Source organism: Pleurodeles waltl, chromosome 5 (genome assembly GCF_031143425.1).
Source record: "Pleurodeles waltl isolate 20211129_DDA chromosome 5, aPleWal1.hap1.20221129, whole genome shotgun sequence".
In the NCBI taxonomy this organism is placed as follows: Eukaryota; Metazoa; Chordata; class Amphibia; order Caudata; family Salamandridae; genus Pleurodeles; species Pleurodeles waltl.
Genome location: NC_090444.1, coordinates 1,263,706,908 through 1,263,778,996, shown reverse-complemented (window position 1 = coordinate 1,263,778,996; position 72,089 = coordinate 1,263,706,908). Strand labels below are relative to the sequence as shown.

General features: G+C 46.6%; 1 long non-coding RNA gene across 1 annotated transcript; it reads left to right on the top strand.

Annotated features, from left to right (window-relative positions):
- The first annotated feature begins 20,441 nt into the window (after window positions 1-20,441).
- On the top strand, window positions 20,442-59,296 carry LOC138297377 (uncharacterized). Its single transcript, XR_011204065.1, has 3 exons — window positions 20,442-20,529; window positions 46,731-46,802; window positions 58,267-59,296. It is a non-coding gene; the product is annotated as an uncharacterized lncRNA (long non-coding RNA).
- Window positions 59,297-72,089: the final 12,793 nt, after the last annotated feature.

Here is a 72,089-nt window from a genome sequence, read left to right as displayed (position 1 = left end):
GAGGCCTGCCTTTTGCAGGGCCTCCAAAACTTTCCATAGGTGGACCAGGTGATCATCCCAGCTGGAGCTAAAGACAGCTATATCGTCCAAATATGCTGCACTGAAAGCTTCCAGGACTGTGTTCACCAACCTTTGAAAAGTGGCAGGTGCATTTTTCAAACCAAAAGGCATTACAGTGAACTGGTAATGTCCTCCAATGGTTGAAAATGCAGTTTTAGGTTTTGCATCTTCTGACAATTTGATCTGCCAATACCCTGCAGTCAAGTCAAAAGTGCTTAGATACTTGGCAGATGCCAGTGTATCTATGAGCTCATCTGCCCTGGGTATAGGGTGAGCATCAGTTTTGGTTACCAAGTTGAGACCTCTGTAGTCTACACAAAACCGCATTTCCTTCTTTCCATCTTTGGAATGGGGTTTTGGTACAAGTACCACAGGAGAAGCCCATGGAATTTCAGAGTGCTCAACCACTCCTAGTTCTAACATTTTCTGCACCTCTTGCTTTATGCAGTCCCTGACATGGTCAGGCTGCCTATAGATCTTACTTTTGACAGGCAAGCTGTCTCCAGTATCTATAGTGTGCTCACACCAAGAAGTGGTACCTGGCACAGTAGAGAAGAGTTCAGAGAATTGATCTAGGAGATTTATGCAATGGTCTTTCTGCTCAGCAGTAAGACAATCAGCCAAAACTACACCTTCCACAAGAGCATCTTGTTCTGTGGAAGAGAAGAGATCAGGTAGAGGATCACTGTCCTCTTCCTGTCCCTCATCAGTTGCCATGAGCAGGGTGAGATCAGCCCTGTCATAATAGGGTTTCAGGCAGTTGACATGGAGCACCCTAAGGGGACTCCTGGCAGTGCCTAAGTCGACTAAATAGGTGACTTCTCCCTTCTTTTCAACAATTGTGTGGGGTCCACTCCATTTATCTTGGAGTGCTCTTGGGGCCACAGGCTCCAAGACCCACACTTTCTGCCCTGGTTGGTACTGAACCAAAACAGCCTTCTGATCATGCCATTGCTTCTGGAGCTCTTGGCTGGCCTGAAGGTTTTTGCTGGCCTTTTTCATGCACTCAGCCATCCTTGATCTGAGGCCAAGTACATAATCCACAATATCCTGCTTAGGAGCTTTTAAAGGTTGTTCCCAACCCTCCTTTACAAGTGTGAGTGGACCCCTAACAGGGTGTCCAAAAAGAAGTTCAAAGGGGCTGAAGCCCACTCCTTTCTGGGGTACCTCCCTGTAGGCAAAAAGGAGGCATGGTAGAAGGATATCCCATCTCCTGCGGAGTTTTTCAGGGAGACCCATAATCATGCCTTTGAGAGTTTTATTAAATCTCTCCACCAGTCCATTTGTTTGTGGATGATAGGGTGTTGTGAACTTGTAAGTTACACCACACTCCTTCCACATGGCCTTTAAGTATGCAGACATGAAATTGCTTCCCCTGTCTGATACTACTTCCTTTGGGAAGCCCACCCTAGAAAATATTCCCAGGAGGGCCTTTGCCACTGCAGGTGCTGTAGTGGTCCTTAAAGGAATTGCTTCAGGGTATCTTGTGGCATGGTCCACTACCACCAAGATAAACCTATTGCCTGAAGCAGTAGGAGGGTCAAGGGGGCCAAGTATGTCAACCCCTACTCTTTCAAAGGGTACCCCAACCACAGGCAGTGGAATAAGGGGCGCCTTTGGAGTGCCACCTGTCTTGCCACTGGCTTGACAGGTTTCACAGGACTTACAAAAATCTTTTGTGTCCTCAGACATCCTAGGCCAATGAAACAAGGGAACCAGTCTGTCCCAAGTTTTCATTTGTCCCAGGTGCCCAGCTAGGGGAATGTCGTGGGCAAGAGTTAGGAGGAACTTTCTGTACTCCTGAGGAATCACTAATCTCCTGGCAGCTCCAGGTTTAGGATCCCTATTCTCAGTGTACAAGAGGTTGTCCTCCCAGTAAACTCTGTGAGAGTCACTGACATCCCCATTAGCCTGTTTGACAGCTTGCTGTCTTAGACCCTCTAATGTGGGACAGGTTTGCTGTGCCACACTCAGCTCCTCCCTGGCAGGCCCCCCTTCACCCAAAAGCTCAGCAGTGTCTGCTTCCAGCTCCTCTGGTGTAGGTTCTGCACAGGGAGGGAATTCTTCTTCCTCAGAAGTTGAATCCACTGTAGAGGGAGGGATAGTAGGAAGTGGTTTGCTTCTACTAGCCCTAGCTTTAGGGAGCACTTGGTTCATTGTTCCAGGATTCAAGCTTCCCTGTCCTTTTTGCTTTTTGGCCTGAGCCCTTGTCAAAGCAAAAATATGCCCTGGGATGCCCAGCATTGCTGCATGGGCCTCCAACTCCACATCTGACCAAGCTGATGTCTCCAAATCATTTCCTAGTAGACAGTCTACAGGTAAATCTGTGGCTACCACAACTTTCTTTGGACCAGTAACCCCCCCCAGTTGAGATTAACAACAGCCATGGGGTGGCTAAGTGTGTTGTTGTGAGCATCGGTTACTTGTTACTGGTGACCAAGGAGGTGTTGTTCAGGGTGGACCAGTTTCTCTATGACCATAGTCACACTGGCTCCAGTGTCCCTGTAGGCCTGAACCTCAACACAATTTATTAGGGGTAGCTGCTTGTACTTATCCATATTAAGGGGACAAGCAACTAAGGTGGCTAAATCAATAGCCCCCTCAGAGACTAACACAGCCTCTGTGGCCTCCCTAACAAGGCCAACCCCAACTAAGTTACCAATAGTGAGCCCAGCTACTCCCTTGGATTGGCTATTAGTAGGTTTGCTCCCACCACCACTGCTATTAGTAGGGACACTAGGGGTAGCAGTAGGGGTTGTAGTGGTAGGAGGCTTGGTGCTTTTCTTTGGACAACTGGGATCTGTTGTCCAATGGCCTTTTACTTTACATAAATAGCACCATGGTTTCTTTTCTTTGTTTTCATTAAAGGAGGATTTGGACCCACCACCCCCACCAGAGTGTTTTTGTGGGCCTGATGAAGACTCATTTTTAGATTTGTCCCCACCCTTGTCAGAAGACTTACCATCCTTCATTTTGTTGCCATCTTTGTCACCCCCTGTATGAACTTTTCTGTTCACCCTTGTTCTGACCCATTTGTCTGCCTTCTTTCCCAATTCTTGGGGAGAGGTCAGATCAGAGTCCACCAAGTACTGGTGCAAAAATCAGACACACAATTATTAAGAATATGCTCTCTGAGGATCAAGTTATACAGGCTGTCATAATCAGTAACTTTACTGTCATGTAACCACCCCTCCAAGGCCTTCACTGAATGGTCAATGAAATCAACCCAGTCTTGTGAAGACTCCTTTTTGGTCTCTCTGAACTTTATCCTGTACTGTTCAGTGGTTAAGCCATAACCATCCAGGAGTGCATTCTTAAGTACTGTAAAATTATTTGCATCACTTTCTTTCACAGTAAGGAGCCTATCCCTACCTTTTCCACTAAATGATAGCCATAGGATAGCAGCCCACTGCCTTTGAGGGACATCCTGTACAACACAGGCCCTCTCAAGTGCAGCAAACCACTTGTTAATGTCATCCCCCTCCTTATAAGGGGGAACTATCTTGTGCAGATTCCTGGAATCATGCTCTTTTGCAGGATGACTATGGGGAATACTGCTGCTGCCACCATGGGTTTCTAAACCCAACTTCTGTATTTCCTTCTCTAATTCTAAAGACTGTCTATCCAAATCCAGCTGTTGCTTTTTAAGCTTCAGTCTGGTTTGTTCCACCCTCAACTTATTGAGTTCCCTTTCTAACAATCTGTCATCTGGGTTGGTGGGAGGGACATTTCTAGATACAGAGGTATGATGGGAATGAACAGAAGGAGACCTGTCCCTTACAGAGGGCACCCTAACAGCTTGGCTAACAGAAACATCAGTACCACTGTGGTGTGAATAAATGCTTTTGCTATGATATGAGACAACACTATTTGTATGGTGTGGCTCTTCATCATTACCAACTATGCTAGACTGTCTTGTAATGGGAAGGCTAAGAAGTTTCTTTCCTGAACCTTTACCTGGGGGAGTCCCTGGATCAGATTGAGAACCATTAGCTACTTTTTCAACAGATGGGGCACTTTTAGCCTTATCTTGTTCTCTAAGCATGTTAAGTAACAGTTCCAAGGAAGGATTCTTCCCTACACTCAAACCTCTCTCTATGCAGAGACTCCTTGCTCCTTTCCAGCTAAGGTGATCATATGCAAGTTTGGACAGATCAACATTTTGGCCTGTGCCAGACATTTTTAGAGAGAGTTAAAGTGATAGAAAAAGAGAAAAAAGTTTGTCAGAGCTTTTAGAAAGACAGAGAAAAAAACTTTTTCAACTTTTTAGAACTTTTTAGAAAGTTTAGAAGTACTTTTCAGCACTTAGAAAAGAGTGAAAGAGAAAATGCAAAACTTTTTGGCAATGTGTATATACACTGAACTTGTTTTGTATATTTTTCTCTTATGAAAAGTACAATGACAAGAGTGGTAAGTAGTCTCAAAGCACTTATCCCACCACTGCACAACCAATGTAGGAGGCTGGACTGGCTTGTAGTGAGTACCAAGGGGTACTTGCACCTTGCACCAGGCCCAGTTATCCCTTATTAGTGTATAGGGTGTCTAGCAGCTTAGGCTGATAGATAATGGTAGCTTAGCAGAGCAGCTTAGGCTGAACTAGGAGACGGGTGAAGCTACTACAGTACCACTTAGTGTCATATGCACAATATCATAAGAAAACACAATACACAGTTATACTAAAAATAAAGGTACTTTATTTTTATGACAATATGCCAAAGTATCTTAGAGTGTACCCTCAGTGAGAGGATAGGAAATATACACAAGATATATATACACAATAGCAAAAATATGCAGTATAGTCTTAGAAAACAGTGCAAACAATGTATAGTTACAATAGGATGCAATGGGGACACATAGGGATAGGGGCAACACAAACCATTTACTCCAAAAGTGGAATGCGAACCACGAATCGACCCCAAACCTATGTGACCTTGTAGAGGGTCGCTGGGACTATTAGAAAATAGTGAGAGTTAGAAAAATAACCCTCCCCAAGACCCTGAAAAGTGAGTGCACAGTGCACTAAAGTTCCCCTAAGGATAAAGAAGTTGTGTTAGAGGAATAATGCAGGAAAGACACAAACCAACAATGCAACAACGCTGGATTTCCAATATGGGGTACCTGTGGAACAAGGGGACCAAGTCCAAAAGTCACAAGCAAGTCGGAGATGGGCAGATGCCCAGGAAATGCCAGCTGCGGGTGCAAAGAAGCTTCTACTGGACAGAAGAAGCTGTGGTTTCTGCAGGAACGCAAAGGGCTAGAGACTTCCCCTTTAGAGGACGGATCTTTCTTGCCTTGTAGAGTCGTGCAGAAGTGTTTTCTCGCCAAAAGAATGCCAACAAGCCTTGCTAGCTGCAAATCATGCGGTTAGCGTTTTTGGATGCTGCTGTGGCCCAGGAGGGACCAGGAGGTCGCAAATTGGACCAGGAAGGTAGAAGGGACGTCGAGCAAGACAAGGAGCCCTCTTAGCAGCAGGTAGCACCCAGAGAAGTGCCAGAAACAGGCACTACAAGGATGCGTGAAACAGTGCTCACTCGAAGTCGCACAAAGAAGTCCCACGTCGCCGGAAACCAACTTAGAAAGTCGTGCAATGCAGGTTAGAGTGCCGTGGACCCAGGCTTGGCTGTGCACAAAGGATTTCCACCGGAAGTGCACAGGGGCCGGAGTAGCTGCAAAAGTCGCGGTTCCCAGCAATGCAGTCTAGCGAGGTGAGGCAAGGACTTACCTCCACCAAACTTGGACTGAAGAGTCAGTGGACTATGGGAGTCACTTGGACAGAGTTGCTGGATTCGAGGGACCTCGCTCGTCGTCCTGAGAGGAGACCCAAGGGACTGGTAATGCAGTTTTTTGGTGCCTGCGGTTGCAGGGGGAAGATTCCGTCGACCCACGGGAGATTTCTTCGGAGCTTCTAGTGCAGAGAGGAGGCAGACTACCCCCACAGCATGCACCACCAGGAAAACAGTCGAGAAGGCGGCAGGATCAGCGTTACAGAGTTGCAGTAGTCGTCTTTGCTACTTTGTTGCAGTGTTGCAGGCTTCCAGCGCGGTCAGCAGTCGATTCCTTGGCAGAAGGTGAAGAGAGAGATGCAGAGGAACTCGGATGAGCTCTTGCATTCGTTATCTAAAGTTTCCCCAGAGACAGAGACCCTAAATAGCCAGAAAAGAAGGTTTGGCTACTTAGGAGAGAGGATAGGCTACTAACACCTGAAGGAGCCTATCAGAAGGAGTCTCTGACGTCACCTGGTGGCACTGGCCACTCAGAGCAGTCCAGTGTGCCAGCAGCACCTCTGTTTCCAAGATGGCAGAGGTCTGGAGCACACTGGAGGAGCTCTGGACACCTCCCAGGGGAGGTGCAGGTCAGGGGAGTGGTCACTCCCCTTTCCTTTGTCCAGTTTCACGCCAGAGCAGGGCTAAGGGGTCCCCTGAACCGGTGTAGACTGGCTTATGCAGAATTGGGCACATCTGTGCCCAAGAAAGCATTTCCAGAGGCTGGGGGAGGCTACTCCTCCCCTGCCTTCACACCATTTTCCAAAGGGAGAGGGTGTCACACCCTCTCTCAGAAAGTTCTTTGTTCTGCCATCCTGGGCCAGGCCTGGCTGGACCCCAGGAGGGCAGATGCCTGTCTGAGGGGTTGGCAGCAGCAGCAGCTGCAGTGAAACCCCAGGAAGGGCAGTTTGGCAGTACCAGGGTCTGTGCTACAGACCACTGGGATCATGGGATTGAGCCAACTATGCCAGGATGGCATAGAGGGGGCAATTCCATGATCATAGACATGTTACATGGCCATATTCGGAGTTACCATTGTGAAGCTACATATAGGTGGTGACCTATATGTAGTGCACGCGTGTAATGGTGTCCCCGCACTCACAAAGTCAGGGAAATTGGCCCTGAACAATGTGGGGGCACCTTGGCTAGTGCCAGGGTGCCCTCACACTAAGTAACTTTGCACCTAACCTTTACCAGGTAAAGGTTAGACATATAGGTGACTTATAAGTTACTTAAGTGCAGTGTAAAATGGCTGTGAAATAACGTGGACGTTATTTCACTCAGGCTGCAGTGGCAGGCCTGTGTAAGAATTGTCAGAGCTCCCTATGGGTGGCAAAAGAAATGCTGCAGCCCATAGGGATCTCCTGGAACCCCAATACCCTGGGTACCTCAGTACCATATACTAGGGAATTATAAGGGTGTTCCAGTAAGCCAATGTAAATTGGTAAAATTGGTCACTAGCCTGTTAGTGACAATTTGGAAAGAAATGAGAGAGCATAACCACTGAGGTTCTGATTAGCAGAGCCTCAGTGAGACAGTTAGTCACTACACAGGTAACACATTCAGGCACACTTATGAGCACTGGGGCCCTGGGTTACCAGGGTCCCAGTGACACATACAACTAAAACAACATATATACAGTGTAAAATGGGGGTAACATGCCAGGCAAGATGGTACTTTCCTACACATCCAAGAGGATGGTGGCCTGTCTGTGATTGGACAGTTGCCACCCCGCTTTCTACCCCAGGAGCAAGGATAAATATGTCAGAGCTGCCCCCACACTTCAGAGCTCTACCGGGAACAAAGACAAGAAGAAAGAGGACTGCCCTGCTGGACCCCTGACCTGCACCTGGACACTGTACTCTTAAGCACTGCACCAACTGCACACTTGGGCTTCACCACAAAAAGGACTTTGCCTACCTTCAACTGGTTTAAGAAGGGACCCTGTGTTTGCTATAGGTAGAACATAGCTAAGCAGAATCTCCTTCATAAAATCTTGAAGAAACTGACCAGTTGACCACTGTCTAGCAGTCATTTTTTAAGTTTGAGCCAGGTACATTCTGGGAGTTGGAGTCCTACCCTTCAAGGAGTAACTCAGAGCTTCTGGACCCTCGGGGTGAGCTATGGACTCCTGAAGGACCTTCAAAGACCTTCAGCAAGAAGATCCAGAAGTTTGGAGAAGTTTTGGTAAAAACCTTCATAAAAGGATTGACCCTGCGTCATGAGTCAAGCCAGCTTATGTCGACTGCAACCCAACCTGACTTGCAGCTTCGTCCTGCTGAAAAGTGTCAAAGCCCCAGATTTCCAGGAATTCAGTGGAGGGCTACTGGAAAGGCAATTTGACAACATTGACTTGAAATCGAATTGCTGTGAACAGTTGTTCGACCTCAGAGAGAAAAGGCTAAAAAAGGTTGCAAAGTCTGAACATAAAAGGTTGACCGAGGCTTCCCTCTCAGGGTATCCGAGGAGGGCTCCAGGGACGTTGGATCCAATTTTAAGTTCAGCCAATAAGAAGATTTCCATCCTGAAAAATTGACTAAGTCCGAAGGAAGAATTCTTCACCAAGGTCTCCAGCGATGCGTGTCCGAAGATTCAATCTGCAACTTCGTACCATGAAGAAAATCTTCAAGAAAATGACTAATTCTGAAGGTAAATGTTTGACTGGGGCCTCCTGCTTGCTGTAGCTGAGCAGGGCTCCATCACGATTGGCCTCAAATTTTGACTTTGCCCAGTAAAGTGCGACCAGATACAAATATTTACTATTTTTATAAATTGGTTTTGAATTTTTAAACTTTTTCCTGTGTTTAGTTTCATGACTGTTTTGTGATATTCGAATGCTTAACAGACTTAGATCCTGATAACGACCTTGGCGGACGGGATTGCTGTGTCCCAAATGTGACAGATATTACGTCTGCCTTTTTGCAAGTTCCATAGGATATAACGGAACTTGTAATATGGCAGGGGGGATATCCGCCACTTTTGGGATGGAGTAATCCCCTCCACTAAACTTGTAATGAGGCCCTTTGACTCTTACGTTAAGCCTTGTTGCTCGTTGTAAAGCTACCAAGGGTTGGGCTGGGGTTAATTTATTGAGACCTAACTGGACCTAAGGGGGGGTTAGGTACCTTCCAACTGTAGGTAATTACCTGCACTTAACAATAATCCACTTTTCAACATCATGACACACTTATTTTTTACTTCAAATTGCAAGCCATCACAAAATGGTTCTCTTTACCACAGCCTTTGCATATCTGTCAATGGTGGGACATTTACCTTTGCATGGAAATGATAATAGACATCTGAGATACAACTTCTTTTTCCCTGGAGATATCACCCTGTGTCCTTTAGTTTTGTGTTTTGGCTCGCTTTTCATGTTCATGAATGACTTACTTTGGTTACCACCGGCCTCCAAGTCAGCTGCTTGTCGATCAGCATGCCTTCAGCTCTGGGGGCAATGAAAACTCACTCCATACTAAGAGTTTCTCTCAGCATTCACCGTCTAAATGAATCTGACAGGCATCCATCATTAACTTCGAGAAGTATTGCTTATATGTCATTAAATTAATTCAATCTGCAGTATTTGAAGAGCATATGCAGTCTCTTACCAAATTCGTCTATGGGTTCATCAACTCTTTGTTGCCCTTGAATGAAAATGTACCTTTTGTAATCTACATTTGGCATTGGATTGAACTTGACATTCAAGACTTTTTGATTTGACAGAATCCTACTTCATCAACTCCTGGCATTTGCTTTATGACTTCTTTTACACCATCACCAGCAAGATTCTTCAGGTACTTGATAATATTTGTGTTCCCTATTTTTTTTGTGCATATCAATGAACAAATGCCTCTATCCAAGCAGTCCATCTATAGCCAATATTTTGCCCATTGGCAGTAGCAAATTGTGTTTGTGGTTTTAGGGAGGTGGCAACATTATAACTGTTCATGAGAGCAGCTGACACTGGTACAAGAGCTCTCTCTGACTCCATCTGCAATTTTTCAGAATCTGTTCCATTCATACCATGAGGCTAGCCTTTTGACGTGATAGCCTCCTGGTCATCTTTTATACTTACAGGAAATGTGCCTTTTTTCTTGGTCTCCATTGGAAAAAGAGCCTTCTACTGGGCCTCTTGCTGTCTTATGCATGGACTGGCCGTAAACACAACCCCAGGCACTACGCTTGGGCCACCTGCAGCAGCAGTATAGTGACTCTCTTTAACTGGTTGGGAAGCAGATGACCTTTCCTTGTATCTGAATTGCTGCATTTTCAGGCATTCCTTGCACTTTTGATACCTGGTTGACCATTGTCAGCGCTTCTGATTTCAGAATTATCATGTAAATTGCTGTTGATATTTGCTGTACCTTCAAAACCTGGTTGCATCTTCCTTCAGCAGTAGCACTACTTATAATGTATAGCTTTATGTTACGCAGTAACGCTGTACCTTTCACTTGCCTTGTTGTAGTAGTTTCTTGGCTAATGATGTGTAGACTTCTCAGTGAAGCTTTCTATATCTTCAAATCCATTACACCGGCTGGAGTAGCGCTTTGGCTCCACAAACGCCAATTCTGCACTTCAGCAAAGACACATGTGGCACACATGAGCAGTTTGCCTGGACCATGGTGAACTCACTGGGAGAGTACTGCTAAACTTCAGGATATTTATGCTCTATCTTGTAGCCAGTTGTAACGTCTTCCACAGCCTGGTTACCCACCAATGAATATGCCACACACGCAGCTATGTATTACACATATTTATTCATCTGTGAGTAACCACAAGCTCAACATTCTAAACCTGCATTAACTTCACCATATTGTAATACTCAGGTCATCACTCTACAGAGTCTTTTAGGAGCCAAAAGGGTTCTGTCATTCACACTCACACAACACTACTTATGTTCTTCCAAATTAAAAAGGTTCTAACAAGGATTGCAGTTTTTTATCGTATGTGGTGGTTACAATTGGGCACTCTTGTCAAGGAATAGTGGTGCTAGGTTATTTTCCTCTTCCTATTACTTGTATCCTAAGAATATGACACTAAGAAATGCAATTTGAGTTTTGTTGAAGTTGACTTGTAGCAGTATTCAGCAAATCCCAAAACAATGCAATCCACTGTGGCTAAATGAGTGGTTAGGACATTATCCATTATTTATATTTCATCAACATAGGACAATGCTTCTGGATCAATATCTTTGCAATATTGATGTTACAAGGAAAGCAAACATTCCAGGACAGTTTGCATACCCCTGAGGGAGCCAAAAAATGGTGCTGAAAGCCAAGCGAAAAAGTGTCAAAATTCCTGCTTTCATGTGCTATATTTTGGAAGAAAAACACGCTGGAAATGTCCTACGTCATTTTGTATTTTTTACAGACAATATTGTTAGTTACTGCTGTAGTCTGTGAATTTTTGCAAATGTGCATGTACGGCTGTTTAAAGGTCCATAATCTAAGATTATTATATTTGAATAGTCCTCCTTAGCTACTGGATACAAAGGGTTATTCATGGGAGATACACAGGGTTTAGTTTCTCCCTGGTACGCATGCTGTGAGAGAATTTCGTTCACAGGAAATTCTGCTTCATGTTTAATTGGCTATTGAGGTTCCTCTTGCGGGCTAGACCTTATGGGTATTTTATGATAAGATGAGTCTTTATCCCAGCCCACATGTTTGCGGTATAGTGCAGGGGCTTATGCAAGAGCCCATTCTGCAGCATAAGCTCATTTTACTTCTTCAGGAACCAGGACCAAGAAATATGATAATATTACATCTTCTCTTTGATTTCTAAAAAGACTGTGAAAGCCAATCCTTTTCAGCCAAGAAAATGTTATAACTAAGTGTTAGAGTTTCCCAGAAAATTACTTACTTTTGCATTTTATGAACCCCCTCTATTTGTATATTCAATGTATACAATCTATCTAGAGCGACGACACACTGATTTGGGGTTTCAACATCTATACAGTCATTAGTTTCTTTCACATAAAGAAACTCTTGAAGACTCTGGTGAACTACTGTGACCTCTCCCATAGATTCACTGCCCATGGCCTGTTCTGCAGTAATATGTTCAGTATGCACAGCATATTTAGCCGTAATTCCTGCAACCTTAATCTTTTTTAATTTAGGTTTTTGTTGTGGATCTTTCACTTCCTTTTTTATGATGATGTCAGATGAATGTTGTGAGTCCTTTTTTCGGTTTCACATACTTTTCTTGTCTGCGTTCTGACTGTCCCTCTCTTTTAGTCCGTTTGTTGGATGAGTCCTGAAAAGAATGAGAAGGACTTTTATCAGTACACTGACACCTGTCAGGTTATTTAAAGTATCATGGTTACATAAATTATAACGTTTTTCAGAGCCCTCCGGCTATGTAGATTCTCTCAGTGATTTAGTTTTTTCTTTAATATTTCATTTTTTATCCCAGCGTTTCTTAAAAGACTCTGGTGCTTGCTTGGTATTATCATTTTCAGGATTACCGTTAAGCTGTGGCTTTTTTGGTCTGGTCCCTAGATTATCACTGCCTATAGATGTAAAGGTTTCAGCAATAATTTTTGGTAACTAGCACTCCTGGTCTATTACCAAAACCTGCACAAGGCCTACCACTCCTACTACATCTCCTTCAATATTCCCTAAAATAATTGAGGTGACTGTGGCAAAGTTGCCAGTTAGTTTCATTCCCAAATCCAGGGAAGCCCGATATTCATTTTGTGTCTGTTATAGCACATATGGTAAAACAGCAAGAGCTGGTGTACCATGAGTTACGGTGTAGATTGCAGCAAAGACTGTACCCCATGTGGCACAGTCGTCAATTGAGGGTACCATTCTAAGTGCCAAGTACACTTTGAGAATTCTGTGTTTATCTTGGGGGTCCCATGTAGGGAAATCTTTTTTTAACCTGTTTTTTGTTTTTAGAAAACCAGGTCAAAATGTCCTCACATCTGGTAGGTACATTACCCATAATAATTGTATTTGTTACATGGTATTCCCAGGCATAGCCAATTGTGAATGGATTGCTATAGCAGTCATCGATGGGTCAGCTGTTAAGGTGTGCATAACAAACTGTGTTAAACAGTTGTATAATCTAACTAAGGGCCAGATGAATCAAGGTTTTTTGCATTCGCAAACGGTGTGAATGCCCGTTTGAGAATGCAAAAAGCCATTTCAGAATGTATGAAAGACAGTCTGAACGCAATTTTAAGGAATCGCTAAAATAGTGATTCCTTAAAATTGCGACCCTGTTTAGAGAGTCCCTAAATAAGAAATTGCAAATAAGGATTCCTTATTTGCGATTCCTTAGCACATGTATGAAGCAATTCCCTTGGGCATTTAGGAATCGCTATTTACCACCAAGTTGAACTTGGTGGTAACTATGTGAAAATTTTAGAAATTCATTTAAAATGCATTATTAAAACTTACATGTAAAGCACACATGCCCTTTTGGCATGTGTGCATCTTACGTGGTGAAAAAATAATTTTGGGGTGCAGCAGAGGGGGCCTTAGGCCCCCAGCACCCTGGGGTTTTGCATTTCCAAAATTCTAGTTAAGAAATCGCCATTTTGGAAATGCAAAAAATTCACAGATATGGGCCAACAGGCCCATAGGTGCGAATGGGGCTGGCATCGCAATTTGCGATTTGGTAATAGCATTTGCGATTTTTAAGAAATCAATATTACCGATTCGCAAATGTGATACATGGCATTTTGCGAGTCGGAAATAGCAATTTCTTAAAAATCGCAAATTCAGAATTGTAAAAGGCCTTCATGATACATCTGGCCCCATATTATATAAAAGGGCTGGGATCACCCACTGCTAAATGTTGTATGTTGGGATATGGCCAGCAAGAACTGGCCACATGACCCTGTCATTGTTGAGGGGATCCAATCTAATATTGCCTACAATGTGTAGTAGGGTGACTTGGAACCCATTTTGGTGACCCTGAAATACTGAGGGCATTTCTAAATGTCGATGTGGTCTGTAGTAGCATGGTACATGGACCACTGTGTATATATGAAATGTACTTGTATCTGCATTGATTGCAGGAAACGTGGCCCATGATTTAAAAACTTCAGTTTTGTAGTCTTGTGTGCCTCAACCAGAAGGGTAACATCTCCACCCTCCCTAGCTAGCCTATATTGGATTTAATAGTGTGTAACAGCATGTCTGCATTTGGCAAGAATACTAATTGGATTTGCCATTTTAATGTATGGAATTCAGAGAGGAAAGTACAAAAGTAGGGTATTCTTTTAAAAGTTCAAGCTTAAACAACCTACCGACAAATACAAGAGCTTCCTGTACAGCTGAGAGGGATTTCATCCCTAACACAAAGGACCGTTCTGTGTTAAGGTGAATAGTGAACCTTCAGCACACAGGAGAAAACTACTCAGGAGACCTGTTGAATAAGTACTTTACCTATGTACGTTGGTGGCACCTTGTTATATGGTTCCTACTAAGATAATATGACTGTGTATTGGGACGGCAGAACTTCAGAATGTGGGGACTGACTCCTTCCACACCATCAAAAACTGTGAGCCCAATTCAGCTCACAATGCCTCACCTCTACCCATCACCTGATCGGGGTGGATCAATCAATCAATTAGTCAGTTTAAGTGCTGCTCATCACCCTTGGTGGTATCTAGGTGCTGAGGTATTGCTAGTCTCGGTCGAAGAGCCAGGTCTTGAGTTCTCTTCTGAATTCCGTCAGGGAGGGTGATGTTCGTAGGTGGAGTGCCAGGTCGTGCCAGGCATTTGTGGTGTGGTAGTAGAAGGCACGACCTCTGCTGTGGCTGTAGTAGATGTGGGGGGTGCAAGTGAAAGCCAGAGAGATGGAGCGCAGATGTCTGGTGGGTTGGTGGAAGTAAACGCAATGGTTGATGTATGCATGTAGGGCTCAGTAGACGTGTGTCAGAATCCTGAACTGGCATCTCTTCTTGCCAGGGAGTCAGTGGAGGTTCCTAAGGTGAGGGGTGGTGTGGGTGTGTTTGGGGAGGCTAAAGATTAGTCTGGCTGTTGTGTTCTGTATGGTCCAGAGCCTCTTGAGGAGTCGGATGGTGATGCTGGAGTAGAGTGCATTCCCGTAGTCGAGATGGCTGGGCAATGGTATTCCTGGTTTTGACGGGGATCAATTTGAAGACTTCTCATAGCATGAGGAGGGTGTGGAAGCAGGAGGAGGTGACTTCATAGATTTGTGCTTCATGTTGAGTTTGTTGAGGCCGTGGTCTATGGGTGTGGGGGTAGGTCCAAGGTCAGAGGGATGCCAGCTGATGTCCCTCAGGGAGTTGTTCTTCCTGAAGATCAGCACTTCCGTCTTGACTGTGTTGAGCTTCAGACAGTTGGTACTCATCCTGTCTGCAATGCTGGTCATGGCATTGTGGAAGTTTGTTCTGGAGGTGGAAAGGTCTTCAGTGAGCAAGAAGATGAGATGTATGTCATTTGAGTAGGATATGTTGTTGAGTCTGTAGGTTCTGATGATGTTTGTGAAGGGTGGTTTGTAAGTGTTGAACAAGATGGGGCTGAAGGACGATCCTTGGGGGATGCTGCAGATGCTGGTCTTGGAATTTAAGGTGATGAGTGTCAGGCAGATTCTCTGAGTTCACCCATGAGAAAGGATGCGCTCTATTTAAGGACTTTCCTCTGAATGCCGATGTGGTTGAGTCTGTTGATGAGGGTGTGATGGGTTATAGTGTCAATTGCTGCTGAGATGTCAAGGAGGATCAGGGATGCTGTTTTACCGTGGTCTACGAGGGATCTGATGTCATCGGTGGTGGCAATTAGGGCTTTCTTGGTGCTGTGATTTGCACAGAAGCTCAATTGTGAGGTGTCAAGCAGGTTGTTTTATACTAGGTGTTTAGTGAGCAACACTTTGGCAGGATACAGAAGTAGCGAGATGGGGCAGTAATTCTAGAGTTCACTTGGGTTTGTCGAGGGTTTCTTCAGGAGTGGTCTGACCTCCGTGTGTTTCCATCTGTTGGAGAAGGTTGCTGTAGTGATGGAGGCATTGAGGATGTTGGTAGGTACAGTGCTGATCTAGTGGGTTCTGAGGTTGAAGAAATATTGAGGGCAGCAGTCTGTGGGGGCTCCAGAGTGGATGGAGGACATTAGGACTGTAGTGGTCTGTTTGTTGATCGGATTCCATGAGGTGACAGAGTGGGTGGTTTCCATGGGTGGACTGAGATTGTTGAAGTCAACGCTGGTAGATTGGGGGTCGAGCTTGTTGTAGATGGTGGTTATCTTGCTGTGGAAGAATTCAGATAGGGTGTAGCAGAGTTCTTGGGAAGGGCTGACTGTGTTCTTGGTGGCTTACGGGCAGAACTCCCTAACTATAAAGAGGAGTTCCTTCATGCTGATGGCACTTGTTTTGATGCAGTCTGTGAAGATGTTTCTTTCGGTATCCTTGATGCATTGTTGTTAATTGTTGAGGGCTGATTTGAAGGTGGTTCTGTCAGCCAGGTCTTTGGTAAAGCACCATTGTTTCTCTAGTTGCTTGCAGTTGACCTTGATAGTTGTGAGTTAAGGTGTATTCCAGCTTGCTCTTCTTGAGGCTCTCCAAGTCTTGGTTGGTTTTATGGGGGTGACTCTGTCAGCACATTTGTTAATCCAGCTAAAGAAGTTCTGGACGGCCTGCTCTAGGTCTGACACGGCATCAGGCTGGGTGGTGTTGAGGGCCTGCATCCATTGGGTCTCATTTGAGTTGTTCCAGCTGCAGTGAGAGGGTCTGTGTCTTTGTGGTATTACCCTGGAGCCTGTGATGGTGAATTGGATGATGGCATGGTCGGTCCACGTGAATTTGGTAATGTGGCTGTACTTGATTCTGTCACTGCATGTGATGATTGGGACCAGCGTGTGTCCTGTGCTGTGTGTGTGTGGTCTGTGCCCAAGTGGGTGAAGTCGATATTGCTCATATTCTCCAGAAGATTGGTGGACATGGTGTTGTTGAGGTCATCATGGTGGAAGTTAAGGACGTCGAGTAGTATAGTGACAATAAATTTTGAAACAGCACTGCAGAATGCAGGCTGCATTTCTGGGGTCTGCAGATGAGGGTGCCTTTAATTGTCATCCTGGTATTGGTTTGCTTTTGGAGGTTCAGGTGTTCCATTATTGGTGTGGTGTTCTCTTCAGTGTTGTGCATCAGATAGTTTCCTTGTGGATTATGATGATGCTGCCCCGTTTTTGTTGATGCAGTCATGATGGATCATCTTGTGGCTGTCTGGAGGGAAGAGGAGGGATTGAGCCAGAACCCCATGATGAAGATCATATCTGGGAGTGTGGTGATGGTGTCCCAGAGCTTTGTGGTGTGTTTGGGGAGGGACGGGATGTTTAGCAAGATGCACTGGGGCAGTTCCAGGATGTTCGTGGTCTTCTGTGTAGGTGTGGCGAGGGTTTCTGTGTGATTTGGTGGTCATCTACTGCATGTGAAGCAACAGCAGCGGCAGGTGAACGGTCCTTCCATAGAGAGGGGAGAGGTGATGTGGCACATGTTGTGGCATCTGGGTTTGAAGTCCTGGAGCTTGGTGGTGGAGTATCAGTGGGCAATCGGACAGCCAGGGTTCCTGGTGCAGTGCATGATCTAGGCGAGGAAGGGCACAGACAGCCGTGCCGTTGGTGTGCTGGCGGCATGCTCGCTGCACACCACTGCTGTGCAGCTGCCAGCTCTTCTGCTGTCCTGAAGGCTCTATTATATAGGTCTGAGGCATGCTTCCAGGGCTAGCTACTCGTGTGGGTGGCACAACCAGTGCTGCAGGCCCACTAGTGGCATTTGATTTTACAGGCCCTGTGCACCTCTAGTGCACCTCACTAGTAAATCAAATATGCCAATCATGGAAGAGCCAATTACTCATATAATTTACACAGGGAGCACTTGCACTTTAGCATTAGTCAGCAGTGGTAAAGTGCCCGGAGCAAAAACACACAGTCAAAACATGGGAGGCAGAGGCAAAAAAAAGACAGGGGAGACCATGCCAAGGATGCCAGGTCAAGCAACTGTGAAACCTTAAGGGTTTAAATCCAACTCTCTCTTAGGATTTGATAAGGTCACGTTTAAATAACTGTGGATTTTAACTTAGGAAGAGTTTGCCTAGGTATAATTTAGACGCTGACATTCAACCAGTAGAAACACAGTATTTCTTTATGTTCTGCTTTACTGAATGAAGCCCACTGATGTTGTCTCAGAACTGGATTGTTGAAACTTTCCTGATTCTTGAAGAAAGAGGAGAAGACATTGGCCCAGATTTATACTTTTTGACGCAAACCAGCGCCAGAGCTGGTTTGCGTCACAAAGGTTACCGCCGGCTAATGCCATTCCTACGTGCCTTGCGGGCCCCTTATTTAAGGAATGACGTGAGCCGGTGCTGCAGACTGGTCTGAGTAAAAAAACATGACTCAAACCAAGCAGCGCCAGCATGGCGGAAAATGGGGGTTGTGCGTCAAAAAATGGTGCAAGTCAGGTTTGATGCAAAAACCATGCCTCAAACCGGACTTGCACCATTTTTTGGCGCACAAACCCCATTGAAATGACTCAAATCTTAGCAAAGACAGGAGTCATGCCGCCTTGCCCAATGGCCATGCCCAGGGGACTTCTGTCCCCTGGGCATGGTCACTGGGCACAGTAGCATGTAGGGGGGCCCACATTAGGCCCCCCTATACCACTTAAAAAAAAAGAAATACTTGCCTCAACTTACCTGTACTTACCTGGGATGGGTACCCCATCCATGGATGTACCCCAGGGGTGGGCGAGGGTGGCAGGGGATGTCCCTGGGGGCAGGGAAGGGCACCTCTGGACTCCTTCCATGATCAGAGACCATGGAAGTGAGCCCACAGGTCCCTTAATATCTACCCTGATCCAGGTGTTTAAAAACGGCGCACATCAAGCTGTGCGAAGTTTTTTAAGGCCCGCCCTCTCCTGTGTGTCAAAATGACGCAGGAGTATAAATGAGGGGCGCACAGGCCTTAAAGTCATTTTTTGGGTGGGAACGCCTACCTTGCATGTGATTAACGCAAGGCAGTTTCCTGCATCCAAAAAATTACTCACACAGAGGAATTTTGACGTCCGCGGGCTCGGGCGTCAAAGTTTAAATATGGTTCATGGTTTGCCCTGAATGTGCATAAAACATTTTGACGCACAATCGGCGCAAACAGAGTATAAATATGCCCCATTGTGTGCATGTGAGAGTGGTGTTTTGGGACTGAATGTCCCTTAAATTGGAGATTACTAAATTCTCATATTTGTGGTAAACAATGCAGTCTCCGGACCTCATTACAGGTGTCCATAAAGGGTAATTATGCGTGGAAACTCAGTGTTCATGCTTGTAACCACTGTGCTAATTGTAAGTGCATTAACAAATTACGCTGTGTTGGTTGAACTTACCACAACCATGATGAGGAAAAACTGTTTCAACTGCCAAAATGTTGGGGTTAAATGAGCTTGACCAAGTGGTCGGTAACTCTATTTTTGCTCATCATGCCTTGTTATTCACATCAAATCCGCAAAACCCTGATTATGATCTTTTGCAGGCAAATATGGTGGGAAAGGATAAGAGGGTCATGCCCAGTTAGATGAGTATTGCACTTCACACCAATGCCTCTGTGATCAAAAGTAGAAGTAGATTCGGAGGTAAAGTCGAGCACATTACTTATTTCCCTCTGGATTTTGACTCGTGAGTAAGTGTTCTGCGGTAAATCATCCCCTGTATCTTCCAGTGTTATATAGTGTGGTATCAAATTACTACTAACCAACTTTGAAAACCCATGACTCCAGACGTGGCTTGTATACATTAGTAGACTTCAATTGTAATTGTATGATATTTTTAGCATTTGAGCAGCACATTCTGTTTCGAGTTTAACAGCATATCATTATTTGAGGCAACGTGTGGTTCACTAACACTGTGTGCCAGTTGTTATTTTAAATATTTCTCATCATAAATCAGGCTGGGAAGGAAAATCTGAAACCTGAACTTCGATAGTTCTTTTTTCTTTTGGAAATGTCAAGAAATATACAGCCAAAGAAATAAGCTAATGCTTGTTTAAAGTGGTGGGCATTATACAAATCTCTCTCTGTGATTAGGTAAATTATTTTTTCAAATTAAATGTCTCTGGGTCAAAACAGAGAGCTCGTAAAGAGAGTAATTGGATATGTTCAGCTTCCCAATTCAAAGCACATGCGTGCCGGCAGCAGTTAGATCCGAAACGAATCTCTGCTGAGGTGGCGTCAGTCCTTCAGCAAGCATGCTATTTATGCTATCTAAATCAGATGATGAGTTTTTATACAGACTGGCGAGGTGCAAAAATAAAAATTTATGGACAAGGGTATAAAGGTCAGGCAACAGCTATTCTCGCAAACATCCTCACTTTGCAAAAATAGAAAAGTAATGCCTTTTTTATCTGTCACATAGTACACGAAAGTTGTGTTTCATTATAATTCTTTTTTCCCCCTTTTATTACATTAATTTAAGCCTAGGTGTCAAATTCATCGCTGCCACTTTTTTTTGCCCTATTTATGAAACGCAGCAGGTTTAACTGCAGCTCATCCATATTCATGCCCTTTCATCTTGAAAATCTAATTCCGTTTTCAATGTTATGCGTGCTTAATGAGAATTAATTAAAACCGGACCGCGGAATGACCCGGAACCTTTCGCTTCCTTACGACTGTCGTTTTGACTTAGTGTCGCGCAGTGATGAACAACAGAGCGAGTGGAAGCTGACACTGGCTCAACTTTCCCCGGCGCCAGGTAAAATGGGATGTGAACAGCCTGAAACTCGCTGCTGATATAACCTTGTTCCACGTCATTACACACAATCTGTGTCCTGAGCTGCTTGTAACTCCAGTTCAGTTCTGTAATAATACAAACTTTGACTGTAATCTCCTTTCTTCCCCTCGCGGCGTGATTTCTAACTGGCTGCACAATGCAACTTCATTTCAGGAAGGCGCACATTTCACAGGTCTTTAATGGGGTGTAAAATCTAACATTCTCCATAGTTACTTTGTAGCCTGTACTCTCAGTGCCCGTTCTCTAAAGTATTCACATTAAATCTTCTTTCAAAACAAAGTTATTTTTGGAGAAATTATGTTCCCAAGATCCCCAGCCTTTTTGATGTTTTGTTCGTAGATTTTCCGCAGTTCTGCAAGCAATCATTCCTTAGTTTAAGCAAATGCTCATTTATAGAGCTGAGCAATTGAAATATTTCTTGCTCCACAGTATGATTACTGCTCCTCCCCTCTCCATCTACTTTTAAATAATTAGGGACATATTTACGAATGGTTCAAGCAAAACAGCGCAATAAGGCAAGTTGCTGCGTTGCATAGAAAGGCGAGAACTGCACCATATTTCCCAAAATGTGCCACGGTTCATCTCCTCCTATGCGCTAGTGCACTTGTGGTGGCCTAGCGCTAACGCAGGCACCTTTACGTCATGGTGCAGAATGCAGCACACATGGAAAAAGGAAGAAACAAGGAGAAATTAAGAAAATTCTCATTGATACACCTCTCGCAGTAGGCCCAACATTTTGGCGCAAAAATGTCCCAGGTTTAAAAATCTTTGTAAATCTGGGTTTGAGTCAAAATATATGGGTAGATTGATAGGAGCACCCATGCTCCACCCATGTAGCGTCTACCGAAGCAAAGGGAAGCAAACAACACTATGTAGTGCTTTGAATTACTTTGTATTTACTAAGCCAGGCAAAGCTACAGAAAACAGTTCCCTGGCTTAGTAAAAGCCAATGTGGATTTTACGTCAGGGCAGTGACACAAAAGTGAACCATGGCACTATGGTATCATTATGGTTTATGGGGAATTCTGACTTGAAGGCATTCAGTCATAATTCCATATAGGTAGCGTAGCCCTATCGGCTCCTCAGTCATGTACATACGCCAAATGTCTGAACAATGGTCTAAACCCAGCTGATGTTCCCTTTTAGTGGGAGAGCAGTCCAACACTTGGTGAATTATGCTTCACAATGATAGGAGGAGCAGAAATGGAAGGATCAAAAAGCAACATCGCTATCAACACTTGGCAGCCACAAGCCATTTGTCCCTGTGGTAACTTTTTTGATACCTCAAACTAAAATCTCAAAAAGTCAAAAGGATTGTGAGGCCCTGCTTTCACGGTCTGTGTTTATACTGAAAATCAAGCAAGCTTTTGCTCTTCTGTTCCACAGGAGGCTTCGGTTCTCCCTTAGCCTGCCTTAGGACACTTGCATTATTGATTGACAGGTATACCACCCAAGTCAAACTCCCCACATGCCACTTTCCCGTTAGCAGGTTGCACTCAGCAGACCCCATACACTTAGAGCCGGAAGCAAGAGCACCACATCTTCAAACCTCTGACTTTCACTTATTATTGATGAAAATATTCTTAGTGAATGCTTTTGCTTGCACTGGTCTAAGAATTTCACCTCCAGTGGCACAATAGAAAATGCCCCCAGCTGTCCCTCTTAAACATGGCTCCAGTTCTGAAAATCCACAAAAATAAACTAGAGATCTATTCCATTATTCTTAGCTGAAGTATCTAGGTGACCTGCCTGCTTTGAACACTCTAGTTATTTTAAATTAAATGTTTTGGACCCCCAGGACATAGAATCGAGAGCATCAAGGGGGCACCAAGAGGCAAGGGCTAGGACAGGCAGTAGCATGCCTTGCTTTTGACCATCAGCTCAATCCCGTAATCCAACTATGGGCATTTTAACTGCAGCAACTTTATTGTACGCTATGGAGCTGGAATTACCACAACTGCTGACACCAGACTTGCCCTCTAATGGATCCATGTTAAAATGTATAAAGTGTACTCATTGGAGTTATAGGGCTTTGAAAGATGAATTTATTGTTAATTTTTTGTCCCTACCTCTCCAAGTTGGGAGTGGTCAATTTGCATGTCTGCTGGCTCCCTTGGATATTATATCTGTTTCTCAGGCTTTCTCTCTGGAATCTAACCCTAACTTCACATTACCTGTGGTCACCATTGTAGGCACAGATAGTATAAATAAAAGTTGATAGTGCAGACATCCACATGTATCGTCATAATCACAGGGATGTGTGATCAGCCCGAGGCTGTTTAGAGTCACAGAAGTGCCCAGGCGAGCCCAGGTTGGAACTGGTCTGATAAATGCATGCTTCCTGGGAGGTCAGTGCTCATCAGTATGCATAAGAGCGATAGTATTACCACAGTTAATCAAGTAACAGCTGGAGTGATCAAAGGAACTATAACTCATTTAATGAGCCATTTGCAGTTTCACCATATTAGCCATGGCTTAATTTTTGACACAAGAATACGCTACTAGTAGAATAAACCAGATAGCTGCACCTGCTGGATGGAAGGAGTAGCTGCGTGCCGTTCCTGGACCAACCTTCGCACCGCTCTGGAGCCTGCTTTGGGAGCCCTTGCGTGCCTGTTGGGGGTTGTGGGGACAGGGCAGTCACACGGGCATTGGTGGGCCCAGCCTTCTCTGCAACAACAGAAGGGAAAGGTGGATGAAGGCACAGCCTGAGCAGACCCTGGGATGGTCTGTCCCAGCCTGGTCAGCCAGAGCTACCCATAGGATCAGTCATCCTGAACTGCTGCGGAAATGTGCATGGAAGGAAAAAGCAATATACTGGCATGCAGTGCCTGGATCACCAGGTGGCATTCATAACTAGCACCACATGACTCCCCTCTACTCTTAGTGGGCACCCCAGTAAGGGGAGGCTCTCAGCCAAAATAACGTGATAGCGACTGATATGTTCAACTATCTAATCGTAATTCTCAAAGTCACTGTCAAAAAAATGATAAAAAAATTTAAATTGGTTATTCATCCACTAAACACCATCATTTAATCAGTCTGAAATAACAAGGATGAAGACCAAGATTAAAAATGGAGAATCTTGAAAGAAAAAATGAGGATTATGCTCAAAATCTTTCTAAAGTGAAAAATCTAATCAAGGGTCCTCAACATTAAAAGGACCTCTATTTCACTGGTCGACATGTTTCGCGTCTGTTGGTCCAGCCGGATCCATTGACGCTTCTTCAGGACCTATATAATTCAATAGTGAGAGTAAATATCACAGACAAGGATACATGAATATCCGTCAACTTACATTAAAGTTAACTGGTTAACACAGGTAACCTGGAAAACAAAAGAACATAGAACAAATGTCGAAATTTCAAATGTGTTAAATAGAAAAACGAAGCATTGGACACCACACGTCAAAACATGCTTACCGATCCCTAGTCGAGATCAGGTTCCAGTGGGTGGTGCGTTTCAGAGACTCAAGGTGACGCTAAATGTGGTTAATGACAACGAAATACTAGATTAATATAGTGAACCAAACGAGAAAGGTGACCTCTTGTTTTGTCAAAGTTGACAATTAAATAATAAGTGATCGCTTTGAGGACATGAAATGACCAAAAAAGGGATAAAAGAGGTTAATGCTACATGTTACCTTAATTACTGATAACGTGACTAGTTAAATAAATGGGCTGGGTTGAAAAGTATCAAGGGTTAATCCATATTACATGATCATGAGTACTGCTCTAAAAATGTCATATATTCTCAAAAATAGCGAGCATCCCAAAATGAATATTAGGGAGAGTAATCACTCTGAGGCATTTGATTATTAAACCCCAAAATGGCGAAATCAGAGAGTAATCGGGTTGAGCCAAAGAAATATACAGGGAAATGGTAATAAAAGTCAAGTGACTGGTCCCATTCCACACCAAGCAAAGTTTATCGTTATGTCTATAGCAAGATGGATACTCACAAGATCATCCCTGGTCCAGTGTATTGGACCTAACTTCAGAAACGTGCGACCCGGAAAACAACCGGATCGGACGTTATCCGAGCTTCAAATAGGTACCGCGGGGCCGCTCCAGAGCGCATCTTTTCGTAAAGATAAACGAAGGACTAACGGGAGTTTCGACCGTGCTGAAAAAAGACGACGGACTCTTGTTGTTGGAACACACTAGTAGTTCCCCTCGTCTTGAGACGGATGATTCGAGCTGCACATCCCTATTTGATAGTGCCCCGTCTTGGAGGGCAACCAGATAAAACTGTGGATAATACCTTCCATTAAAATGTAATTTGTGGAGCAGAATGACGGTTAACTGTCTCAAAGGTGTGTCGTATTAAGAGATGTTAGTACATACAATGGAAGTAGTGCATATATATGATGATAATGCTTCTACGTCATATTAGACAAAATATCTTACTGGCCTAAGACTCATAGGATGATGACTGGAAAGAAAAAACGCTACAATCTCATCAGAATAATGAAAAGGATAGGTAAATGGGCGAGATTGTTCATGGATAATGAATAACCTAGAAGTCATATATTCAGGGTGATAAGGAGGTCCAGGGATATCGTCATTAAGACCCCGTAGATGCGTCCCTAATTTGAAAACCCATTTTTGTTCAATCTTAAATAATGCCCTCGAGTCATCGGGGCGAATTGTGGGTGCCTCAATGACAACCCACCACAGGTCATCGGGGGAGTGTTGGATCTCCCAAAAATGAGCACTAAGGCCCTCATTCTGACCTTGGCGGGCGGCGGAGGCCGCCCGCCAAAGTCCCGCCGTCAGGTTACCGTTCCGAGGTCGAAAGACCGCGGCGGTAATTCTGACATTCCCGCTGGGCTGGCGGGCGGCCGCCTTCAGGCCGCCCGCCAGCCCAGCGGGAAAGAGGCTTCCACGATGAAGCCGGCTCGGAATCGAGCCGGCGGAGTGGAAGCTGTGCGACGGGTGCAGTTGCACCCGTCGCGTATTTCACTGTCTGCGCAGCAGACAGTGAAATACATTTAGGGGCCCTCTTACGGGGGCCCCTGCAGTGCCCATGCCAGTGGCATGGGCACTGCAGGGGCCCCCAGGGGCCCCGCGACCCCCCCTACCGCCATCCGGTTCCCGGCGGGCGGACCGCCGGGAACTGGATGGCGGTAGGGGGGGTCGGAATCCCCTCGGCGGCGCAGCTAGCTGCGCCGCCTTGGAGGATTCCAATGGGCGGCGGTACACTGGCGGGAGACCGCCAGTGTTGCCGGTCCGACCGCGGCTTTACCGCCGCGGTCGGAATGCCCATTGGAGCACCGCCGGCCTGTCGGCGGTGCTCCCGCGGTCCTCCAACCCGGCGGTCATGGACCGCCAGGGTTGGAATGACCACCTAAGTTTGGTAGTGATCTTTTTACATCTAATATTGCTCCTGTGCTCATTGATACGTATTTTAACCGATCTGGTCGTCATCCCGATATAACGTAGATCACAAGGGCACTATATCATGTAAATACAGTTCTTGGTATTACAGTTGGTATGTTTTTTGAGATACCAAGGACCAATGGAGTCAAAATCCAACTTTGTCAGGTGTCTGGTCAGACAACATACGTTACGTACTTACTGGGGTGCCCACTAGGCATTGCAGCGCCAGCCTGGTGAGGAGCAATTCCCAATGATGATGCTAGCCATCCAATGTGATGCTTGAGGGTTCTAGCTCCTGAGATCACAGGTCTCCTGGTGTTATTGCTTTGCTTGGAACAGTGTACTTATATTTTATTACTACTGTTGGGAGATTGTACACTGGACCAGAACACTCCCGGTCCCCCCCTCTCTTTGTTTTGTCCCCTCTACTCTTGTCAGACCACTTCATGAGCTGTCAGGCTCCTTGGCCTTTGCTCCGCATGAATGACAGATGCTCAAGTGGGACAGTACGGGGGCGTGGAAGCTCCTTGCTTGAAATAACAGCTAAGACGGGCCAAGCAGTCCATCCCTAAGCGACCAATTGTGCCTAAATGATCAGTGTACCATCCTTTTTAAACCACTCTCATGTAAGCCACCCAGCATGGGGATGTGGGCTTCAAATCTCTGCCTGCTCTCTGGGAAGCAAGGCTCAGACGAAAGGCCCATCAGAGAGGGCTGAAAGGAAGCCACACTCAGGCCCCTGGAGCCCCATGGTGGGCCTGCCCTGGTCCTCACAATACTCACACAAAATTAGCAGGAAAGGGACAAATTCAATAATTATTGCACAGAACCAATAGTGACTCTTGGTTCATAAGGGTAAAGCTATTTCCCTTATTTATTTCATTTAATAATACGCAACAGCATCAGAGTCAGAGGAAAAATGCTTATCTATGCACTAGGGTGAACCTATATACACTTATATATACACATTTACATGAATACCAGGCTTATGAAACAGACAATACATACAATGTCTAAAACCATGTGCCCTACTCCAACATATTATGGGATAGTCACAAAAAAACAGTAAACGTAGTGATCAACAATCACATGGTGGCCAAGGGTCTTGCACCCAGCTGTATGCTACCTACATTTTTTTTTAGAAAGGTCGTAAGTAGTGCTATACAAATTTTTGGGAATCAATTAATTTTTTGCGCAGACTCCTTGGACCCATTAGAAATATGTCGATGTGTTTCGGCCTAACAACTCAAGGCCTCATCAGGACTGTCGGAGAACGCTGGCACCACTCATCTGTGAAGCAAATATCCAAACTAGGTTACTCAGTTCCCGAGTGCTATTTGCTTGCGGCACTCGTTTAAAAAACCAGCAACTGTATATTATTTACGAAATGTTTTCCTGTATTATGCCGGTCCGCACAAGTGAGCGATCTCTGTGTCATCGGACGATGCTGTAACACTGCTCAAACTCTATCGTGAGTCGCGGGCTCACAGCACCGGAGGAGAAAGACCGGAGGACAAGGGTGTCCCTCATAACTTATCCCTAACAACCTCAAGGTAGCCTAACCATTGTTCTTGTAACCTGTGCACACTAAATGAAAGGAGACCATTGGGGAAAACAACATCCAACCTCCTGAAGCCCTGGTTGGGCTTGGAGAGTCAAATGATCCTTCATTGAGACATACAGGTCAGGCCAGCTATTGAGATCAGGATATAATGCTGGCTAAAAAGTATTCCACTCACTCTTGGAAGGTAGAGGGACTCTGAGGCCCAGGTTCTCAGAGCCGTTGCTAAGTATCAGGTAAAGGCTTTTGGCAGGTCTCACAGAGCTCTGACTGAGGGGCGGTCGGAGGTTCTGCATCCTAACAAGTAGTGGAGACCTGCCAAGGCCTATAGGATCCCATCCAGGTGCTTTGTGACATGGTGGGTCAGAGAAGGGACCCCAGGGCCAGGGGCTTCCACCCAGCGCCAGTCAGACTTTGACCCGAGGCCTGGACAGAGCTTTTGAACCCAGACAAGCATGGGAGGTCTCCTATGCCTGCAGGGCCCCATCCTGGGCACTTTTGTGACAAATGGGTCAGTGAAGAGAGCCCAAGGCCAGAAGCTTCCACCCTAGGTGCCAGTTGGACTCTGACCCAAGGCCCAAGCAGAGATTTTGAACCCAAACAAGCAGGGCAGATCTCCTGTGCCTACAGGGCCCCATTATGGGCACTTTGTGACCAGTGGGTTGGAGAAGGAAGCCCAAAGCTGGGGACCTCTACCCCTGGGCCAGCCCTAGATCTGATCAATGGCTTGGTCAGAGCTTCTGCACCAGTCAAGTAGGGGAGACCTCCCTGTGCCCATGAGACCCCATCTTGGGCATTTTGTCACACTCTGGGCTGTAGAAGGGAACTGAGGGCTTCCACCCCCAAGCCAGCTGGTGTTCTGACATAAGGCCCGGTCAGTGCTCCTTATTCTGTGGAAATAGTGGTTGCCTCTAGAGGCCTGCTGGTCCTCGTCCTGGACTCCATGTGACATAGAATGCCAGAAGAGAGTCCAGGGATAAGAGTTTCCACTCCTGGGCTCACCGGTGCTCTGTCCCAGGGACTGGTCTGAGTGTTGTATCCTGGGCACATTCACATTCAAGGTAAACCCTTATTGCACATCTACTACAAAGACATTATCAACAACAAATGCCCAATTCATAGTACAGATAGGTAATGAAAAAGTCCCTGTACGTAAGAGAGAGACAACTCGGCATATCAGGAAAGTACTATGCCAACATCATCACTCAAGCTGCCAATAAAAGCAAAAACACTCTTCAAAACAATTGAGCATTTGATCAATCTACTACCTGGCCATCTTATCACACTACAAACAATTGTATTGCCTTCCACCACTTCTCAATGAAAAAATAATAAAGGAGCTCCAACAATGCTTAGACACTACCAAACATACTTTTCTTTTGACACCGTCCCTGCTGCATCCCACAATGGTTATCATTCAAACCTCTCTCATAGACCGTGCTGACGTTCTCAGTTCCCTCCCTGTAACCATCTATGAAGATGATTTCTTACCTTCATCAAAATCCTTTCTGTTGAAGCACGTACATCCTTACTTATTATCATGAATGCCTCCTTCAAAAAAGGCATCTTTCTTGAAGCTTTTAAGCTAACCCAGATCCTCGAACTCCTAAAGAAGTCCACACGAGACCCAGCTGACTTCATCTACTATTAACTGATCACTCATCAACCCTTCATTGCTAAGATAATTGAAAACAGTCTATGCACAACTTCAAAGTCATATAATTTCCAACCACCTACTTTATAACTGTTAATCCATTTCAGATCATGCTGCAACAAGGAAACAATTTCTATACCAGTTACGTAGACAATGCCTCTCTAGCCACAATTAACAATGAGCTCTGCCCTACCTCTCAGCAGCCTTTGACACCTTTGAACACCCAACCCTCAGCTATACTCTTGCAGTGTTAAATGGGATCACAGGAAATGTCCTTCATTGGTTCTTCATCATACCTATCCAACTGACACCAGTTCATTTATATGGATCCCTCCAGATTCCAGAAGAACCAAAGAAAGTTCCTGAAGAACTTGATCACCTGCAGTGATACCCAGTATGCCACCTTCTATTCTGTAATCTTCACAATCCACAAGGATGTCTTTGGCGCTCTATTCACAGATAAGAACATCAACATTCACCAATATTCATACAACACTCAACTGTAGTTGAAAGTGTTCTCTGCTGCAGACATCCAACACCTTAAACGCAGCTTGCACCTTCCCAAGACCTGGATTTTAAGCATTTACTTGAAGCTTAACCCCACCAAAACACATTTCATTTTATTCATCAATAACAACTAGTACAAACCTCACACACTGACATGAACTTGCAAAGACTCAAACTCCAAACACCAAAGTGGCCTGATAGAACTGTTGTTAAAGCCCTCATACTCTTGCATCTCATTGGTGGCACAGGGCCTTCCACACTTCATACAGGCCCTCTTTTAAAGGCTTCCTACACGCTGCACCATGTCTCGTTGAGGGTCTGAAAAAATATGACCATATCTCCCCCTTCTTAATAGAACTCCACTGGCTCCATTTGCTGAACAGCACCATGTTTAAAGTCAGGTGCATTATGTACAAAGCCATCATGACTGACTTCTCTGCCTACCTGACTGGAAAGCTCACTCTCTCTGATGACTCTCAGCACAACCACATTTAGGACATGTACCGGCTAGTATCAAAAAGTGCAAAAGAGGAAAAAGGGAAAGGACTGCTACATCTCTGCACCTAGTATCTGAAATGTATCCCAATCTCTATTAAGACTACCTTACCAAGATATAGTTTATCAAACATCTGACTTCTCTTCTCTTTCATAACGCTGCATCATTATGTTGTACCAGTCAATAAACGTGCTACTCCTCCTACCTCACGTTCACTAAGTCTCTGCCTTTGACACTTTTCAGTTCTTTGGTGCTTTTCAGCTGGATTCACATTATAGAAATACCAGGACATATATACACAGTCTTTGGCCACAACGTTTAATTGGGGTTATGAACACAAAGGCGCCAGCAAAGGCTGAGTGGCACACAACTGTAACCCGGATGGAAGCATCCTGCCTCCTAGGCTAACTCATCACCAGCACACTAACACCATATAGCACCAATGGGCCAATGGATGTAGTAGAGTTGTGCTGAACAAAATTCTTAACATTACTTACTAATACAAGATGCAAAAAACATTATGTGTAAGCTGTGTAACTCTTCGCCAATATTAATTGAATACCAACAGGTATGATAAACTGCACCTCATAAATACTCAAATAAATTAAAGTTAATGTAAGCTGTATCGATTACTCATGTGATCTTAATAAGACTATTCAAGAAAAACCAAAATACTTTCCATGGGGATGTTGAATATACTGATTAGAAAGCATAACTCATGTACTGCCAAAGTGGAATTTTTTGTGATGTTCCATGCTCTTTGTCGTGCTGTATTATTGCAGTAACCCAAACTAGAGTTTAGCTCCAGGCTGAAGATAAAGAGAACCGGTGATTTAATTAACCGTATGCCAGTTATTTAAACGTTTCACTTTAAAGAAATTAAAAAAACTCAGGAAGTACTATTTATATGTAAGCAATGAATATACCTAATGGGCTTTTAAATGGTATTTAAATGATTTCGAAGAAGTTCTCGAAAGTCATTTGGCGAACAAATGACTACAGATGTGTACTTTGAAAGGCTGTGGCGGAAGGTAATGATCTTTGAAGTTAACATATTAGAGGTCAATGAAAAGTTCTCTATGAAATCATATCTTTCAAAACTTTGGCAGACTGCTCTACTGTTTATTTTCTCACTAATCTGTTACCTGAAAACAATTCTATAGCCCATTATTTTGGGGAAATTAATTCTGGGAACTGCATCATTTGTTCAAATGTCCCAAGACGGTTGTATTGTACAACAGAAATTCCTCAATTTGTTTTTAGAAAAGCAATCTTTTCTACATACCTCCTCAATATTTTTGCAATTAGTGTTGAGTATTATTTTACAAAGCATAGTTTAACTTTTAGACTTCAGTGGAGGCTGCCAAATAATACTTTAAAGATATTTCACTGCATAGGATGATTGCAACGTGACGTTTTTTCCGCAGTTACTATTTTCAAGTTACATATGTTTTTCATAAGAGCTCGAAATTGAGAAGCCTTTTCATTTTGGCAAAGCCTGTGCTGGGCCATCATGCGAAATCTGCAATGACCGTTTTTTGACAGCAAGGCTGGCGCTATCTTTGACCTGCTTGTTATTGTCACTGAATAAGGTCAGTGACATACAGAGAAGTGTTGACACGAGAAATGGTATTATAAAGCTTATATTGGCTCAAAATTGAATGATTAGGCACAATTAACAAGTGATTAATGATGGGCCGTTCCATATCGATGTCAACTATCTATTTTTAATCGCAGGACATAGGTGTCAGGGAACTGAATACGAATTAGTCAGCTGACATAAATATTGTTTCCTAAATATTCCTTACAAAAAAACCGTTGGGTGTAGATTTTTGTTTAACACCAATTGAGTCATTATTTTAAAGCATATTCTGACAACCAGGTTGTGGTCAAATACAATATTGCGCTCCTTCTTCCATCACAAACAGCAGTTGTATAAACATCACTGCATTATAAATCTGACTAAATATGTAAACCATACTAAAAAGCCATATCTTTCAACATCATGCCCATGGACGTGGCATCCATTTGTAAACATCCTGGAAGCAATTAGTGAGTTATGTGATCTAGCCCTTATCTGGGACAGGAGACTAGATTTTTGGGAAGATGTCTATTAGATCTTGCATCTTATACAGAATCTTTTCACAGAAGACTTTAAAAAAATCTGAGACATCCATTTATTTTTTGATGATATGTTGGCGATCTCCAATGCCTGAGTATACAGAGTTTGGAGAACATGGTCACTGCAACTGAGAGCCGTCTCGTCATGCACTATAGCAAGCATGAAAACCTACTCAGGTTGTGTTGTACTATGTTCATAAACACTCATGAAAAGAAATGGCAGTAACTATAAATGCTTTCAGAAATGTATTCATTGTTAATAACTGCGAATGTTGTTCTAATTCTTGTTTGAAGCTTCCCATGGCATTCTATTCCCTGTAAGCATTTCAGAGCCTTAGATGTCACATGAGTCACAACAATTCTCCGTGGTTTACCTTGCACATTTTCTAGTAAGCATAACCTAGCTTTTAAACCTGGGAAGAGAAGCAGGATTGAGGGAGAAGAATTGGGTTAGTATTGTGGATATGAATAGATAAAGATAAGGAGTCACCTGTTTAAGATCTGCAGGATTCCATTACCAACTTTGAGAGAAATTTAAAGTATCTGATCTTCAGAATAGCTCCCCCTAAGATGAGAGTTCTGTAGTTCTACTAGTGTAGACTAATCTTCCATCATAAATGTGTGATTTAATGTATTGTGCCATGTCTGGCCACGAGACACTTTTAGTGTCTTTGAAGACCTATATGGAATATGGGTCTTGTAAAAACCAGAGAGTATTCTTCTGAAAGGTCCTAATTGCTGCAGGTAAATTGGATTTATGGAGATCAGCAGTTCTAATGGGCGCTTCCTTAAACAGCACGTTATGCAGTGGCCCACTGAATATACTTCCATAGTTGGTCATTGTTGGACTTTTTTGCTTATGCAGGGTCATCCTCAATCTTTTTGTCTCCTGCCTGCTATTTTTTCTGACCTCTTGCTGTTGGCTTTTGAACTCTGAGCACTTTACCACTGCTAACCAGTGCTAAAGTGCATATGCTCTCTGAGTAAATTGCATGGGTGATTGGTTTATCCATGAATGGCATATTTGATTTACTAAGTCCCTAGTTCAGTGCACTAGAGGTGCCCAGGGCCTGTAAATCAAATGCTACTAGTGGACCTGCAGCACAGGTTGTGCAACCCACAGTAGTAGCTCTGTAAACATGGCTCAGAACTACCACTGCGGTGTCTGTGTGTGCAGTTTTAAACTGTAAATTCGACTTGGCAAGTGTACCCACTTGCCCGGCCGAATCCTTCCCTTTTCCTACATATACGACACCACTAAGGTAGGTCCTAGGTAGCCCCAAAGGCAGGGTGCCGTGTATGGTTAACCCATTCGCTGCCAGGCCTTTTCCCCTCCTGTGCCAAGCCTTTTTTTGGCAATTTGGGGCAGTTCGCTCTTAGGCCCTCATAACTTTTTCTCCACATAAGCTACCCATGCCAAATTTGCATCCTTTTTTTCCAACATCCTAGGGATTCTAAAGGAACCCAGACTTTGTGGGTTCCCCTGAAGGAGACCAAGAAATTAGCCAAAATACAGCGAAAATGTAGTTTTTTTCAAAAAAATTGGAAAAAAGGGCTGCAGAAGAAGGCTTGTGTTTTTTTCCCTGAAAATGGCATCAACAAAGGGTTTGCGGTGCTAAAATCACCATCTTCCCAGCTTTCAGGAACAGGCAGACTTGAATCACAAAACCCCATTTTTCAACACAATTTTGGCATTTTACTGGGACATACCCCATTTTTACTATTTTTTGTGCTTTCAGCCTCCTTCCAGTTAGTGACCGAAACGGGTGTGAAACCGATGCTAGATCCCAGAAAGCTAAACATTTCTAAAAAGTAGACAAAATTCTGAGGTCAGCAAGGGGTAATTTGTGTAGATCCAATAAGGGTTTCCTACAGAAAATAACAGCTGAAATAAAAAAATATTGAAATTGAGGTAAAAAAACAGCCATTTTTCTCCACGTTTTACTCTGTAATTTTTTCCTGCGATGTCAGATTTTTGAAAACAATATACAGTTTCGTCAGCTGGACCTGTCTGGTTGCGGGGATATATAGGGCTTGTAGGTTCATCAAGAACCCTAGGTACCCAGAGCCAATAAATGAGCTGCACCTTGCAATGGGTTATCATTCTATACCGGGTATACAGCAATTAATTTGCTGAAATATAGAAAGTGAAAAATAGGTATCAAGAAAACCTTTGTATTTCCCAAATGGCCACAAGATAAGGTGTTGAGAAGCGGTAGTTATTTGCACATCTCTGAATTCCGGGGTCCCCATACTAGCATGTGAATTACAAGGCATTTCTCAAATAGATGTCTTTTTTACACACTGTCTTACATTTGGAAGGAAAACATGTAGAGAAAGACAGGGGGCAATAACACTTGTTTTGCTATTCTGTGTTCCCCCAAGTCTCCCAATAAAAATGGTACCTCACTTGTGTGGGTAGGCCTAGCGCCCTCGACAGGAAACACAAAATGGACACATCACATCTTCAAAAATAAAACAGAGCTGTTTTTTACAAAGTGCCTAGCTGTGGATTTTGGCCTTTTGCTCAGCCAGCACCTGAGGAAACCTAGCAAACCTGTGCATTTTTGGAAACTAGACTCCTAAGGGAATCCAAGATGGGGTGACTCGTGGGGCTCTGACCAGGTCCTGTTACCCAGAATCCTTTGCAAACCTCAAAATCTGGACAAAAAAACACTTTTCCCTGTCATTTCTGTGAAAGAAAGTTCTGGAATCTGAGAGGAGCCACAAATTTCCTTCCACCCAGTGTTCCCCCAAGTCTCTTGATAACAATTGGACCTCACTTGTGTGGGTAGGCCTAGCGCCCGGGACAGGAAATGCCCCAAAACACAACGTGGACACCTCACATTTTCAGAAAGAAAACAGAACTGTTTTTTACAAAGTGCCTAGCTGTGGATTTTGGCCTCTAGCTCAGCCGGCACCTAGGAAAACCTACCAAACCTGTGAATTTTTGAAAACTAGACACCTAGGGGAATCCAAGATGGGGTGACTTGTGGGACTCTGACCAGGTTCTGTTACCCAGAATCCTTTGCAAACCTCAAAATGTGGCCCAAAACACTTTTTCCTCACATTTCGGTGACAGAAAGTTCTGGAATCTGAGAGGAGCCATAAATTTCCTTCCACCCAGCGTTCCCCCAAGTCTCCCGATAAAAATGTTACCTCACTTGTGTGGGTAGGCCTAGCGCCCGCGACAGGATATGCCCTAAAACACAACGTGGACACATCACATTTTCCCAAAGAAAACAGACCTGTTTTTTGCAAAGTACCTAGCTGTGGATTTTGGCATCTAGCTCAGCCGGCACCTAGGAACACCTACCAAACCTGTGCATTTTTTTAAAGTAGACACATAGGGGAATCCAAGATGGGGTGACTTGTGGGGCTCTCACCAGGTTCTGTTACCCAGAATCCTTTGCAAACCTCAAAATTTGGCCCAAAAAACACTTTTTCCTCACATTTCGGTGACAGAAAGTTCTGCAATCTGAGAGAAGCCACAAATTTCCTTCCACCCAGCATTCCCCCATGCCTCCCAATAAAAATGGTACCTCACTTGTGTAGGTGGACCAAGTGCTTGTGACAGGGAAGAGCCAAAAACATGTTGAAATTGAGGGGGAACCAAAGCGGGTCCAAAAGGGCAGTTTGAGAAAAAAACTTTTTTAGGCTGACAAGTGCAGCAGAATTTTTATCAGTATAGATGAGACAATGCTGGGTGGTAGGAATTTTGTGGATTCCTGCAGATTCCGGAAGGTTCCATCACAAAAATGTAGGAAAAAGTTGTGTTTGCAGGGCATTGTGGGTAGGAGGTTTGCAGGGCATTGTGGGTAAGAAGATGGTGTGGGTGCATGTGAAACACACCACCCTGGAATCACCCAGATGTTTAGTTTTCAGATGTGTCTAGGTCTTGTGGATTTTTCTACACGGCAGCGTCCCAAAGTCCATAAAGTGCAGCCCTCACCATTTCAAGTGGGACTATTTTGAGAGTTAGCCAAGCTCTCATGGCCCAAATGTAAAACGAAAACCCAAAATAATCAAATGTCCTCTTGCCTGCCGTGCGATAAGATGTTTTAGTGTGCGGGGGAGAGATGAAAGACTGTTACCCCCTTCAGATGGGGTGGGGGCATAACCAGGCCCATACTGGTTGGTAGCCACCACCCCACAATTTATTTTTTTATTCCCTGGCATCTAGTAGACTTTCTGCCCCCCCAGGGTGTGGATTGGGGGTAATTGCCCCATCTGCCCACTGGTGGGCAGAACAACTTGGTCCCCATTTATTTGGGGTGGGGGTATGGCCATACCCCCACCCTCTTATTTTGAAAAAAAATAATCTTCCTTGGTGGGCTTTCTGCCCCCTTTGGGGGCAGATGGGCCTTCCAAAAATAAGCCAATCTCAAAAGTAATGTGCTCCCATGGGGAGCGACCCTTGCCCAAGGAACTGCCCCCCCAAACAAAACACACACATGCACACACACCAATCCCTGGTGCCTAAGTGGTTTCTGCCCCCCCGGGGGCAGATTGGCCTAATAGAAATAGGCCGATCTGCCCCCAAGGAGAGGAGAAATGCCCCCCCCCAGGGGAGCGATCCTTGCCTAAGGGGTTGCTCCCCTAGCGTGAAATTGGCGTAAAAAAAAAAAAAAAAGGTGCCTAGTGGTTTCTGCCCCCCTTGGGGGCAGATCGGCCTAATAAAAATAGGCTGATCTACCCCCAAGGGGGGCAGAAATGGCGTAAATACAATTTGCCCCTCCAGGGGAGCGACCCTTGCCTAAGGGGTCGCTCCCCATCTGTAAAACAAAAAAAATAAAGAAATCCCCGGTGCCTAGTGGTTTCTGCTCCCCTTGGGGGCCGATTGGCCTAATTAAAATAGGCTGATCTGCCCCCCAGGGGGGCAGAAATGGCCTAAGTATAATTTGCCCCCTAGGGGAGCGACCGTTGCCTAAGGGGTCGCTCCCCACCTCTAAAAATAAATAAATAAATAAATAAGTAAATGATCCCTGGTGCCTGGAGGTTTCTGCCCCCCTGAGTGCAAATCGGCCTAATAAAAGGCCGATCTGCCCCCAGGGGGGGCAGAAAAGGCCTTTAAAAAAAATGCCCCCCTGGGGAGTGATCCTTGCCCAAGGGGTCGCTCCCCTTATGCTAATTTCCTATAAAAAATTAATCCCTGGTGTCTAGTGGGCATTTTAGCAGCCGGATCGCTTCGCAATCCGGCTGCTAAAATGCTCAGAGAGACTTCAAAGGGAAGGAAATATCTTTCCTTCCCTTTGAAGCCTCTCAGGCCTCCTCCATGTGATCGGAAGAGAAATGCTGAGCATTTCTCTTCAGATCACGCTGGAAGCTGGTCTTCCCGCGCGATGGGAGGATGCCTCTGTGAGGTCACCGCGCGATCGCGCGCTGACGTCACAGGGGAGGTGGGGGGTTCGGGGGCTGTCGGGGGTGGAAGGGGAAGGGCTTCCCCTTCCATCTCTGCCTTTGGGGGGTGGGAGGGAAGAACACAGAGGGAGCGCCAGCGCTCCCTCTGGGCTCTGTACCCAGGACGTAATGGTTACGTCCTGAGCACACGAGCACTGTACCGCAGGACGTAACTGTTGCGTCCTCGGCACAGAAGCGGTTAAGTTAGGACATATAGTAATGTATTTTATATGTCCTGACAGTGAAATACTGCTAAGTTCGGTAACACTGTTGCAAGGCCTATCCCTCTCATAGGTTAACATGGGGGCTACCTTTAAATATGATTAAATGTAGTTTCCCTTTGGGAGCAGATAGACATGTGGAGTTTGGCCTCTCTGATCTCACAATTTAAAAATACATCTTTTAGTAAAGTTGATTTTAAGATTGTGTGTTTGAAAATGCAACTTTTAGAAAGTGAGCATTTTCTTGCTTAAACCATTTCTGTTACTCCGCCTGTTTGTGGATTCCCTGTCTGGGTCAGTTTCACAGTTGGGCTGGTTTCACCTCTCACTAGACAGTGACACAACGGGAGCTGGGGTGTAGTCTACATTTCCTGATAAGCCATTTGTGGTAGGAGGGAGGGGAGGATTGGTCCCTCACACCTGAAAGGGCTATGCCTGCCCTCACACAATGCAGTCTCCAACCCCCGGGTGTGTGGCTGGGGCCTGGGCAAGGCAGGTTTTCACAATCAAGAGAGACTTTCCTTTGGAGTAGGCCTACTTCAAAGGGCAAAATGGGTATAAGAAGGGCACCCCGAAACCACAGACTTTAGAACACTTCTGGGAACCAAGAGGAACCTCTGGCTGGAGAAGAGCTGAAGAGCTGAGGAAGAAGACCTGCCCTGCCTGTGACTGTGGTTTGTGGAGCTATCCTGCCGTTGCTGCTTCTGCCAGTGTAAGAGGACAAAGACTGGACTTTGTGCCTTCCATCTTGTGAAGAACTCTCCAAGGGCTTGATTTAGAGCTTGCCTCCTGTTGTTTGATGTCTCAGGGACAGCAAAGACTTCTCTCTGCCAGCACCTGGAGTCTCTGGAGAGACTCCTACTCTGCCAAGTGGTGCCCATCCAGTTCCTGGGACCCTGAGAGGAGAAGCTGGCAACCCAAGAGTGAGAAATCCGTGCGGGGAAAAGATCAACGCGGCTCCGATCTGCAGCTGAAAAATCAATGCGCCGCCGGCTTCGTGGCTGAAAATCGACACTCGCATTTAACGCGACCGAAAGATCGCTACCCAGGGCTGGAGAAACGATGGACAGCATCACTGATGGAGGCTGGTGAAATCGCAACCCACGCTGCATGGTTTTCGGATAATCGTGCGGCTGGATTTCCAGCGCAAACACCACTGGGCGTGTAAAAACAATGCAAGGCCTGCCCGGAACCGAGCGTGCTGACCGGATAGACGCATCACTCTCCTGCAGAGAGAAGAAAAGACGCTCGCCGACCTGACAAAAGGAGAAACGACGCAAGGTCTCTCTCATGAGTGAAAACGATGTATCGCAAGCCCTTTTTGACGCACACTCGCCTGTGCAGGGTTATTTTTGACGATCCCAGCGTTAGTGTGTGTTTAAAATTACATGCAGACTCTTTTTGCATTTTTTGTGATAACTTGACTTGTGTATTGCAGATTTTTGTCGTTTTGGTCTTGTTTTGTTTAGATAAATAATCTCTATTTTTATAATCCTGTGTTGTGTCATTTTGTGGTGTTTTTATTAGGTTACTGTGTGTGTTGGTACACATATTTTACACCTAGCACTCTGAAGTTAAGCCTACTGCTTGTGCCAAGCTACCAAGGGGGTAAGCAGGGGTTAGCTTAGGATGATTCTCTTTTACCTTGACTAGAGTGAGAGACCTTGCTTGGACAGGGGGTAACCTGACTACCAACCAAATACCCCATTTCTAACAGTCATTATTCAGACTTTATACTTCAGGGGACGCGGCATACCATTGTATGGTTTTTGAATATTGTTGTCAGAATATTCCATTTGGAAGACATGGAATGGTTGAACACTTCTGTTTGCCAGTAGTTGCACCAGTATACTTACATCCATGTTTGTCAAAACAACCTAGTGGATGCTTTTACTCCCAGTCTTATATCAGCATTAGGCGAGATGGGTGTTGATACGTAGAGAAGAAGTTTTGCCTTTAAACTCCTACGGGCAAAGACATAACTGCAGGTATCACAGCCAAGATAGCAGTCCTAGGCGACACAATGGCCTGCGCCACTAGCTTTCCATACTAAAATGTGGCTGTCCACAGTGCTGTCTGCAGCACAGATGGGACTTGGTGGGTGGTTTGCACGTGATAGCAGCATATGAACTCATGAAATGCAAATGAAGTACTAGGATGAGAAACTTCAACAAGGATTGGGGTGGCTTCATAAATAGGGATGTTACAGAAGGGTAATAAAACAGCAAAAGGAGTGTCACATAGACATAATGACACTTGTAAAATATAGATACTAGGAAGAGCAGTAGATGACGATGGAGATTAGACTGTAGAAACAAATAGTCTGAAGGGTAAATGGGGCTCAGTATAACCAAGGGTTAAACATCCAACAGAATGTATTAGTCCTTTCCATACTGACAAGGGGACAGACATCTTGAGAAAGATAACAGGATGAGAATTTGTGGCATTGGATAAACTGTAATGATGACATCTCACGGCAGGATAGACTGCTACAGCAGGTACCATGCAAAAGATCTTGCAAAATGACTTCTGGAGTTTAGGAGCTAGGGCCAGGAACCAGTGTCGATCTCCACCCTCTTGCTGTTCTGAAGCCTTTATCCCTGGGGAGCTACAAACAATGAAGGGACCATAAAGTTCCTGTGTTCGGTATGCAAACAGAGTGGGAGGAGATTACTACTTGGGGATATCTTGTGAGAGAGATGGCAGTAGTAGCAAGGATTCTCAAAATGCCTAGAACATGAAACCAATGTCCATCATAGGACAAACTGCTCACAATCTAATGAAGAAATTGTGTAAAGTTTGGTTACAAAGCTTCTATTTAGTTATGATTGGCTTATGAAGTAAACTGTAAGTTTGACCTGTGTAGTTTTAGAAAATCTAATAAAGAATTGAAATATGGAGCTCTTAGGAGCAGGTTTCAATGTCATGATAGTTGCACATATGATTGAATAATAGGTCAGGGTTATTGGAAACAGTTGTTGCAGGACTATTTTGAAGCAGCATCATCTATTTAATCCATTATCACAACCTAATAATTTCCCTTTCAAATTGATCTGTAGAGCTACAGATGGCATGCCTGGTATGAAGTCTGCAAATTGGGAGAGTTTGTGAGTCATATAGTTTGACTCCATGGGTGGCAAACTACTGCTATTAAGTAGGTGTCTGCATGTAATGTAGAAGCTCTCAAGCATAGCTTTATTTCCTCACATGAATATTAGCCTATTTATAATAAGAAATATAACAGGCTTTAGTGTGTTTAATGGAAGCCCCAGCTGGCTTTGTTCTGCAATGTCTTTCCTCCTATTTAGGAATACACCACACATCATCATGTATCTCACAGAGGCATTGCTGGACACCATATGCAGTATATGGCATAAATTATTCAGGCTCTAGTGCCTAGTTGAGTTAAATTTACACACTAGTGACAAAAAACATATAGGCAAATTATCTGATGGTGTTACTTCTAAGATTTGACACTAAAGATGTCTCATATAAGGCCGCTGGAGAACAAGAATTAATTGAGTCTTGAGTGGAAGTCATGTACGCCTGAAAATAATATATATTCGCTGTCCTTGGGATGCACCAGCCTCCATTCATCAACAAGCAGAGGTCAGCTGTCATACATTACATCATTAGTAGCATGGGCATCAAGAGAACAGTGTTACTGAGGATTACAGAAGGTGCTGATCTGGGGTGAGCTGAACTAAATTAAGCTAGTAGTCTTGACAGTATAAACCGAAAGTGTTAAGGGTGTAAAATGATCCAACTACCAAAGTCTGGGCATTTTTACAAATACATTTCCCTCCTCTGGGTTAGTCTTCAATTGTCTGCAATCAGTGTTTACCTAACAAGAATGCTTACTTCACATATTTTAGTGCTTCCATCAGGGGTGTAATATCACTATAGGGGGCTAACATTCTGCTACTGTAGATAATTATCCCCATAAATTTAATTTCAGTTTCTCAGCTTCTAAAAGTGTGAGATGAATTTCCCAAAGAAGAAAAATATGTGTGTATATAAAAGACAGGTTTGTCAAAATCTTCTTATGTTTGTTGAAAAGTGATAGGATATTTATGATGAGGGACAGGAGAGTAAGCGCTCTGTAAAGTACCGATGAAGAGCTCATTACTAACAAGGAGCAGCCCTCCTGTGTGAGGCAATGAATGCATAAATTAGTGAGATAAGCAATGATAAGTTTGAGCGAGCTCTATTCTTCAATAGCTTTTCCAACAAGAATTGATAAAGAAAGGAGCTAACCCAATATCGAATTTTAGCAACCACTAATTGGAGTGTTAGGGTGTGAGGAGGAACTGGAGAGGGCTGGAAATATAGTAAAAGAGATAACAACCAATATAAGATGTTGAGACACTTCAGTGTTGGTATGAAGAAAGCTTTTCATTAGATTAGGTCCAACATTAGCAACATGCTTGGTCATCCAATATGATATCAAACAAATGTTTGCATTAATACCCCCACTCATAAAATAACAGAAAGACGTGTGTCATCGCATCTCAAATTAATTTGTAATATTCTTGAGATAAATACTTATGTGCACCCGTGCTTGGGATAAATTAACATTGAATGTAAGAATGTTCCTGAAAACACCGTAAATATAACTAAAAGTATGTGCAACAACTGATAACAAATCGCTTAGAAACATGTCATTATTTGAGGTTGCCAATATCACAGGCCACAGGCACACGCTTCGATATTGTTGTAGACTGTTTTTCTATCCTTCTTATCAAAAGTAACACAATCGATAAAAGGTAAATCATTATCTTCATTTGTTCTTGTAACTTTGGAACCTATACACATGTATGTTTAATGATTTGTGTATATATTATAACACCTAGGTGAAATTCTACACTTTTTTGCTAATTAATTTTCCTCAGTCCAGATTTACAACTAGGTATAGACTTGCACATCTCTACCCTCTCAAATTAGTGGGTGGAGTTTCCTTCAAAAAAAATTATAAGTGTAAAGTTACTACTAAAACTTTGTACACATAGGTCAAGGTCTCCACCTCTATGGAGGTGATCTTCTTTTGACAAATTACAAGCAATACAGTTTACATATATTCATCTTTACACAAACCTATTAAAACTATTTCATTGTAAAAATGTAAATGTAAATTATTTTGAATATCATTTTTAACCTAAGAAAAAATGCCACAGCACATTGACTCATCAAAGTAAATGTGCACTGATACAAGTAATCTATTGAGATATGTGAATGTAATGCATGAATATTATTTTGAAACAATAATTTTTGTAATTACTCTGCAGTAAATATGAATTTTGTAAATTCTCAAAGAAGAGCGCCGTCCTGTATCTAGTTAAGCATGGAAAGTATCAACGTGATCTGTCAAGCGGGGGCTGAGAAAAAGGGGGGGCAAATAATGTGCATTGTCAATTTTATTTTCCATAGAGATTTTAGGCATGACTAAAGCTCGAAACACTGAACAGAATTACACCAAATTTGGCAGAAAGGTAGATCCTGGGCCAGAAAGCTTGCTTTTTGAGATTTGGTGCTAATCTGTGCAGTAGGTTTTGAATTATTAAATGAAAAAGAAAATTTAGATATCTAGGGATGTGGATCTTTCATGGAACCACAGCAGTGGATCCGCGGATTTATGCACTAACAGACGTGCAGTGATTGATTGACCATAACCTGACTGGAAAGTTGCAGCCACCATTTTAGATATCAGGACACAGTCTTGAGGTGAGAAATTAAAATTAATAGTAATGGAAGGGGTCAGGGTAGAGGTACCCCTGATGGCCCAAACATTGACACAAAATATTTTTTTTCCAGGTGCCTGGATCTGTTTATTCTGGATGGTGCTCAGTGTGGCTCCCCCTGTGGATCAGTGTTGGATTGGCAGATCCTGCTGTGATTTAAAAAAAAAAACACACTCACAAAGCCACTCACATAACTTCAAAGATACTCATACACCCACACAGACACTCACACACCCCTTGACAGACCCAATCAGACACTCACATACCCACTGACAAACCACACAGACACTCACATAGGCACTCACAAACACATTCACAGAGTTATGCAGACACTTACAGACCGCCACAGACAGTCACACAGACACTCACTGACCCACTCAGACACTCAGACACCCACTCGCTGACCCACATGGACACACACATTCACTCACATACTCACATAGGCACACAAGGACCCTCTCACAGACCCATACAAACATGCATACACCCACTCACAGACTCAGACAGTTATACAGTTACTCACAGACCCACTCAGACACTCAAACACCCACTCATAGACCAGCAGTGACACTCACACACCCACTCATAGAACCACCCAGATACGCACACTCACTCACAGACCTACACAGACACTCACAACCCATTCACACACCCACACAGATGCTCACACCCACTCACAGACCTACACAGACACTCACAAGCCCACTAATAGATCCTCTGACACATCCACTGAGAACCCTACACGGACACTCACACATTCACTGACTGACCCACACAGACACTTACAGGCCCTCTCACAGGCCCACACAGACACTACCTTGCCCACTAACAGACCCACACTTACACTCACACACCCACACATACACTCACACACAGGCTCACAGACACACACAGTTACACTTTCTCACAGATCCACTGAAACACTCAAACACCCACTCACAAACCAACATGGACACTCAAACACCAACTCACATACCAACACAGATACACACCCACTCATAGACCCACTCAGATAGTCACAGACCCTCTTGCAGACCCACTCACCCACTCACACTCTCATTAAACCACACAGACACCCACTTGCACATCCATAAGTGTTGCTGTTGTGTATTGGATGTGAACATTTGGTTTGTGAATCCACAACGGATCCGTAGATCCTAATGAGATTAAAAAAAAGGAATTAAAAAATAAAGAAACCTGTATTTGAAAAAAGGATTGGCTCTAAAAAGAGCCTTTGTGTTGATGGTGTGTAGATGCTAACTACACATAAAATGAGATGCAGTCTTTCAAGGTGTTGAGAAACACCCTATTGCCTTTGACTATAAAATGAACTCTATAATTTCTATATATTCTGCCCATATCAAAGGCATTTAAAATGGAGTACATCACTTAAAATATAAAAGAACATACTTGATTGGATGGTGGAAAAATGCAGATAGCTACCATTAAGTAGAGATTTGTTTTTTTTTAAAGTAAGTATGTGCATGATTGGCTTTGGAATAATTAAAAAAAGTTATACAGTTTGGGATATGATTATGATTTCAAACAGTCAACCACACTTGCTACAGTTGAATTTGAAGCTAGTATGCTGCCCACAGAAAGTGTTGCAAACTTTTGACCTACTGCTAGTAGAGAATGCTCCAAACATGGCGGCAATGGAGCTAAAAGATCGTGTGGTGAAGGGAATAAAAAAGACAATACTGTTAATTTGAAAAGCAGAATGATTTAGAAATATTGCTTATTAAGGAGTATTTGGCTTCAAATTCACTACTTTTTGCAGTGTAAAATATGAATACAAAGTTTTTATAGCAGATTGTTAAATGGTTTTACTGGCTTCTGTGTGGATTAGCAGATCTGCTGCAAAGTTACACAGGGGGGGCCACGCTGTGCACCGCTGCGGATCTAGAAATCCATTAAAACACACTACAAAATCAGGCTTCATAACAGAAGTCTGACAAAGGGTTAAAAAAGGGTGACCATTCAGAAGTGGTATAATGAAAATAAAATCTGAAAGGAAGCTTGTCATGTGCCTACTACATCAGTATCAATAAGAGTGGGAAGGGTTGCCATTAATGTTCCTTTGTACTAAGAGTGGTATAACATTCTGTATTTTTGACTTAAGACTTTTACTGACAAGAGATTATAGGTGATACTGAGATAAAATAATGTTTATGTAAAATGTTATGAGTGTATATAAGGTGAGAGAAAATGTGTAGGTTGTATAGAACAGTAAAAGGAAAAAATAAAGGGAAGGTAAATGATAAAAATAAGGAAAACCATAATGAGCAGCAAATGAGGAACATACATGTTTGAAGACATATTATAGTTATTTTATTGACCTACAATTAATAAATCTGTTTGGATGGAAGTAGATATGAGTGATTGATTACACTATAAAGTGTAATAGTATATAATTTGCATCCATTCGCACAGTCAAGGAGGCACTCATACACTCAGTTACAGTACCAAGAAGACACTTATGTATCCACCACCGATATAGCTAAATAAAGATTAACACACTGAGAGGGACATCAATAAAACCATTCACACACACATTAACTCAGCTATATATCCACTTATATACTCATTTACACAGACATACAGGCACTGTCAGATTCTCTGAGACACGTAAAAAGCTGTTCATATACCCAGTACTCCATCAGTTATACAGTGATGTATGGAGATATACACCCAGTTATATATGCAGTATTCTACCCACACAGCCACTCGCATACCTATTTATAAAACCATAAAACCATTCACATACTCAGTCAGAGAGTGACAAATTCACTTAGATATGCACTCTAACACCCAGACAAGATTTGTGTACTCAACTACTCATAGTATGATTTACCCACTGTTCAAGCACTCATATAACTCAACAAAATATATGTATTTTTAAAGCACATGTTTATCTAGAAGGGTATTGTGGCAGTGGGTTTGGTGATAATAAGGACTCGGATGCTTGGGTGGGTGAAAAACAGTGATTTTATTTTAAAGTTCTTTAAAGGTATGTGATTTGTTCAAACTTTTATGGGTGGTGTACTCCTCCTAATAGAAGGTCTCTTCTCTCTCTTTTCCAGGTCCCCTCTTGACTGGCGAATAATTTCTTCTTGGGCTCCCAGACGTACCGAAAAAGAGGAATGGAGATATAGGTAAGTCGGGGTTGTATAGAGGTAAAAGTCCTATTAAGAGTATAGGAGAGAGAGAGAGAGAGTGTGGCACAGAGAGAGAGAGAGAGAGAGAAAAAGAGAGAGAGAGAGAGAGAGAGAGAGATATAGATAGACTCCCCCTGGAACGTGTGTTGAGGTTTGAAAACAGCGGGTGTGTAAACAATCACCTCTTAGTGTCCCCTCAGAAATAGATTTCTATCCCAAGTGCTCTTTAAGCTGGCTAAGTAGTGTTCTTTTGGGTTTTCAATGTTAGTAAAGTCTTATGTCTTCAGCCTCCTCTTCTCCTTAGTACTGCCCTTCTTCTTCCTGCCCTCTCCAGACTTTCCCCTCCCCTCTCCCCATACCATCCCTCCTCTCTGCTCTCCCACCGTCACTCTCCCCTTTATGATAGAATTTGTCCTTCATACCTTGGTTAGCCACGTCCCTCCTGGGATGTGGCGGAGTTCGCGTCCTTCAGCTCTCCTCCCGGCACAAGGCTGGCCGTTTATCTTCAGGATAACCTCCTTGTTCCCTTTTCTGTTCCCGTCTTTCGTTTCTTCGTTCCTCTCCTTTTCGTTTCGGTCGGCGTTTTGGTCTTTCTCTGCGCCGCGCGCGCAGAGTCCGTCGTCCTTTTCTGTGCCCTCGGGAACCCAGATATCCGGGTTCCCTAGGCGGCTTCCGGCGTCACCGTTGCCCTGGTACCTGGGCGAGGCGTCGTCCTCGCAGCAGGAGCGGAACACCGTTCCCGATTCTGCGGTGTCAGAAGCCGGGTTATCAGATAACCGGCTACAGGTATGTTCACACCAAATAAAAGATGGGAAGATGCATGTGTTCTTCCACTAAAGAATATTACATTAATTGATCTACAATTGGGATATTTGATTTATCTGAACATGCTTAGTTAATACTACCTGTAGTCAGGACTTTTAAATTACATGGCACTAGTTAGCCTGCACCCACACAAGTAGTCCTTTAAACATGAACTAGGAGCATCCATATTGTCACTAACACACTCAGACACATACCCAGACACTAAGGGGGTCATTCTGACCTCGGCGGTAAAAGGCGCTTACCGCCGGTCAGAAGACCGCCATAACACCGCCGCGGCCGCGGAAAGCCGCCACGGTCATTCTGACCCACAACGGCCAAACCTCCAAAAATCCGACCTCCACTGCAGGCCGCCACATCAGCGGGCAGCGATAAACTGGAGATGACCAAACCTCCACCGTCACGCCAACAGAAATACGGCCATGCCATTTCGACCCACGAATCAACGCGGCGGGCTTTCCAACGCGGTATTCCATTGGCGGTACACACCGCTGCGGTCAAAATACACACACAGCACCAAAACACAGGCACATTGGACAATTACAAATACACACACCTGATACACATACACAACCCACTCCCACACAATCAATCAACTATAAAACACACCCCCACATCACCCACAAACCCCTACGACCACAATTACTGAGAGAAGGAGAGAGAGACACAGCAGACAATCCATAGCAATACACACTGAGGCACACTACACCATCACACACACCACATAGTAGCACAAAGCACCACACACCAACATACTCATCATCACATACACCACCCCACACCTCACCCACACCACCCCATGGCACCCCAAAGGCACCCACGCTTTTCGGACCAAGAACTCCGGGTGATGGTGGAGGAAATCCTAAGAGTGGAACCACAGCTCTTCGGCTCACAGGTGCAGCACACCAGTATAGCTAGGAAGGCGGAGCTATGGCAGCGGATCGTGGACAGTGTCAACGCGGTGGGACAGCATCCCAGGAATAGGGAGGACATCCGCAAACGATGGAACGACCTACGGGGGAAGGTCCGATCGATGGTCTCCAGGCACAACATCGCGGTCCAGAAGACTGGCGGCGGACCCCCACCCACCCCTCCCGAATTTACATCATGGGAGCAAGAGGTCTTCAACATCCTGCATCCTCAGGGCCTCGCAGGAGTAGCCGGAGGAATGGACTCTGGTAAGTCCAATCTCAACTACTATATCCCCCCCACCCCACCAGCATGCCAACCCACACCCCCACCCTCACCCCCAAACCCCCAGCACACATCCTCCCTGACAATGTCTCACCAGCACAACCCACCCATCCCAACACCAACTCCTGCATGCCAACACAATCCATGGACACCCATCACCCAAGCATGACCACTGCACTTACCCCCCCCCACTAACTACCCTCACAACACCTCCCTCAAGGGAATGCCTGCACTGGGGGACGAGGGCACCCATAACACGCACGCCATTGCACACACAGAAACAATAACCAAACTCTCTTACCCCATGCAGGACACGAACGCCAACACACCAGCCAGGAGGGTCCAGAAATGTCCATCCCACCCCCGGAACAGGCCCACAGTGAGGACAGCAGCTCTGTCGACACTGAACCTGATGACCAGCCCGGACCATCGGGGACCTCTGGGCAGTCGGTTCCCCTCAGGCAGCCCCAGGCCACACCAGACCCGACCCCCTCTGCCAACACCAGCACAGCTCTCACCCAGCGGGCCCATGCCTCTGTCTCTAGGACATGTCAATCAGCGGTGTGTCTGCCACTACAGGGCACCCAGGCTAACCCAACACCCCAACAACAACAGGGACCTGGGGGCAGTGGGAGCGGGCACACCGTCCAGGAGACAGAGGCCGGGGGAAACCGGGCAGCTCGGAGGGCTGCTGTGCGACAGGGGGGGAGGAGAGGCCCAGGGAACCCACTCTCCAAGAGGCCCTCACCACCATCATGGGGGCCTACCACCACTCCCAAGAGACGATGGCGACGGTACTGGCCAGGTTCACGGAGATCCAGGCACAGCAGGAGGAACGCTACATGGGGTTCAGGGAGGAGCTGAGAATCATCGGGACCGCAATGGGGACCATCGTCCTGGCCCTCAACAGGATAGAAGACACGTTGCGGGACCATGTGGCACCACACAGGGCCCCTGTCACTAGCCCGGACCAGGAACAGCCTACCACCTCCGCCGGCGCAACTGGACAGGAGGCCCCAACACCACGACAGGCCACCAGAACCCCACCTCCTGCTGAAGAACAACCACCCCGTAAGAGGAGCCTGAGATCCCAAAAAAGACAGAGTAGGATGTCAAGACCCCCGCCAGCAGGACATACCCCCTGAACTCTTCCCACTGTCCCACATTGCCACCCTGTCCAACCATGAACTGCCTCTGCTCCATCCTTCCACAGGCAAAAGGACAATGCACCTGTGAGACTGAGAACTGGACTCTGCCATGGACATTACTCCACCCCCACCCATCACCCTTATAATCACATGTACCAATATCTAGCACTGTAAATAAATCACATATTGCACACAAATCAGTTTGGAGTCATGCTGTATTATTAGCAAATGTTTTACATATTACTGTTCAATATCTGTTCTGTCAATTAGTGATGACAACATACCAATGTCAATACGCTGTAGTTCATGGGCAAACCAAGCAGAAGTCAGGCACTGAGTCATACAGCACTGAGAAGGGAAGGGAAAAACAAAAATTACCCAAAAAGATCTGGTGGGAACTACAGAAAGTACAGATGCAGGAGGCTATAAGCAATTGTGAAATGGCGTGGGTGATTCTTACCTGGGTGTTACTGGAAATACTGTTGTATCACTCTGTCCCTATTGTCTGTGTCGTCCTCTGAGTCTTCCTCCTCTTCACTCTCCACAGGCTCCACGGCTTCTACAACACCACCATCTGGACCATCCTCCTGCAGGAAAGGCACCTGGCGTCGCAAAGCCAGGTTGTGAAGCATACAGCACGCCACAATGATATGGCACACCTTCTTTGGTGAGTACATTAGGGATCCACCGGTCATATGCAGGCACCTAAACCTGGCCTTCAGGAGGCCAAAGGTTCGCTCAATCACCCTCCTAGTACGCCCATGGGCCTCATTGTAGCGTTCCTCTGCCCTTGTCCGGGGATTCCTCACTGGGGTCAGTAGCCACGGCAGGTTGGGGTAACCAGAGTCACCTATTAGCCACACACGTTGTCTCTGTAGCTGCTCCATCACATAGGGGATGCTGCTATTTCGCATCACATACGCGTCATGCACTGACCCTGGGAACTTGGCATTTACATGGGAGATGTACTGGTCAGCCAAACAGACCACCTGGACATTAATCGAATGATAACTTTTTCTGTTTCGGTACACCTGCTCATCGTCTTTTGGGGGTACCAAAGCCACATGGGTCCCATCAATGGCACCAATGATGTTGGGGATATGTCCAAGGGCATAGAAATCACCCTTCACTGTAGGCAAGTCACCCTCCTCTGGGAAAATGATGTAGCTCCGCATGAGTTTCATCAGGACAGACAACACTCTGCTCAAAATCTTAGAAAACATAGGCTGAGACATTCCAGATGACATGGCCACTGTGGTCTGGAATGACCCACTTGCCAAAAAATGGAGGACTGACAAAACCTGCACCAGAGGGGGAATCCCTGTGGGTTGGCGGATGGGGGACATCAGGTCTGGCTCCAGCTGGGCACACAGTTCATGGATAGTGGCACGGTCAAGTCTGTATCGAAGTATTATATGGCGTTCTTCCATTGTCGACAGGTCCACCAGCGGTCGGTACACGCAAGGATTCCTCCTTCTCATCCCAAGTCCCAGCGGACGGTGCCTAGGAAGGACAACATGGAGCACAGAGTCAGCCAAACCACAGGTACGTACAGACAGCTTGCACAGTTAAAGAATGGCAATGGGTTGAAAGGCGTGTATGTGTGGCAATGCAAGGCCTAGGCCTGTGTGTCGCAGTCAAAATTAAGCCATGTAGGCCCTTGAAATGGCGGCTGCCTGACCTGTGAAGTGGGACAATGGGATGTGAGGTCAATGCGCTGGCGGGGCACACCGTGGCGGTAGGCGGTCGAAGACCGCGGCGCAAAGCTGCATTGGTTAACATTGAAGCCTATGGGTTTCAGGAGCCAATGACGAAGTGCGCCGGCGGTCGCGGTACACACCGCCGCGGTACGCACCGCTGCGGGCGTGACCGCCATTTTCTATCTGCTTAATCACTCGAGACCTGATCATCCACAGGAGAGGACCTATACTGCAAGTGCTGCTGTGACCTCGGTCTGGAAGATACAATGGCTGCTGCGACTGGGGAAAGGGCCCCTGCCTTCACGTCTGAAGAGTTGGAGAAGCTCGTGGATGGGGTCCTCCCCCAGTATGCGCTACTCTACGGTCCTCCAGACCAACAAGTGAGTACACCGGGTGCACATGGAATGGGCTATGCGTGTGTGGATTGGGGTGGATTTAAGTTGGTGGGGTGGGGGGCGAATGAGGAGTGCAACGCCCGACAGATGAGAGCATGTGCCAAATGGCAAAGTTGGAGGGGGGGGCCAATCACATCTAACTTGCAGGTCATTGATGATTTCCTCCTTTCCACCCTGTACATGTCAAATAGGTCAGCGCCCATCAGAAGATCGAGATTTGGCGTGCCATCGCCAAGGAAGTCCGGAACTTGGGGGTCCACAACAGACGGGGCACCCACTGCCGCAAGAGGTGGGAGGACATCCGCCGCAGAACAAGGAAGACCGCAGAAACACTGCTGGGGATGGCCTCCTAACCTAGGAGGGGTGCCAGTCGCACCATGACCCCCCTGATGTCCCGGATCCTGGCGGTGGCCTACCCTGAATTGGATGGGCGCTTTAAGACATCACAGCAGACACAAGGGGGTGAGTATCAGCACATTCTCCTATCTTTCTGCGCAGTGGAGGCTTATGGGTGGGGGAGGAGGGCTATGGGTGACATTATGCCAGGGCGCTTTCTGTAGTGTAGTCCTCTCCCTTAGGCATGGCCCTGTGCCCCCGGCCCCCACCTCGGTAGGGTGACAAGTACAGCCATTGAAGGTCCAGCATCTCCCATGTGCACGTTTGACGTCTCTTGGCCTGTTGTCTTAGTCAGTAGTACTGAGTAGTGTACCCCGAATGCGCGGCTTAGTGCATTAGGCACCTGTGTCTGTCCTCTCCGCCAACGGTGTTGACATTGCATGCACTCAACCTGGTCTTCTTTTTTCTCCCCCCACCCTTTCTCTTCATCTTCTTGTGCATGTGTGCATTAGCATCATCAGGCGGAGGAGATTTGGCATCGGAGCACGAGGGAGCTGCAGGACACAAGGCCCCGGTGGGCCCAGGAACAGACACCGAGGGCACCAGTGATCCGGAGTGCGAGGGGAGCACCACGACGGGGACCGCTGGTGAGAGCAGCGAAAGCGACACGTCCTCGGATGGGAGCTCCCTAGGGGTGGCAGCAACATCCGTGCCCCCCGCCTCTACAGGTACAGCCGCCACCCAGCGCACCAGCCCCGCCCTCCCAGCAGCCCCTCAATCTTCGCTCCGTGCCCATTCGCCCAGGAAGGCGCGCGTCTCCTTCGCCCCAGGCACTTCAGCCCCTGCCCCTGTTGCCCCTGCTGCCCTCAGTGCGGAGCTCATTGACCTGGTAAGGACGCTCATTGTTGGGCAGACGACCCTTTTGAATGCCATCCAGGGTGTGCAAAGGGAGGTGCAACAGAGCAATGCGTACCTGGAGGGCATTCATTCGGGTCAGGCTGCCCATCAACGAGCGTTCACTGCTCTGGCCTCAGCACTGACGGCAGCCATTGTCCCTGTTTCCAGCCTCCCTCTTCTTACTGCCTCCAGCCTTTCTCTGTCTCCTGTCCCTCAGCCTATCCCATCCACACCATCAGACCAGCCTGCACACACCTCAACACCCAAGAGCAGCTCATCCAAACACAAGCACCACAGATCCCACAAACACTCACCCAAGCAACACCCAGATGCAGACATGCCAACAGCCACTGCCACCCCTGTGTCCCCCTCCTCCTCGTCTCCCTCCTCCCTCCCTGTGACGTCTACACTCACACCTGCATGCACCCCAACATCAGCCAGTGCTTCCATCACCACCTCACCCTCCAGTACAGTCCACACTCGTGCAGTCACCACCCCCACTGCCATGTACACGTCCCCTGTGTCCTCTCCCACTGTGTCTGTCACCCCCTCTTCCAAGACACACAAACGCAGGCAGCCACCCACCCAACAGCCATCCACCTCACGACAGCCTACAGCACCAGCACCTTCACCCAATGACAGCACACCTGACTCTCCTACAACCACCTCCTCTACCTCCACTTCCATCTCCACTTCTCCTACCCTTTACCTTGGCCCTAAGAAACTTTTCATGGCTAACCTTGACCTCTTTCCCCCCGATGAGCTCCCCCATCCATCTTCAAAGAGTCCCAAGAGCACCGCAGCCACCACCAGCCCAGCTTCGGGTGTCACTGTTGTGCATGGGTTCTGGAGCCCACCCTTTGCCAGCAGTGACACATCGATCAGCAGCAAGGACACGTCCAGCCCCCCCCCGGCAAGAGGACCCGCAAAAACAATGGCTGCCGTGCGAGGACCGACAGGGCTGCCCCCAAGGAGCAATGTGCGGCCACTTCACCACCCACACCATCTAGGGGAGGCAAGGGCCCGAGAGCCCCATCAAAGGAGCGGAAGGGCAGCAGGAGCGCGGAGAAGGTGGACCCCACATGCCACATCCCAGCTGGGAAGGAGGACACTAAGGAGGCCAGGAGTCCGTCCCCGAAGGGTCCAGAAACGTCACGGTCCGAGGGCGACTGAGCAGAGAGTCCAGGCCAGGTCTGGCTCCCTTGACCTGCTGGATGAGCACCGCTGAACAGGGCCCGCGGTGAAGAAGAGCACCGCTGAACAGGGCCCGCCGTGGAGAAGAGCACCGCTGAACAGGGCCCGCAGTGGAGAAGAGCACCGCTGAACAGGGCCAGCGGTGGAGAAGAGCACCGCTGAACAGGGCCCGCGGTGAAGAAGAGCACCGCTGAACAGGGCCCGCCGTGGAGAAGAGCACCGCTGAACAGGGCCCGCCGTGGAGAAGAGCACCGCTGAACAGGGCCCGCCGTGGAGGAGAGCACCGCTGAACAGGGCCCGCGGTGAAGAAGAGCACCGCTGAACAGGGCCCGCGGTGAAGAAGAGCACCGCTGAACAGGGCCCTTCTTCTCAAGCACCGCTCCGCTGGGTCCTTCTTCTCAAGCACCGCTCCGCTGGGCACCGCCGTCTCAAGGACCGCTCCGCTGGGCCCTTCCTCTCAAGCACCGCTCCGCTGGGCCCTTCTTCTCAAGCACCGCTCCGCTGGGCAGCGCCGTCTCAAGGACCGCTCCGCTGGGCCCTTCCTCTCAAGCACCGCTCCGCTGGGCATCGCCGTCTCAAGCACCGCTCCGCTGGGCCCTTCTTCTCAAGCACCGCTCTGCTGGGCACCGCCGTCTCAAGCACCGCTCCGCTGGGCCCTTCCTCTCAAGCACCGCTCCGCTGGGCCCTTCTTCTCAAGCACCGCTCCGCTGGGCAGCGCCGTCTCAAGGACCGCTCCGCTGGGCCCTTCCTCTCAAGCACCGCTCCGCTGGGCACCGCCGTCTCAAGCACCGCTCCGCTGGGCCCTTCTTCTCAAGCACCGCTCCGCTGGGCACCGCCGTCTCAAGCACCGCTCCGCTGGGCCCTTCCTCTCAAGCACCGCTCCGCTGGGCCCTTCTTCTCAAGCACCGCTCCGCTGGGCAGCGCCGTCTCAAGGACCGCTCCGCTGGGCCCTTCCTCTCAAGCACCGCTCCGCTGGGCACCGCCGTCTCAAGCACCGCTCCGCTGGGCCCTTCTTCTCAAGCACCGCTCCGCTGGGCACCGCCGTCTCAAGCACCGCTCCGCTGGGCCCTTCTTCTCAAGCACCGCTCCGCTGGGCCCTTCTTCTCAAGCACCGCTCCGCTGGGCCCTTCCTCTCAAGCACCGCTCCGCTGGGCCCTTCCTCTCAAGCACCGCTCCGCTGGGCACCGCCGTCTCAAGGACCGCTCCGCTGGGCCCTTCCTCTCAAGCACCGCTCCGCTGGGCACCGCCGTCTCAAGCACCGCTCCGCTGGGCCCTTCTTCTCAAGCACCGCTCCGCTCGGCACCGCCGTCTCAAGCACCGCTCCGCTGGGCCCTTCTTCTCAAGCACCGCTCCGCTGGGCCCTTCTTCTCAAGCACCGCTCCACTGGGCCCTTCCTCTCAAGCACCGCTCCGCTGGGCACCGCCGTCTCAAGCACCGCTCCGCTGGGCCCTTCTTCTCAAGCACCGCTCCGCTGGGCCCTTCCTCTCAAGCACCGCTCCGCTGGGCCCTTCCTCTCAAGCACCGCTCCGCTGGGCACCGTCGTCTCAAGCACCGCTCCGCTGGGCCCTTCCTCTCAAGCACCGCTCCGCTGGGCCCTTCCTCTCAAGCACTGCTCCGCTGGGCACCGCCGTCTCAAGCACCGCTCCGCTGGGCCCTTCTTCTCAAGCACCGCTCCGCTGGGCACCGCTGTCTCAAGCACCGCTCCGCTGGGCCCTTCTTCTCAAGCACCGCTCCGCTGGGCCCTTCTTCTCAAGCACCGCTCCGCTGGCCCCTTCCTCTCAAGCACCGCTCCGCTGGGCACCGCCGTCTCAAGCACCGCTCCGCTGGGCCCTTCTTCTCAAGCACCGCTCCGCTGGGCCCTTCCTCTCAAGCACCGCTCCGCTGGGCCCTTCTTCTCAAGCACCGCTCCGCTGGGCACCGCCGTCTCAATCACTGTTTATGGTTCACTGTGCCCACCATGCCTCCTCCTTGACCAGTGGAGACTGTCATCCACCTGATGGACTGTGGCTTTGCACTCCCCAGGATGGTCCAGTGGGCAGCCCACCCACTGTAGAGACATTGAGAGACTGTGGCTTTGCACTCCCCAGGATGGTCCAGTGGGCAGCCCACCCACTGTAGAGACATTGAGAGACTGTGGCTTTGCACTCCCCAGGATGGTCCAGTGGGCAGCCCCCCCACTGTAGAGACATTGAGAGACTGTGGCTTTGCACTCCCCAGGATGGTCCAGTGGGCATGGTGGCTCCTCGTGGATCTGGCGTCGTGGACTCATGTGGCTGTGGTGCCCCCCCCTTCCCTTCCCCCTGAGGTGCCTGTAGTTTTTACATCTGATGCCCCTGCAGTGTTCTCTCCAAAGGACTCAGGTCTCCTGTGTGGGCTTTGCCCTTGTTTCTCACAACTTTGGCCCACGGACATGATGGATTCGTAGGATGTGCAGGACTTGTTACTTCAGTTATACACTGATGTGTATGTCATTTGTTTTCTTGTGAATATCTTTCATGGTTGTACGATATTTTTCAGGACCTTTTTGGTACATAAATATTTATTCCAAATTTGATTATGTCCTAGCATTTTTCTGGGGTGTTTGGGTGGTGTCACTGTGACTTGTTGCTCTGCATTGGTGTGTACATAGTTGGGGGGGGGGGGTCGCATATGTGTGTGCCCGTAACCTTTCGTCCTCCCCCCTCCCGTGTGTCGTAGGTGCAGTACTCACCGTTGTCGTCTGCGCCGGACTTCGTACTCGTGGTAGATGAGAAGGTAGACGAGAGCAGGTAGGATGTTTAATTCGGGTTCCATGCTGTCCTCCTTCCTCCTGGAGTGCGTAGTGGTGAGCGTTTTCCCGTTCGTAGTCTGTTTCCGCCGTGTTTTTATCGGCGGTGCTCCCGCCCCGGAAAAGGTGGCGGATTGGTGAGTTGTGATAGGGTGGGCGGTACATTGTCTGCCGCCTGGCTGTTGGCGGTGACCGCCGCGCTGTTTGTTTGTACCAACGTGGCGGGCAGAGTGTTAAAGTGGCTGTCTGTGTTGGCGGTTCCTGCCAGGGTCAGAATTCCATATTTTTTACAGCCAGCCTGTTGGCGGGTTGGCCGCCGGTTTAACACCGACCGCCAGGGTTAGAATCACCCCCTAAGTTGGTCTACAGAGTCTAACTACTTTACCACTGCTCGATAGTGGTAAAGTGTATGCGCTTCTCCCCTAAAGAAGGTTATTTTATAGATCTAGAATTGTGATACTTAAACTATCTATACGTCCTTAGTAGAAATTACTACCTGTGCCCAGGGCTTGTACGTTAAATTGTACTAGTGGGACTGCAGCACTGATTGTTAAACCCACACAAATAGTCTATGAAACCTGTCTGAGTTCTGCAGATGCAGAGTGTTTGAGTGAAGCTTTAAACTGGCACTTCACTTTGCTGAGCTTTAAGCTTCCTCTTGAAACATATCTCACCATTAATTTAAGACCTAGCTAATCTATGGGCAGGGTGGTATGTAAATAAAAGGTAAAATATATACTTTTAAATTTCGAATGTCCTGGTAGTGAAAGAATGTCAACGTTATTGTTTGCTAGAATGAGACTTGCTGCTCTTATAGGATAATATTAGTGGATAACTTTTACATGTAATAATCTGTTATTCCTGGTTGAGAGGGAGTAGAGATGTTATGTGTAAAACATCTGGAATGAAACACTGAGATAATCAATTGTGGAGGTAATCACTGGCTTTAGGTATGTAATGTAATAGTATATAATCTAAAGTTAAATGTATTCTGTTTTTGTTTTTCAGAAATCTACTTGTGTTGAAAATGGACAATTTATGATGACAAGAAAGGAAAAAAGGAGAAAAAAAACAAAAGAAACACCTGCATAAAACTGAGATGAAAAAAGGACATGATGGGCAAAATATAGTGGGGGAAAAAAGAACTGCTGGCAAGAGAACTAAAGCGTTTCTTAAGACAGTGTGTAGAAAAATGAAAAATTTGAAAGTATTGTCAATAAGAAAGGAGCTTTAGCATCAACTCAGAAAGGAAAAAGGAAAAATAATATTCAAAGTGTAAAATGTTCATAAAAACAGCTAATCTTACAAAAAAAGAGAATCAGTTCAAAGAATGTTTAGAAGTAGTGTTATACAGAACTTGGTATGAAACATAAAGCAATATACAAGAAGAAGGGCAGCAATAAAGCAAAAAGAACATTTAGAGAGTGTGGTTGACAAAGCATTTGACGTGAAGCACAAAGTATTTATCTTGATACTAAACAGAATGAAAGCACTGGATAAAACAGAGTTATCTATGAAGAAAAAAATACAAAAAAGCTTATTAATGAAAGCAACTTTTGTGAAAATTTCAAAGGAGAATGGTAGCATACAGCTAATGCTCAGGCTTACTTTAATGAAGGAAAATACTTACAACTGAACACACTGCTGCATGCAGTTCAAACAAATGGCCGATGCTATGAAATAAAATTAGGTACTCCTATTGCAAAGGAGGAGATGGTTTGGATAAATTCAAAGGAGGAGATACCTCAAGAGGTACAAGGAAGACCTAAATATGCTCCTGTGTATAAATGGCACTGCAGTGGTATTTGTAGTGTTTGCCAGCAATCAATTAATATACTAAGACAATTTCAAAGAAAATTTCCAAGTAAAAATGTGAAGCAGAAAATTGAAATCTTGCAAGGTTTAGTTCCATGCTAAGTGAGAAAATACACTAACTTACAAGGACACCTATTGACATGTTTATCCAACAAAGTGTACACAAGCACCTTTCGCCATTTTTAAATGTTGGCTCTTCATCGTTCAAAATTTAGTTAGAAGACTTTGCCATTGAAAATCTCCTTAATTGTGTTTAGGGCAAATAAACAAAACACTTTTGTATAGTGCAGTATCAGAGGTTGAAAGTGTTTGTAAAGATATTCAGTTATGTTTCTTTGGTCCTGAGGTGAAGTCTGGGCCAATTGAGGAGTTGGTATGTTGAGCTGTAGAGGAACAGAACACAGATATTATTACTTATAACTTTGTGCAAGACACAGCAGAGTTTAATGCATTTTCTACAGAGAAACCAAACTATGGGCCTGATTTAGAGTTTGCTGGAGGGGTTACACCGTCACAAACATGACAGATATCCCATCCACTGAATTACAAGTTCCATAGGTTACAAAAGAAACTCCAAACTTAAATCAGGCCCTATGTTTGTATTTGTTGCTGGTTCACTCCCTACAAAGGCCACATTCGAAACCATGGTGTGTACTTGAAAACAGAGCTGGAAAACAGACGAAAGTGGATAAAATTAGCAGTGTATTCATTTATGACTAAGAAAATTTTGATTTGTCAACATGCCAGATCAGCAGCAAGGACTGCCATGATAAATTAGACAAAGTGCCTCATTACAACCCTGGCAGTCGGTGATAAAGCAGCGGTAATACCACCAACAGGCCGGTGGTAATAAATATGAAATTATGACCACGGCGGAAACCGCTCAGACAGACAGCCACTTTAACACACCGACCGCCAGGGCGAAACCAACAGGCACCACGGCGGTAACCGCCAACAGCCAGTTGGAATACAATGTTCCGCCCACAGTAACATGACACACCTATCTGCCACCTTTTCCGAGGCGGTATCAACAACATCAAAAGCCTGATGAAAATAGAACACAGAAGTAAAACGACTCACCTCTGGAGACTCAGATAAGAACCACAACGGCATGGAGTCCGAGCTGCCTGTGTTTCCCATGCTCTTCTACCTTCTGCTCCATTACGAACACAAACCCCGGCGAAGATGACCACGGTGAGTACATCCGCCTAGCACACAGGGGAGGGGAAGAGGAAAAAGAGAGTGACACACACACGCAACACCCAGATACACACAAGTAGATGCAGCAACATAACATATGTACCCTGTACCCCTCAGAAATAATGCAAGGACAACACCAATAGATTTAAGTGAGTGTAATAAGATAAAATATTATAAATACGTGCATCCAAATAAAAAAGTATATACACATTTCCAAATGTAGGGACACTGCCCAGTCCTCAATGTCCGTGGGCCACAGGGCCATATCGCATAGTCCAAGGTCCCACCTTACTCCTGCAACAATACGGAGAGAACACGCAGGGGCATCAGCTCTAAAACAGCCAGGCACCTCAGGGGGACAGGGAATGGGGGGGCACCTCAGCCGGAATATGGTACAACGCCACTGGTCCTGCAGGGATCAACATACCCTGTTCTTGATCCTGGGAAGTGCAAGACCACAGTCTCTGAAGTGGGTCATTTGTCCACTGATTGGTCCTGGGGAGTGCAAGGCCACAGTCTCTCAAGTGGGTGATTTGCCCACTGCTTGGTCCTGGGGACTGCAAGGCCACAGTCTCTCAAGTGGATGATTTGCCCACTGCTTGGTCCTGGGGAGTGCAAGGCCGCAGTCTCTCAAGTAGGTGACTACTTCCACTGGTTCTGGAGGGGACATTGTGCCCAGTGAGCTGCATCCTGGGAAGGATGGGGTGAGTGGATGGATTTTCCACTGGTTCTGGAGGGGTCATTGTGCCCAATGAGCTTCATCCTATGGAGGATGGGGTGAGTGGATGGGTTCTCCACTGATTCTGGAGGGGGCATTGTGCCCAGTGAGCTTCATCCTGGGAAGGATGGGGTGAGTGGATGGTTTCTCCACTGGTTCTGGAGGGGACATTGTGCCCAGTGAGCATCATCCTGTGAAGGATGGGGTCAGTGAATGGCTTTTCCACTGGTTCTGGAGGGGACATGGTGCCCAGTGAGCTACATCCTGGGAAGGATGGGGTGAGTGGATGGCTTCTCCACTGGTTCCGGAAGGGGCATTGTACCCAGTGATCTTCATCCTGGGGAGGATTGGGTGAGTGGATGGCTTCTTCCGATGGTTCTAGAGGGGGCATTGTGCCCAGTGATGCAGATCTTGGAGAGTGCAAGGTCACAGTCTCTAACCTGGGTGTCAGACCCACAGGATTTGCTGGTGCCAGCCCGCATAACAGCCCATGGACGCAGGACTACACACTGTCTGCCAGCGGTGATGGCTGCTCAATGGTGGCTGTGGTGGTGCTGCTGGTGGAGCTGGCATTGGTGGGTGGAGGCTTCAGCACATCCCCTGCAGCCTCAGACGGCTGCCCACTGGGGCTGCTGATGCTGCTGGTGGTGCTGGTAGAGGTGTTGGCAGTGGTGGGGGGAGGCTCCAGCCCATCCCCTGCAGCCTCGGACAGCTGCCCACTGGGGCTGCTGCTGCTGGTGAAGGTGCTGGTGGCGGAGCTGGTGGCGGTGCTAGCAGTGGTGGGGGAGGCTCCAGCCCTTCCCCTGCAGCCTCGGACAGCTGAACCACCATGGTTGGTGTGGGGGCTCCGACTAAGTCCCAGCACCAGTCCCCTTGCCCTTCCTGCCTGCGGCCGGGGATTGCTCCATGCCCTTCCTTTTAGCAGCTGTTGGTGCCTCCTTGTCCTTCCTTTTAGCATCTGGGGGTGCATCCTTGCCCTTCCCTCCAGCAGCTGGGGGTTCCTCCTTGCTCTTCCTTGCAGCACTTGGTGCAGGCACCCTTTCAGTATGACTGCCTGGTGCCCGGGACCCTCTCCCACCTGGTGCAGCAGTGGACACTACTGTGCCTGTGGACTGGGTGGCTGAGGTGCTTGCCTAGGTTTTGACCACCCTGGCCTGACGTGAGGGATGGGGGGAGGGGAGGGCTAGGGAAGAGGTCAATGTTGGCGAGGAAAAGCTTCTTAGGGACATTGGGGCAGGAAGAGGGAGATGGTTTGGGAGTGGAGGAAGAGGGAGTGGTTGTAGGAGGTGTGAGTCTACTGTGTTTGGGTGCAGGTGCATGGGCTGGATGCTGTTGTGAGGTGGATGGCTGTTGGGTGTCTGAGTGCTTGCGTTTGTGTACTTTGGGAGGAGGGGGCACCGACACAGTGGGAGAGGACACAGGGGACGTGTGCATGGAAGTGGGGGTGGTGACTGCCAGTGAGGGGCGTGTGCTGTAAGTTATGCTAGTGATGGGGGTAGTGGATGAGGATGTAGCACATGAAGGTGTGAGTGTAGACGGAACTGGGAGGGAGGTGGAGGACAAGGAGGAGGGGGCCACAGTGGAGGCAGTGGATGTTGGTATGTCTGCATCTGGATGGTGTTTGTGTGACTGCCTGTGGGATGAAGTGTGGTGCTTGTGTTTGCCATGTCCCCTCTTGTGTGTTCTCCTGGGTGCATGTTCGTCTGTCTGTGTGCTTGGAATATGTTGGGGTTCAGGGGAATGGGACTGAGCAGAGGAAGTTGGAGGGAGAGGCTAGAAACAGGGACAATGGCTGCCATCAGAGAGGAGACCAGAGCCTGGATTTATTTATGTTGGGCCTCCATGCCAGTGTGAATGTCCTCCAGGAATGCATTTGTCTGTTGCATTTGGGCTGCCATCCCCTAAATGGACCACAGGAGGTCAATAGCTTCCTCACTAAGAGCAGCAGGGCTAACTGGGGCGGGGCTAGAGGTGCCTGGGGCGAAGGAGATGCCCACCCGCCTGGTATGGGGGGAGGCGCCTGTAGCTGGGGTGGGCACAGAGGTGTCCGCCACCTCCAGGGAGCTTCCATCGGAGGAGGTATCCGTGTCAGAACTGACCCCTCCAGTCTCCGCCATGGTGCTTCCCTCGCTCTTCATCCCACTAGTGCCCTCACCGTCAGTGGATTCAGCCTCCTAGGTCCTGTGGGATGCAGCTCCCTCTGTTGCCACTGCCTCTGCTCCAGATAATGCTAATGCACAGAAGGACAGGGTGACAAAACAAAAAGGGGGGAGAGACAAAGGATACACTTGGACAATGGTGGCACCAACACCACTGTCGGCGTACACAACACACACACATAGGGAACAGCCCTACATACTAGGCAATGCACTACCAGTCAAAATGCTAGTCACCAGGCCATGGATAGGGACACCTGATGCCATTTGCAGCATACCTGAGACCCACAGACCCCTGCCCAGTAGGGGTTGCCTACTAGCTTGGTTGGAGAAATTTTACATCATAACCCTGCCCAACATGGGACCTACTCTGCAATGTCAGGCCTGGCCTAGGGACACCCACAGGCCCACATCCCCCACCTGGATACCACCCCACCAGGCGCAAGTTGTATATTGGGGCACTGTACTCACCCCCTTGTGGCTGTTTTGACGTCCCCAAGCGTCTCAGGTCATCCCACCGTTTCTGGCAGTGGGTGCTCCGCCTGCCGTAGACCCCCAGGGTCCGCACGTCCTTGGTGATGGCACGCCATAAACCCTTTTTCTGATGGGCGCTGACCTGCAGGGAAATGGACACAGTGAAAGGTATTAGTCTGACCGTCCTGTCTGTTACACTCATGGCCCATCATGCCCATTCCCATCCCCATTAGCACAGACATAGCCCTCCATACATGCTGCACGCTGCCAAGGGCCCATCCACCACCCACCCCCTACATGAGGCTTTCACACACAGCACTCCAAGCATTCACGCTCCTTGCATCGCACTCACAGTGTACTCACCTGTTGGTCTGGAGGCCCTTACAGCATTCTGTACTGGGGTAGAACCATCCACCAGTCTCTCCAACTCCGCTGAGGTGAAGGCAGGGGGCCTTACCCCAGTCACACGAGCCATGGTCGGTTCCAGACACAGGTCACAGCAGCACATGCAGTGTAAGTCCTCTCCTGTTGAAGGTCAGGTAGCAAGTGAGTGAACATTTAGAAAATGGCAGTCACGTCCTCGGCGGTGCGTACCGTCACCACCGGCATAGATCACCATTGGCCACTGCACCCCATAGGCCCCAATGTTAACCAAACAGGAGTTGCACAGCGGTTTTCGATCGCCTCCTGCAACGGTGCACAACGTCAGTGGAATTACCTCATTTCCACCTGTCCCTCAAAACAGGACAGGCGGACCCCATTTCAGGGGGGGTGCAGGCCATGGCTCCTAACTGCATCATAGCACACATTTGCACCTTTTAGACCTCTCCAACAAAATACTGTTACAATCACAACATGCATTCAAGTGTAGTGTTTGGAAATAAGAGATACTGAGCAGCTGCTCACCATTTTGCCCAATAGTTTGCAACCGCTGCGGATGAATAGGAGATGGAAACATACCCCTGTGTACAGACCCCTGGTGGACTTGGCAACAATGGAGAATTGGCACATTATCCTCACCTATAGACTGGACAGGGACACAATCACAGAGCTGTTTGCCCAATTGGAGCCTGACCTAATGTCTTCTATCCGTCACTCCACCGGGATCCCCCTTCTTGTGCAAGTGCTATCAGTGCTCCATTTCCTGGCAACTGGCTCCTTCCAAGTGACAGTGGGCTTGGCAGCAGGAATGTCTCAGCCAATGTTCTCAATAGTGCTGACCAGAGTGTTATCTGCCCTGATTAAACACATACGCAGCTACATCGTTTTCCCCCACGTGGAGGATTTGGCCACAGTGAAAGCTGATTTCTATGCAATGGGACGTATCCCCAACATTATTGGGGCAATTGATGGTACACATGTTGCATTTCCTCCCCCCCTGCCCCCCCACGGCGAAATGAACAGGTGTTCAGAAATCGAAAGATCTTTCACTGCATGAATGTGCAGATGGTGTACCTGGTGGACCAATACATCTCCAATGTCAATGCAAAATATCCTGGGTCTGTGCATGATGATAGCAGCATCCCATATGTGATGGCTCAACTCCAGACGCACAGGGTTTGGCTAATAGGTGCGCCTTGGTTCCCACCCAGTATATGTTGGTGTATGGTGTGGGCCATAAGGGTTAGTGTGTGGCTAACAATTGTCTCTCAATATTTGCAGGTGACTCTGGTTACCCCAACCTCTCATGGATACTGACCCCTATGAGGAATCCCAGGCCAAGGGCAGAGGAACATTACAATTTGGCATATGGGCGAACAAGAAGAATTATAGAGAGGACCTTTGGCTTCCTGAAGGCCAGGTTTCGTTGCCTCCATCTAACAGGTAGATCCCTGTACTACTCAACCAAGAAGGTCTGCCAGATCATCATGGCATGCTGTATGTTGCACAACCTTGCCTTACATCACCAGGTGCCTTTTCTGCAGGAGGATGAGGCTAGAGATGGATGTGTGGCAGCAGTTGTCCCTGTGGACAGTGAAGATGAGGCAGAGGATTTGGATATGGACAACAGAAGTGCAATAATTTGTCAATACTTCCAATGACACACAGGTAAGACAGTGTAACTGCACATTTAATTGACAGTTTTGTGTTTGATATTGTCACTTGCAATGCTGATTTTCCCACTTCTATGGCCACTCACTGTATCCTTTGGCATCTCTATTTGCATACATTTGTGCCCCACTATCACTCCTGGTGTGTTGACTGCAGCCAACTAAAGGCCATTCCTATGTATACATTACTGTACAGTTGATTTTCAATGTTTAAACCTTTTTAAACTAATGCATTTTGAAATCATTTGACATACTCCATACTTGTATTTTTTCAAAGGGTGTTTATTTAAGTGCTAAGAAGTAGAGGGGGATGTGCAATGGGTTGGGGTGATGGTGGAGGAAAGTCCAGGATAGAGTCCAGTCTATTTGTATCACAGGTGCATTGTCCAAGGGGGCATAGGAAGGGGAGCAATGGCAATTGAAGGTGGACAGAGTGACAGAGTGGGACACAAGGGTGACAATCAGGAGAGTCTTATTTCCTGGTAGGGGTCTTGGCAATAGTCTCTGCCTTCTGCCTGGATTGCAGGGAACGTTTGCTGGGTGGTTCTCCTTCTCCAGGGAGAGGGGTGCTGGTGGCCTGCTGGTCCTGTGGCGCGGCCTCCTGTCCACTAGCGGCAGCGGAGGTGGAGTGCTGTTTATCGGTTTGGCTAGTGGCAGGGGCCCGGTGGGGTTCCACTTCCTCCCTCATAGTGTTAGCCATGTCTGCCAGCACCCCTGCAATGGTGACCAGGTTGGTGTTAATGTCCTTCAAGTCCTCCCTGATCCCCAAGTACAGTCCCTCCTGCAGCCGCATGTTCTCCTGCAACTTGTCCAGTATCTGGCCCAACGTATCCTGGGAATGTTGGTATGCTCCCAGGATAGCGGTGAGTGCCTCCTGGAGAGTCGGTTCCCTGGGCCTGTCCTCCCCCTGTCGCACAGCAGTCCTCCCAGTGTCCCTGTTGTCCTGTACCCCTGTCCCCTTAAACGTGTGCCCACTTCCACTGACCCGGGTCCCTGATCGTCCTGCGTTTGTGGGGTGTCCTGGAGTACCTGTAGTGGTGGACACACTGCTGATTGACGTGTCCTAGGGACAGAAGTATGGGCCCGCTGGCTGGGTGCTATGGTGGTGTTTCCTGAGGGGGAGGCTTGATGGTAGTGTGTGACTGTGCCTGGGTAATCGACTGTCCGGAGATCCTTGATGGGCCAGGTTGGGCATCCAGATCCAGGCGAGCAGAGCTACTGTCATCACTGTGGGCATCTTCTTGGGGGGACTGGATGTTGCTGGTACCTCTTCTCCGGTGACATTGGCTGGGGGACCTGTGGGGATGTAAATGCAGTGTTATTGTTTCTGCGTGTGACATATTGTGCATTGGTGTGTTGCTCTCTATGGTTGTTGTTGCCCTGGCAGATTTGCCTTTGTGTGAGTTGGTATTTAGTGGGCTAGCTGATTCTCTCCAGTGTGCATGCAGTGGTGATAGGTGTCCATGCAGGTCTGTGAGGGGTGTCCATGCATTGATGTTGCATGCAGGGCTTGATATTGGGATGAGTGGGTTGTGATGGTGGTGTATGTGGGAGGTGGTGATGTGCTGGGAGTGAGGGTAAAGGTGGGGGTTTGTGATGGCATGCAGGTAGGGGGTGATAGTAATAGAGAGTTGACTTAGCAGAGTCCAGTCCTCCTCCTACTCCTGCCAGGCTCTTAGGATGTATGATTGCCAAGACTTGCTCCTCCCATGTTGTTAGTTGTGGGGGAGGAGGTGGGGGTCCACCGCCAGTCCTCTGTACAGCTAGTTGGTGTCTTGCAGCTGTGGAACGGACCTTCCCCGTAGGTCATTCCACGTCTTCCTGATGTCATCCCCTGTTGTTGGATGCTGTCCCACAGCGTTGACCCTGTTCACGATTCTCCAGCATAGCTCCATCTTGCTAGCAATCGATGTCTGCTGCACCTGTGATCCAAATAGCTGTGGCTCTACCCGGGTGATTTCTTCCACCATGACCCGTAGGGCCTCCTCTCAGAACCTGGGGTGTCGTTGTGGTGCCATGGGTGTAGTGTGAGTGGTGTGGGTGAGGGTGTATGGGGTGATGTGTTGGAGTGTGTGTTGTGAGGTGTGTGGGTGGTGTATAGGTGATGGTCGTATGTGGCTCTGGTTGTGTGAGTGCTCTTGCTTTCTCTCTCTGCTGGCAATTATTGCTATTCGTAAAGGGTTGTGGGTAATGTGGGTGAGTGTTTTATAGTGGTGTGGGTATGTGGGTGTGGTGTGTGTATGTGTGTCAGGTGTGTGTAGTTTGAATTGTCCAATGTGGTGTAGTTTTGTTGGAGTGTGTGTATTTTGAGCACAGTGGTAGGTACCGCCAATGGTTTACCGCAATTGAATATCCGCCGCAGTGATTCATGGGTCATAATGTGATGGGCATAGTTCTGTTGGCATAACGGTGTGGGTTTGGATACCGCCAGTTTATCACTGACCTTTGGGCTGCAGACTTGTGTGTGTGGCTGTATAGAGACGGATTGGTATGTGTGTCTTAATATGCTTGGTGGTTATCCGCCGCAGCGCCGGTATGTTGGCAGCAGTCGGCATGGCAGTAAGCAGAACTTACCGCCACCTCATAATGAGGGCCAAAATGCCTGACAGACCAGTACATAATAGGTTAGAGTTGGTTCAAATTCCAGATGAACTTTGACATCTGAATGTTTATGATGAAATACTTATATACCTATACATCCTTTTCAAGCATTAGTTTGTATGGAACCAAAGAGTGGCAAACTGTCACCCACAGAACTACAGAAAGGCCTTAAAGGTAGAGCTGTGTACTTACCTTTGGATTTTAAAAACAACGTTGAAACTGTGGGTAGAGAGGGATTTCAAAGAACTACATGTTATTCTAGTGAATGGTATGCCCACAAATTTGTTTTAAAATTCTGTCAGGAACTAGTGGATGTGAATAAGGTGAAGAAATCTACATTCTCTTGGAAACAGAATTATGGGGGTCATTACGACCCTCCGACCGCCAGGGGTAATGTAGCGTCCGTACCGCCAACAGGCTGGCGGTACAGAGGCCCCGCCGCGGTCGCACCGCCGGGGCCGGCGGTTTCCCACCGTTTTAGCCCCGGCGGTGATAATCCCGCCAGCCTGTTTCTGCCGGTTTGCACCGCCAGGAAGAGGCTGGCGGTAAGGGGTGTCCTGGGGCCCCTGGGGGCCCCTGCACTGCCCATGCCACTGGCATGGGCAGTGCAGGGGCCCCCTAACAGGGCCCCAGACAGCTTTTCACTGTCTGCATAGCAGACAGTGAAAAGCGCGACGGGTGCAACTGCACCCGTCTCACGGCCGCAACACCGCCGGCTCTATTAGGAGCCGGCTCCTATGTTGCGGCCTCGTCAGAATGCAGCTGCATTCGTAATGACCCCCTATGTGTATTACAAAGATGTAGATGTTCTTACACACTGAAGTTACATGGAAGAAGAAAACTTGACTTCAAGTAGACAGTTTGACAAAGTGGATAAAAAAGTAGACATGAAGAAATATATGAACACTACAGTATCCTTCCAATAAATTCATAAGAAATCATGGGAGATACAGTTGAAGTGTATCAGATGAAATTAGCAAAAGGAGCTCCAATGAGTGTGTGGGAGAAAAGATTAGAGGCTTGATTTTTTCCACAGCTGTTTCCAATTGGTATAAATGGACGGTATGAGGAAAACCCTTTGCAAATACCAGCCGCCAAGAGGTGCAGCCCCGGGTATTATTTTCTGAGAAGGAGGTGGCAGCACTGGTCTATTATGCGCAGCGGCATGTTCCCTGTATGCTGGCAGCAGGTAACATTACTGCGGGAGCATCAGTTGCATTGAGCTAGGGTGCACAGGTGTGTCAGGGCCACCACCCAGGTCCAGCACACCACCCAGCAGCTGATGTACTACTGGGCAGATATAATTGACCGCGAGCAGGGCCTGCTCGACCTGCTAGGCTTCGAAATTTCAGGGCTTGGTGAGTAATATTTTATTTTGTTTGCTTTCTAAAATGTTAATTTTTTTTCTGAATAGCATGCTGCTTGCACTCTGAGGTAAGTTAGATTTAGTTTACGTTAAAAATATTATTTATTATGTGATCCAGTTAGAGCTAGGCAGGTGCTCGGCTCTACATCATCGTACTCATCGCTTTGGTTGATTATTTAAGAAGCCATTGCAACACAGACTTCTCTCTCTGTCCTCCTGTCTCCATAGTGAATTAGTGATATCAGTGAGTTAGCGTTCTCTGTGCCTTTATGTAGCTTGTACAGTCCCAAGCAATTTCACAGAGATGCGAGGATGCATCTATGCATTGCTAAAAAAGGGAGACTGAGTTGGGCCATCAAGGGGGTTGAGACATGAGATTAGAATCAACAATCATTCAGTGCAATGCATTAGTTCCAAATGTAGTTTTTGTTACGGAAATTTGGAATAGGGATTTTAGGAGTATAGCCAACTCAACAATAGTCAATCATACTAGTGCCATAGATGATCAGAGTCAAGTACAATGTTATTGCATTTGCCTGCTAGGTAATAATTTTGTGGAGATTAGTAGTACCACTATTGTATTTTTTTATCTTCTTTAGTTCTTACATCAGCACCCATGGGCAAGAAAAGGAACACTACACAGATGTAATGTACGCTAAAAATGATGCTTAATGGAAAGATGAAAGAACAGAAGGTTTAAAGAAAGGATGGGTGAAAAGAGTGAAAGGAAAGGATGCATGGGTGGATGAAAAGGATGTGTTGGTGAGTATTTGGTAAATGGATGGATGGGTGAAATGATGATTGAAAGAAAGGGGGCTAGTGGGTACTGAATGGATGAATAAAGGATTATATGTTTGGGTGAAAGACTGGATGAGAGTAAAGCTAAAATCATGGTGGCAATGGGTGAATATAGTAGGAAGAATGAAAGGATGATTGAATAATTGCTTAGATGAATAAAGAAATGAGCTCTTCTATAGAGGGGCATGCTGCTCACCGACTTTGCTTACTTTTTGTGCTTCATCGTTTATGGTTATCACAGCTATGGTTAAAAGTGGGGGGTGCTTTCATTTGTGTTCTAATCCCTTGACTCACTGTATTAATTAAATGAGGTAGATATGTATCCCATCATCATTTATCAACCCCCCTGCTCATGGAATTTTGTCACTCATGGCTGAAGAAGTGCAGTGCAGTATTCCCATACCAGATTTATTTTATGCCTGCTCAGATTTTTCCCTTTAGACTTTTGCTATACAGTGAGTAAATAAGCCAAACTTAGGCACATGATAAAATGGTGATCCATGACGCCCCTCTATTCTTCTATAGCAAGAGCTCTTCCCGCCTGCCTAATCCCTCTGCCTTACTCTGCAGTAGAGCAAGTCCAGTTTCCTTTCCTTACTGCCCAGCAAATGAATTTGTTGGAAAGCATTTGTGATGGTGGGCAAGGCCAGTATGTAAAGTGGGACTAGTAAGTGCCCGATTTGATTTCATGTTTTGCATAGGTGATACTCTGTGACTAACATGCCAAATACAATCTATATAGCACATTTGTTCCCTGTAGTGCACTCTCTACTCTACTACCCACTGTCTACTTACAGCAGACATGATAAATATATACGCATATATATGCATTTTATACGTGACATGTGTGACGTATCTTATTTATTCATCTGCCCCTTTGGAGTCAGAGTAGAAACTAAGTGAAAGGCATTTGGGAAAGAGCAGGGTCATTGGATTTAAAGATAGATTATTGTCAGCTAGAGCTGTCCCAGCTGCAGAGAGTAGCAAAGTACTCAAAGCGCTGGCTAGCTAGCATGCTCCAATAATTTGGCAGAACAACTTGTACGCCATAGTGCATAATGCCTTACTCATCATAAAGGAGGGGTAATTCTTTTTTATTTTTCCACTAAATGTGTCTGTTTAGTTAATAGAAAATCCTTTAAAAAAATGAAATCACTGGTCTTATTCTGCCTTAATTCTTTTCTACTAGACAGTCAGTGTTTTTTGTGAGGCATTTGTAGGTAAACAAATAAATTTGGCCCTGTGTCTTTCCTAATCATAATCACATCAAATTCCAATGTCCCTAGGGGAACAACAGTGTAGTGCTACTGTGCCACCCACTATCTAGTTTTGAAGAAGTGTTTGCTCTGAGCATTGTTTACAATTTGTCTTTTTTATTCTTCTTTCTCTCAATATAGCTACTGCTTATAAATAAACAAAGGGGGTAATTTTGTTAACTTAATTTATTTTGGTGCTTTAGTTTGCCCTTCTGTCTTTTAGTGTAGCCAGTTTTTTTCCTGCAAAATATTTTAATTCACTTATACCCTTGCTTGCTATATATTGACCACTAGAGGATGATTGCCATTGCCTATTTTGCCTACAAAAACCTAGTACACACAGACAACATCTTCTCAGTATGAGTTAATTACTAACTAAACAAGTGTACTTCAATC